The following is a 72,089-nucleotide window of genomic DNA, read 5'->3' on the forward strand; positions in this document are numbered from 1 at the left end:
CGCAGATACAGCCAGAGAGCTTTCACTGTGTATGCTTATTTGGGAGAAATTATACAATATGGGGATTGGTTTGGACAGTACCTCGGCTGTCCTCTGTAGGACTGCTTACGCCACTGATAACGTTCTCAAAAACTGAGGATTATACCTGTCTGGAAACATCTCGTTCACTTGCACCTCCTCCAATCTCATCTACTGCGTCCACTGTTCCAGGTGTGGACTCCTATATATTGGCGAGACCAAGCGCAAGCTCTGCGATCATATCCCTGAACACCTCCGCTCATTCTGCCTTGGCCTACTCAATCTCCCAGCTGCTAAATGCTTTAACTCCCCCACCCGTTCCCACACTGACCTTTCTGTCCTGGGCGTCCTCCACTGTCAGAGTGAGGCCCAATGCAAATTGGTGGAAGAACACCTCATATTTTGCTTGGGCAGCTTACAACCCAACGGTATGATAGTGACTTCTCTAACTTCAAGTAACCCTTGCTTTCCCTCACTCTCTCAATTCCTCCGCCAACTTAGTTGTCCGGCTAGTTTTTCTGTCCTCCTGATTAAGTATTACTGATTGTATGCCTTGATGTCACCTTCCTCTCAGCTTACAATGATCCATTCTACATTTTCCTTGACCTTCATCCCCTTTGATCTCTTGTTTTCACACCTTACCCTTCCATTATCTCTACCTCTCCCCTGACTCTCAGTCTGAAGAAGAGTCTCAACCTGAAATGTCACCCATTCCTTCTATCCAGAGATACTGCCTGCCCCGCTGAGTTACTCCAGTATGTTGTGTAAACCAGCATCTGCAGTTCCTTCCTAAACACCTGGAATCTGGTTGCTCATCTCACCGCTCCAGCATCCTGACCTCTGGCACCATGTGTGTGGAGCGTATATGTTTCCCCGTCACTTTAAAGCTTTCCCTGGGCTGCTCTGATTTCCTCCTACATCCTATTGACTTGTGGATTGTTAGGCTATTTGATCTTGCAAGTATCCCTGATTGTTAGTGTGGGAAGTTGATGAGCATCTGAGAGGGAATAGGGTGCAGAGAAGTGAGTAGAGGAATGGGATTGCTCAGAAAACTGGCATAGACTCGAAGGGCTGAATGACTTGCTTACATATCGTGAGAAAATATGAGGAACTATGTGTCTGATTTGATAATTCTGTCAGTGTGCTCGACTTGGAGCAGGTTGAATAACTAATTGTTCAATGTTCAGATTCCTAAACATGAGTAAAACCTCACTAAACTCTCAGTGTCAGCTTAGAAAAAGCTACAAACTCCTCATGGGAAGTAACTCGGAGAATATGTACATTTGTTATATAACGAGGCTAAGAGCAGAGATAAGAAAGGTTTTGGAAAGAGGTAAAATAAACAAAAAATAGCTAATTATCATCATCATCATATCATATATATACAGCCGGAAACAGGCCTTTTCGGCCCTCCAAGTCCGTGCCGCCCAGCGATCCCCGCACATTAACACTATCCTACACCCACTAGGGACAATTTTTACATTTACCCAGCCAATTAACCTACATACCTGTACGTCTTTGGAGTGTGGGAGGAAACCGAAGATCTCGGAGAAAACCCACGCAGGTCACGGGGAGAACGTACAAACTCCTTACAGTGCAGCACCCGTAGTCAGGATCGAACCTGAGTCTCCGGCGCTGCATTCTCTGTAAAGCAGCAACTCTACCGCTGCGCTACCATGCCGCGGTATAAATATTATGGATCACAATCACAGACAAATCAGCTGTATAATAATGTAGAATTTAAGGTCCTGCTGGAGAAGTGATAACAGTGAGATAAATGCCATCACAAAAATGAAACCCGTGTCTTTCAGCATCTATGTGATATTTTTGTTTGATTGCCAACTTTCCTGTGTGGATCCTTGCATCATGCTGGGGAAAAATGATCTGAACAGCTGGTGAGGAAATGTCTACTGGGAATGACAGATTCTGGGTGGGTTTACAGAGACTTTGGTAATATAAGGATACATTTTCTGTTATCCGGGGTTAAGTGTCTGATGTCATTGCACAGCAAAGAGAACGCTGCTTAAATGTTGCACGACCATCTACTATAACCATCTCTCATGGAGGGAATGATATAAACTCATGCTACAGTGACTAGGATGCCAAAAAGATGCTCATATATTACAGTATATGTTAAATTGTCTTCGACTTTCATGTGAGGTTGCTGGCCTGTCTTTAGCCTTTACTTTAGACTTTAGAAATACAGCGCGGAACCAGGCCCTTTGGCCCACCGAGTCCGTGTCACCAACCGTACACTAACCTACACACACTAGGGACAATTTTACAACTTGCCAAAGCCAATTAACCTACAAACCCGCACATCTTTAAAGCGTGGGAGGAAACCGGTTCACCCGGAGCAAACCCACGCGGTCATAGGGGGACCGTGAAACTCTGTACAGACAGCACCCATAGTCAGGATCAAACCCAGGTCTCTGGCGCTGTAATGCTGTAAGGCACTCTACCACTGTGCTGCTTTGCCACCACTGTGCTGTCCTGTCTGTCTTTCAAGGGTTCATGCTTATTCACTGCCTCATGATTGCCTCTGACTCTATTTCCTTTCTTTTCATCCCACTCATCCCTGTGTCCCACCTACACTCACACCCATCTATTTCCTGCCACCTCCCCCCATCTATTTCCACCCATATTCCTTCCTCTGGCTTCACATTTCATATCTCTTCTATCCTTATCTCCTTATCTCACATTGCTATCTTTCCATCTCTGGCCTTTGTCCAACCATCTACTCTGCCCGCCCCCTTACCTGCATCAATCTATCACTTGCCAGGCTTTATCATACCTTCACCTCCCTTCCAACTTTCTTCCTCCCTACCACAATAAGTCTGAAGAAGGCTCTCAACCCGAAAAGCCACCTATCCATGTTTTCACATGTTGCCTGACACATTGAGTTACTCCACCATTTTGTGTCTTTTTTTCTGAAGAGAATCCTAGGAGAGCAATGATGATAATTCACATTATTCCCTTTATTGTGTATCTATACACAGTGGATGGCTCGATTGTACTGCATTGTCTTTCTACTGACAAGTTAGCACACAGCAAAAGCTTTTCACTGTACCTCGTTACGCATGACAATAAACTAAACTCAACTAAACTCAACGATTGACCACCTTACTTCAATTATTAATTCATTAACCTGCCAATAGGAGCTGTGATAAATACACTTCATGGTATTGGAATTGGTGTTGTTATTAGTAGTAGTTTATTATTGTTCATTGTACCAAGACACAGTGAAAACAATTGTTTTGTTTGCTATCCAGTCAAATCATATCATACATGAGTACATTCGTACCATACATGTGGGTACAACAATTCGTGAAAAAGAGAGAGGAAACAGTGCAGAATACAGTGTTATAGCTACCAAGAAAGGGCAGATAAAAAATGTGCAAGGGCTACAGTGAGGTGGTTTGTACTTATTGAGCCCTTGCACTTTTCTCATGAATATGTTCTTAGATATGAGTCTTAGACCTTACATAAGGTCGGTTCAAGCGTCTGATAACAGGACACCAAATAAACCTGCAAAACAATATTTGTAGACTGGGGAAAACAACAAGGAACTTACTGCGATAAATGCTGTTTAATGTTAGCACATTAAACTCCAATAGAAGTGCTTCATATAACTGAGAGTCATTAGTCTCAATTCAACCAAATTCCGTTTAAGTTTCCTGAGGCTAAATTATATCACATGAAAGAACATCTTCTGGAATGGACTAATATTTAATTACAACATTTTCTCAATTCTTGATCTGAAGTCTTAAATGCAACAATGGAATTTCACTATTCTATCTGAAACTGATGCAATATGAAAATGGAGTTTAGGGAAGTCCTTTATAGTCTGAGGCCATCCCAAATTGCATGAAACAGTTATCTGTTGTAGAAAACACAGCAGTCAATGTGCTATGTCAAAGCCAGAACAAATGGAGATGTTAACACTGCCCAGGATATAAAGCAGAATCTCTCCTGAAATAGTTCCTTGGGATCTTGTAGAGTTACTTGTTGAGGATGAAGGGAGCTTGGTAGAGCATGTCACCTGAGCATCATCCCCCTTGGCAATGCAGCACTCCCTTAGTTCTGCACTCAAATGTCAGCTTAAACATTGTGCTTAATTCCCAGGGGTGGGATTTGAATCCACAACCTTTGGACTCAGAGCATGCGTGCTCTTGCTGAGCCACAGCCAAAATAAACCCCTTGTGTTGGCCATATGATATAATGCATCAATGTGTTCGCTGTATTACAGCGTCATGTTTACACAAACTGAATGCCAGATTCCAGGCAATATTTGAACACACATTTCATAGCTCCAACATGCAGAGAGATATCGTACTCTAGGTAATATTTTGCCAAGTTTGCCAGCAGTCTGAGAAAAAAGAGATTATTCATTAACAAATAAAGAAGCCCATAGAAATATGTTTCATAAGAATGATTAAATATAGGTTAAAAACCGACTAGAGCAATTCTCATGATCTCAACATCACCTCTTACCAGTATATCCACTACCAGATATAACTAGCCAGCGCAATTACTTGTGAATTATTAATTGAAAAGTAGTCTTGGCTAAATTAGACCATGAAAACTTGTTTGGACTTCACCATCATCTGAAGAAAAGAAATTAAGTTCCTGAAACAAAATATCTTCTCTCCATTCCCGCTGAGTTACTCCAGCACTATGCATTTTGCACATCATCTTGTTTGTTCATTATGTACGATTTCAGTAAGTTGGTCGCAGTTGGAACTTAAAACTTTTACCTTCATGTTGCATCATATTTAGAGTTATAGCTTTTCCAACATTGACTGATGAGAATTTGACATGAATTCATAAAATATTCTGCAATATTTAACTATGTTCAAACGTGACTAACATTGGAGTTTAGCAATTGAGGATGTTGATGTGTTACAGCAAGACACGGAAATCCTGATGATAACAGAGATGGTAGGATTCCCTTGAGATTGGCATTTAATGCAATTAATCTTTAGCCACAATTTGACCACCGAAGCAACTTTATTCAGGTAGCAGCCACTGATAATGATACATTAATTGTGCAGCAGCTTAAAATGTTCATCAAACTTTGAGATGGCAAAATATTATATCAATAATATTTGTAAGGTGGTTCCCAATCAGACATCCAGATATAGATAGAATCTTGATTAGTACAGGTGTCAGAGGTTATGGAGAGAAGGCAGAAGAATGGGGTAAGGAGGGAGAGATAGATCAGCCATGTTTGAATGGCAGAGTAGACTTGATCGGCCGAATGGCCTAATTCTACTCCTATCTGCTGTGTGGCAGTAGCTCTACCAGCTGCACCACTGTGCCACACAAATTGGTTATTAAATTGGTTGATATAAGCATAAAAATAATATTTAGTGTAATTCAAAACAAATGTAAATTCCCTCGAAACTCTCTTATGTCTACCTCACATCACCTATCCATCCAGGTGTGATCTAATTCCATCATTATTCAAACTACTGGCATCAAATGTTCTAAAGTCTAAACGTCTTTAAAAAAAACTCTTTGATTAGATGAGTTCAAAATTTGTGTTAAATTGTGATTCTCCTCTGAGTTTTTCTCAGAGTTTAGTTTACATCATTGCAGGAGACTAAAATTAAACATAGTAATTTTAAAAAATCCCTCTTAAATTAAAAATAAATACGAGATTGTTAAAACTGGCTTGTACAGTTAATCAGGTATTAAGGCGGCAAAGATCATTTTAACAGCAATATGCAACTATGCTGATTTATGCTGCTGCAAGTAAGACATTCCCCATCCAATCTGAAAGCCAATCTTTGGCAGAGAAAAGGCTCAGGATAATTTGACGAAAAAAAAACTTGAAAAATTATTCTCCTTGCTCTTTAGATGATTATGACTAGTTAAACCAATGATAGACACAAAAAGCTGGAGTAACTTCACAGGACAGGCAGCATCTCTGGAGAAAAGGAATGGGTGATGTTTAGGGTCGAGACATGAGGATGGGTCTCAACCCGAAACGTCACCGTAGATGTGTGCTTCTTCGGAGCTCCATCTCAGTACAGAGTGGAGTGTGACCCAATAGGCAGCACAAAAGGCTCATTCAAGCAATTGAAGCCATTGAACCATGTGTAGCTAAATGAGAAAATTAACAAGCTGAATTTACAGTCTAAATAGAAATGGCATCCATTCTTGTATACATATAAAGTGAAAGGATTTTTGGAGATTAATAAAATGAATGTTGTTTTTAAAGTGTAAATATGATATGAATGGTAAATAAATATCTTGAGCTGGAAGATGATTAGTCTCAATCCCTGCTTCAGAACTAGGATTGTATTCACCAATACCTTAAGCATGACTTCATCTAAAATTGTGGATTGAATATTATAATAGAATGGGGAGCAGGGGAAGCGGGCTTTTAAAATGACGGGAAGCTTGGTGCTAATCTCCTGCTGCATTCCTGCCACCATTTTAATGCAGCCTGGATTAAGCACAGAGGAACCTCCTCGTTCCTGAGAAGTGACGAAACTCCAAATCCCACCTGAGTTAAAGTCAGCCATAAACTGCATAACATTAACAGCCTAATTCAATCTCAATGGTTCCCATTGATTTGAATCCTTGAGAAAAATCATACCACTGTTGAAGCTCATAACTAAAAGCAGACTACATGGCTGAAGTAATGGAGTATATATGTTAATTGGGGATTCAGAATAAAGTGTTAACATCTTCAGCAAGGGTGAAAGGAAAACTGGTGAGTAGAAGCAAAAAGACAGACAAGATTTAGAAGAGTATTTCATCAAATATTAAAGTCTTTAGGTTCCCTCTCTAATGACGTTAAATTTCTTGTCAGATGTGGAAACCCATGTAAACATTTGCAAAGGATTTAGCAATGTGTGGAATTTGGTTGTGGTAAGAGGTGCCAATTCTTCAAGATCAGAAAAACTCTGGTTCAAGTTAGGGGCTAGTGGAATCAAGGGATATGGGGAGAAGACAGGCACGGGTTATTGATTGGGGACGATCAGCCATGATCACAATGAATGGCGATGCTGGCTCGAGGGGCCGAATGGCCTCCTCCTGCACCTATTTTCTATATTTCTAAGTTATGTTGTGTGCCCATGAAGAAAACACTTGCCAGTGGTCCTGTTACAACTGGCTGAAACAAAAGCTATACTGTAATTCATATAATTGTAGCTGGACGTAAATGGGAATAAATTAAATGTTATCAGGATGATTACACAGAGAAGTATAAAAGACATACCCAGCATAACCCAACAATGACATGAAATGCATGCACCACTCTTTTTTGAAATATTCTTTGTACAATTAGTGCATTTTTACAGTTTTCTTTTATTACACTGAAGTTCTCTTCTGAAGAGTGATGGCCACCAAGATCTGCAGATGGTGGTAGTTTCTCAGGCAAAGCACGCCAAGATTATCATAGGTCATAACTGATAGGAGTGGAATAAGGCCATTCGGCCGATCAAGTCTACTCTGCCATTCAAAGAAATGACCCATAGATTGAGAAACAGTTTCTACCCCTCTATTATTAGTCTTCTGAATGTTCTTTCCATAAGCTCGAGTACAGTCCAATTCTCCTCTACCTCATTACGGACAATGGGCCTTGTCTCTGGAACTGTCGCACTGCAATGCTGAGAATAACATTCTGCACTCTGTATCTTTCCCTTCGCTCTACCTATTGTACTTGAGTTTGTCTTGATTGTATTTATGTAAAGTATTATCTGATTTGACTGGACAGTATAGAAAACAAAGCTTTTCACTGTACTTCTGTACACATGACAATAATAAACCTAAACCTAATCCTGACTTTAAATTAGCAGTGTAAGAAGGAACTGCAGAAGCTGGTTTAAACCAAAGATAGACACAAAAAGCTGGAGCGGGTCAGACAGCATCTCTGGAGAAAAGGAATAGGTGACGTTTGGAGCCAAACAGTAACTGAATGATGGCGATTTAAAAAAAATTCTGATGCTGAACATTTGAAATAAAAACTGAAAATGTTAGAAACACTTAATATATCAGACAGCATATAAAGAATGAGAAATAGAGAAATAGAGTTAAAATTTTAGGTTGAAAGCCTGTGATAGAGAAAAAAAGCAGATTTGTTTTAAGTTGTAGTGATATATCAGGCAAAGGGAATCTTCATCGCAGGGAGAGACCAGGATTGGCCAAGGTTGCTGTGGGAATAAATAATAGTCAATGGGTTAAGGGTGACAGAGCGATGATGCAGACAAAATAGTGTAAAATGTTGTGAACAGTGAGACAGGCTCAACAGAGCGGAATGTGCTGGTGAAAAGAGAAGGACTGACTCAATGGTACAGTTTGATGAGGATAAGAGGAACTGCAGATGCTGGTTTACACAAAAGGACACAAAGTGCCAGAATAATTCAGCAGATCAGGCTGTACCAGGTCATCTCTGGAGAAAATGGATGGGAGATGTTTCGGGACAGGACCTTTCTTCAAACTGATGAATAAGCCTGAAGAAGGGTCCCAACCTGAAGTGTCACTTATGTTCTTCAGGGATGTTGCCTGTCCTTCTGAGTTACTCTAATACTTTGTCTCCTTTACAGATGGATGAGCTACAGTGAAAATGGCCAGTTCTGTACAGGGAAACAAAGCTATATGACGTGTTCCTCAAATTAGCATTGGACCATGTTGTAACAGCGCAGGAGTCCACTGTAATAGAATAATCCAAGCTAGAGTGGCATCTTCTTTATTTGTAGGCAATTATTCTTATTTTCTTAACAGGGAATTTAGCTAAATAACCCAAATACAATATACCCCATGTTTATTTCTCTGACTCTGTCCACTGCAGGAACCTTAATGAAGTGTCAAATTACATTTATCTTTTTTAGATTGACTAATACTAATAATTCAGTGAAATGAATGGTTACAATTAATGTTGGGAGAACTGTTCCTAAGAATAATGTATTTGTTGTCAGCACATTATATATATATATATATATAGTTTTTAAACTAGCATTAGTCAAGTAAAGGAACAAAATTGGTTTCACCAGGATGTGCTTAACTGTGTTTTTTTATTGAGTAATTGGTTACTGTTTATCTTGGAGGCTTTGTATGCTTTTACAGATGTTAGTAGTATTGGCATGTGGGTAGGGTGGTGTTAGTCGGTAAAAGTCATCAAAAATGTACAAGCCGGACTTCCGGTTGAACGAGCCATGAGATGGCAGATTAGGGTAAGAGTTCCCGACATTTTGAGTTAATATTTACCCACTACAACTCGAATATTTCCAAAACTTTTGTTGCAGTTTCGTAAATATTGTGGGTCAGGATTATGCCTAGAGGAAAGAGTAAAAAGTCGACGCGGATGGAGTTTTTCAATGGTGAGGGGGAAGGGGCTAGCCGAGCCTCCTCAGCTAGCAGTGCAAGGGAGGATGATGATAAGCAAAGGCACCCAGATAAGGAACGAGAGAGAGAGAGCGGACCTCAGCCTCATATTGAAAGAGTTGAGAGAGTTTAGAAAGGACAATAGTGAGCAGCTGAACGGAATTCGGGAAGAAATTACTAAGACGAACACCAGAATCGGGGAGGCGGAAGAGAGGATTGATGCGGCTGAAAACAGGCTACAGGTGGCAGAGGACGTGGTGACGGAGCTGCTGCAACTCCAAATATACCTAGATGCCAAATTGACGGATATAGAGAGCCGCTCCAGACGTGAAAATATCCGAATTCATGGAGTTAAAGAGGGATCAGAGGAGAACTCCCCGTCAATGGTGGATTTTGTGGAAAGTTTGTTGCGGGAAGGACTGGGGCTCCCGGCCGCCTTTAAACTATGGGTAGAGAGAGCGCACCGAGCTCTGATGTCGAAGCCGCCCGGGGATGCCCGACCGAGGTCCATGGTGGCCAAGTTGTCAAGTTACAGGATGAAAGTGGAGCTGCTTAGACTGGCCTGGCAGAATAGAGGATTTCAATACCTCGAGAAGAGAGTTAACCTGGATCACGATTATGCGCCAGATGTGTTAAAAAAACGGAGGGAATACACCGAAGCGAAAAGAATCCTGAAGGAGAAGAAAATCAGATTTCAAACTCCATTTCTGGCCAAGTTAAGAGTTTTCTACCAGGAGGGAACAGTGGTATATGGATCGGCGGAGGAGGCGACGGAGGATATGGCGAAGAGGGGACTCCCGGTGTCGGTCATCAAACACCCGGAGTCCCTTTTGGAGCGGATCCAGATCTCACTTGGCGTAGTGCCGGGAGACCGGGGAACCGGGAGAGAACGGTCAGGAAAGTGGATTTCAAGGAAAAGTTACAGGCTTTTAGACGCCAGGACTCGGGAAAATGACTGAACCGAAAGGTTCGAATGGCAGAGGTGACCAAAGGAAGCGTGTGAGTCGAGTTTTGATGTTGGGGAGTTTCAGGACCCGTCTCCCATCGGAGGACAGACTTTAAGGCCTTGTTTTTACTCGTTATATCAAACGAGCATGGTATAGGCTATGAACACGGATATTACGTATATGTCGGGTGGACTCTTCTAACCGGGTAGCCGGATAGATGGACAGCTTTGGAACTGAAGAGCCACCGTTAGAAGACGGCCCTCTCCCACCTGTCAGGGGGAGAGGCAACACCTCAAAGCCCTCTCACCATCAGGGCTTTAATAGGGTCAAAATCAGGACCCTACAGTTGGAAGTCCGTTTATTTACTTTAGTGTCATTATTGTGTTTTTGTTCTGTAGTTGTTTTTTGGGGGCTGTTTCGTGCATGGATACTGGAGCTGGTATGGTTTATATACTTTTATTTCTTCTACTTATTGGACACTAAATGTAAGCAGTTAAAATAGTAACTTATAATGTGAATGGCCTTAACAATCCTATTAAGAGAAGCAAGATATTAACCAAAATAAAGAGAGATAGAGTCGAGGTGGCCTTTCTACAAGAAACACACCTGTCTGAAACAGAGCATGCTAAACCAAAACGACTGGGCTTTAAACATCAGTACTCCTCATCATATAGTGCTGGTCATAGGAGGGGGGTGGCAATATTAATCTCTAGCAATATAAGTTTTGATCCCACCTTTGAAAAGAGAGATCCAGAGGGGAGATATATCTTCATGAGAGGTAATTTAGGCGGCTCATTGGTTACTCTGTTAAATATTTACGCTCCTCCCAACTCGGATTGGAAATTTTTTAAACAAGTGTTTGATTTGATAATATCTGAAACCCAGGGAGTATTAATCTGTGGGGGGGATCTTAATGTTAGATTAAATCCTAAACTGGACTCTTCAAATGTTCATATAGCTCAGCCGAAATTGATAAATAAAAAAATTAATTTGGCAATGAATGATATTGGATTAATTGATGTATGGGGAGAACTAAATTTGTCAAAACGAGACTACACATGTTTTTCTAATCCACATTTGGCATATTCTCAGATTGATTATTTTCTTACCTTTGGAAAAGACCTTCACAGGGTTGTAAGCTGCGAGGTGGGGAGCATGGACCTTTCAGATCATAGTCCTGTGTTTTTAAAACTACTTCTTGATCGGTATCAAAGAGACACTTTATGGAGATTAAATACATATGTACTGACTCATATGAAAGAACAGATTAAGAACGATATTACAGAGTATCTGGAACTAAATGACAATGACGAAGTTTCACCTCTGATACTGTGGGATGCATGTAAAGCAGTGCTTCGGGGCAAGATAATAGGATATAGTGCTCACATAAAGAAAGCTAGACATGAAAAGTTAGAGCGGCTGCAAGTGGAACTGAAACAACTGGAACAAAACCATAAGGATACAAATGATCAAAAAATCCGAGAACTACTTGTGAAGAAGAAGAATGAAATAAATGATATTTATACAAAAGATATAGAAAAAAAGTTGATTTTTGTAAAACAGAAATATTATGATGGGGGAGGAAAAGCCAGTAAATTATTAGCCTATAAACTAAAAAAACAACAGGCAGAGAATACAATTCATAAAATAAAACACCCTGTAACTAATTTTACACACTATAAATTGAAGGAAATACAAAATTGTTTTGATATATATTTCAAAAGATTATATTTACAACCTCAAATCAGTGGGGAGAAAATGGAGGATTTCTTTAAGGAGATTCATTTGCCAAAATTGACCAGTGAACAGAGTAAGTCCCTTGTAGCTGAAATAACAGAGAAAGAAGTTAGGTCTGCTATAGTACATCTTAAACCAAATAAGGTCCCGGGCCCAGACGGGTTCCCTTCAGAATGATACCGGGTAATGGTGGACTCATTGGTCCCTACGTTACAACGTACTTTCAATTGGGTTCTCAAAGAGAACGTAATACCCCCCTCCTGGAAGGAGGCAGTAATCTCATGTGATTCCGAAAGAGGGAAAAGATAAATCTGTATGTAGTAATTTTAGGCCAGTGAGCGTACTCAACCAGGATTACAAAATTTTTACTCACATACTAGCCAAACGATTAGAATGTTTGCTACCACAAATTATTAGCCTGGATCAGACAGGGTTTGTTCGAGGGAGACAAACCCAAGACAACATTAGAAGGACATTGCACATAATTGACCACATAACAAAATTTAACTTAGAAGCAGTCCTAGTGGGGTTAGATGCTGAAAAAGCTTTTGATTGTGTAAATTGGTCTTTTTTGCTTAGAGCTTTAGATAGATTTGGATTTCACAATACTTTTATTAAAACAATACAGGCTCTTTATGATAGCCCAAGTGCAAGAATTAAAATTAACGGAGTAGTTTCAAAACTTTTTTGCTAGAAAGAGGAACAAGACAGGGATGTCCAATCAGCCCCCTTTTATTTGCGGTTTTTATCGAACCTTTGAGTCAGTGGATTATCCAGAATAATAATATCAAAGGAATAGTAATGAAAGGAGGGGAACAAAAGATTTCCTTATTTGCCGATGACGTATTGGCGTATTTGTCAGACCCTGAACAGTCTTTGTTACAGTTATTTTATGTTTTGGAACAATATGGATCCTTCTCTGGCTATAAGTTAAATGTTATAAAAACACAAATTCTTAGTTTCAAATATAGCCCCTCAGTAAAGGTAAGGGAAAAGTTTAACTTGAGGTGGGATGCTGAATCCATGAGATATCTGGGAATAAACATTCCAATAGATCTGACTAAACTGCACTTGCTTAACTACCTCCCATTGAACAATAAGATCAGGGAAGACATTAGGAGGTGGGACCTAATACCTTATCTTAATTTTGGATTTCGTATTGAATCGGTCAAAATGGTTATGTTACCGAGGCTGTTGTATCTCTTTCAATCACTTCCACTAGATATATCAGACCAACAATTTCAAGAATGGGATAAACATATCTCGAGGTATATTTGGCAGGGACAAAGACCAAGAATCAGATACCAGGCGTTACAACTGACCAAAAATAAAGGTGGGGTTGCACTCCCGTGCTTGAAAGACTATTATGCAGCTGCTCAGCTGAGAACATTAATTTATTGGTGCAACCCCGACTATTGTGCTAGATGGAAGGAGATTGAGATTGCTATAACAGAGGAATTTCCGATTCAGGCTGCAATCGGAGATAAGGAGTTAACAAATAAGTTAATTAATTTGGGAAACTCATGGATTCGATTATCACTTAGGGTATGGAATAAGGTCATTACCCAAAATCATCTGAGGGATGCTGTGAAGGTTTTGAGATGGTGCACGTTTGACCCAGATTTTGTACCAAAAAGACAGGACACTAGTTTTAAAAGATGGAGTTCTCAAGGTTTGACATCATATTGCACATTTTTACATAAGGGGTCTATGAACAGCTTTGAGAATCTGAAGAGGCAATTTGGTTTGAATAATGGTGATTTCTATAGATACCTTCAAAATCGCCATTATATAGATCAAATACAAAAGGAATGTGCAGAAGTAAAATGGGATAATATTTTGTTAAATGTATTTATTGATGCTTACCATGGAGGCTCAAAACAGAAAACCATCTCAAAATTATACAAGGGTTTACGGCAGAGAAAAGGCAACTCACTGTATGTAAAACAGAAATGGGAAAGGGAAGGTAATCTGGTTCTAAAAGAAGAAACCTGGGAGAGCTTATGTGAGATACAATGGAAAACTTCAAGTTCAAATGTTTGGCGGGTGTTTTGCTGGAAAACCCTTATTAGGTTTTTTATTACACCAGTTCAAAAAAGGCATTACACAAATTCTTCTTCATGCTGGCGACAATGTGGGTGCCTTGAGGCAAACCATTTTCACATATTTTGGTCTTGTGTATCAGTGATCCCATTTTGGCAGGAGATTCATAAAGTTTTACAAAAAGTTTTTTATATGGATATTCCATTTAAATTTGAGTTTTTATATTTTGGTGCTTTACCAGTACAAAATGCTCCTATTAGAGATAAGTATCTTTTCCAGATCTTAAGTGCTGCCAGCAGGAAAGCTATTACTAGGAAGTGGTTGAAACCTGGAAAACCTAATGTGGATGACTGGATTAACATTGTATATGATATTTTTATAATGGAAAGGATAACTTTTGCTTTAAGATTGCAACAGGGAATATTTTTGAAAAGGTGGGAAAAATGGATGTTGTACATCATGCCCGTACGGCCATCATTCGTTTAAAGCGGATCTTTGTATCCTACTTCCGTGTCCTATCTCATTTTCCTTGATTTCATACCGCTCCAGAAGTAGTGATGAAATATTATAGAGGTATACCCCAAATGTTGATGTTAGTTGTTTTTGTTTTTGTTTTTGTGTGTAGTTAAGTTTTGGATATGATCAAATGTCCAGTAAGTCATTACCCATCCTTGTAGTGCTTCCAATACCTGTGATATGCTTTATTTTGGGATATGCAGTATTTGTTAACTAAGGAGGGTTTAAGGTGAATGAGAATGTGTATCATTGCGGAATGTATGGAACTGGAAAATCAAAATAAAAATAGAATTATTTTTTTTTTTTAAAAGAAAAAAAAAAAAAAAAATGTACAAGCCAGAATCAAATTCCTCATGGGAATATTGACAGGTTGCCAAAATTCCCCTTGAAAGCTCCATGACTGAGCAATGCGTAATCCTCTGCAGCTTCACAGGGAAAGGAGAACATGCCCTGCAAATATTCCCAGGGAACTGAGGGATCTACAGAGCCAAGATTAGAATGGTTTGGAAGGCAAAGTGAAAGCATGGTTAAAAGTAGTTAGTATCACCAAGGGATATGGGGAAAAAGCCGGAATGGGGTACTGATTTTGGATTATCAACTGTGATCATATTGAATGGAAGTGCTGGCCCGAAGGGACGAATGGCGTACTCCTACACCTATTTTCTATGTTTCTATGTTTTAACCTAATGCTTAGAAACTGCCTGCATCTCGGAAGTGTTCAATGCTTGCAGCTTGTAGTTTTTTTTAGTTTATTGTCATGTGTACTGAGGTATAGCGAAAAGCTTTTGTTGCATGCTATCCAGTCAATGGAAATACTTGATTGGCTTTACCTTGCACTAAACGTTATTCCCTTATCATATGTCTATACACTGTAAATGGCTCGATCGTAATCATGTATTACATGATTACATGTTATTACATGATTACATGATTACAGGATTTTCCACCGCCCGGCGGGGGCTTCAATGTCGGGACCCCCGACCGCCCCGACGTGGCAATTTCGACTGCCTGACCGCGGGAGAAGACGGCAGGGAAGAGAAAGACATTCTGGCCTTCCATCACAGTGAGGAGGTGACTGGAGGAAACTCACTGTGATGATGGTTCTTTTGTTTTATGTTGGTTTTGTGATTGTGTGTTTTATTGCTTTCTTTTTATTGCCTCTCCTTATTGACTGTGGGTAACGTAATTTTGTCCAAAAACATGTTTTTGGATGACAATAAAGGCTATTCTATTCTATTCTATTCTATTCTATTTACAGTGTATAGACATATGACAATGGAATAACGTTTAGTGCAAGGTAAAGCCAGCAAAATCCAATCATGGATAGACTGAGGGTCACCAATGAGGTAGATAGTAGTTCAGGACTGTATGTATTGAGAGCAACTGAAGGATGGTGGATATTAAAACTGCTTAAATAATGGATGTCCTTTTGATGGGGTCATAGGAAGGCTGTGAGAGACCTGGGAGGACCTCTGACAGAGGTCGCTACCCACTCACTACTTAAATAGTAGGCCACTTTGGTGGCAGGAAGCAGGATTCATGGATTTTATTTGGTTCCCATTATTGTGTCTGCCTTTTGTCCTGAGACCAATGTTAACAGCTCTGAGAATCGATATACCATTATACAGGCAGAACTGTGTCTTCCTTTAATATCATTTCCAGTGTACTCCGTGGGAGCTGCAGAAGACACCAGCAGCAGTGTGGATGTGTCCTTGCAGCTGGCAGCTATGGAGAGAGATATTCTATCTGCCCCTCTCGGAACGTCTATGGCCGTCTGTCCACCACCTTTATGTAAAGCATATATTAACCTGTCGGTGTCTTGACTGGTCTCCTGGTTTGAACCTACTTAGTTGGCTCTTGTAGACAACAACTGCTGTTTGATAATAGTTGGTTTCGTCCCTTAGAAGCCTGATATGAATGACTGAGTTTAGCACTCAAAAGAAATATACTGTGCACTAGAAAATGGTCCAGTCCTTACTAGGAGCATGAAACCTGAGAGGGTATCAGTGGTGTGGAGTGAGAAAGAGACCTTGAACTGTATGTCAAGGTTGCAAATCAAAAATGACCAAATTGTGGCTGAACTGGTGATTATTTCCAACATTTTCTGTTCCTATTTCCTATTCCCTTTCCAGCATCTACTAATTTTTTAGATTTTCATGCACGAAGTAATGCTCACCACAACAAATTCCTTTAACACTGTCTCATGGAAAAATTACCCAAATGTAGAGCGCAAACTTTTCACCAATTGGCAAACTGCCAAAAAGGTTTTGGGGATTATTATTGGAATCTGGAAAACCCAGAGTTATTGTAAATTAAACCGCAGAAAGGAAAGGTTGCAGTTCCCAAATGCTCACATATTTTAACGTCTTCATCATATTGATCCATGGATTATATTTGTCCCATTAGAGCCATCACCCCTTTAAGGGCTACATCATTTCTACTTGCAACAGTACTGAGTGACAAAATATCCAGATGCTGTTTGTTTGGAAGGAAGCCTTAGCCAAAATGCCAAATTGTGCTGCAGACTCTTGGACCTCGTTGATTGTTTAAATGACTAACTATTTTCGAACCACAGAAGTACGTCACAACCACTAACAGTTGCTCTACACAAATCATCTACTGTTTCATCGCCACGGCAATATCCGTTCCCATTGCATCACCCTAAAAGCCAAGTTGTAAGGAATTCTACAGTGAAAAATAGAAGGAAAAAGCTGTAAAATACATCCCAAGACAAGGCCATGATTTTAACCACAGGTTCTAACCACTTAAGATTGCAACTCAAATATAACCTCTAATGAAATGTATTTTAAATGATTCATTGGATGTAAAATTTGTGTCTTGTTTGCTCAAAAAAATCGCTGTCACCCATTGAAACTTAAAAGCTGCGGCTGTAATAAATCTAAAGCTTTTCAGGCAGCAGCCAATCCATGTGATTGGATAAAGTAATATGACTCCTGGCATATCCAGCTGCCTTTTGTTCAACTGGAATGATCTGCAGACACATTTTAATACACATTATTCATCCTGTCAAATTTTAATGCTGTTCTAATTGTGGCTAACAAGAAAGAATCCAGTAAATTACCCATTGGAAACGCAAAAAATGCTTGACTTGTGCCAGAGCCTCCTTGCAATAGGGGTGAACCTGCATTCCAAAATATTTATTACCTCAGCAGGTAGTGTGATGACTCTGATCTTCTGATACCATGAATCTGGGCTAACATATTCAGTGGTTTCTGCTGAGGACTTCTAAAGGGCCTGTCCCACTTAGGCGATTTTAAGGTGACTGCCGGCGACTAGGCTGTCGCCGACAGTTCGCCAGGGTGTCGCGAGCATGATCGTGAGGAGTCTTCAAAGAATCGTAGTGGATCTCAGCGCGTCGCTGAGAAATCAACCGGAGTGAAATTTCTCGGCGACAGCTGGCTTGTCGCCAGGTATCGTTGCTTATTGCGGGCGCTGTCGCATGCTGTCCCCAGGTTTGCTAGGTTCTCTTAGATGCATTTAGAAGCACATAATATTAAAATAAGTAAAGTCATTTGAAGATACCATAAAATACTTGTGTTTAACCAATTTATTTACCGTCAGGATATTTGACAGGTAGATTGGAGGCGGCAGTTTGACCTTTAAGGTAAGCGTGGGAATTGTTGCGCTGTTTATGGCCATCAGCGATTATATTTAAAGTAGGCTCCCAATCCAGATATGCAACCCAGAAACCAGATATGCATCTCCCGTACATTTTCAAAGAATGCCCACACTCCGCACAAAAATGCATTTAACCACTTTTAAAATTAAATTTCTTAATTCTGCTATTAGTAAACTGGAAGTAAATCCAGTTTATGCCTTGTTACCGTGAAGTTTGGTTTTCAAGTAACTCGGGCAAGATGTTATATTTCAAAACTCTCAAGTACTTAATGACTTATCAGTAATTGTCAGAAAAGTAGGACGCCAGAGAAGCATTGACAGCAAGGGAATTTTCGCAATGTTTCCGAAGACGGTGTAATCTTGACCTGACTCGGCATTGTCATGGTCATTGCCGTAGGGTAAATGAAAATGTTGGCGATCTGCTACGACTTTGACAGTCGCCAGCAGTCGCCTAAAAAAACGCCTAAGTGGGACAGGCCCTTAAGTCTTCTAAGGACACAATGATTTTTTTGCTATTTAAATTACTTTACTTGTCATTATCTTTTGTTCCAAATGGAAAAAATCATACTTATTGCATTATATTTCACCTACCATTTGATTTGCGCAGTTTCTAGGTCTATTTACTATCTTCCAAAGATGTCAACTTCTATCCTTTTTAGTTCTTCATCTTCTATTGGTCTTCTTTTTTCCATGTTTTACTTTGCAGAAGAAAAATAAAATTTAAATGGATAGCATGAAATGCATGAATTGGAATCACTGTATCTGAACTAGTTGGAGAGAAAATGTCAATTTTGTTGCCGTATTTTTCCATTGATGTCTTTGTCTTTGGCCTATTTTTATGTGTTTAACTTTCACAAGTTGTCCAAGGCTGGGGGCATTTAGGATCAGGCGATCTGTTGTGTGAATGCTCTTTAGTCAAAGCCCATAGAGTCAATGACCCTGAAAGTACAGAGAAGGGAAGCTCCAACCGTGAAATGCGCTCTCCCAGTGCAAGGAGTAAACATCAATGTTTGCTGCGTATTGATTTTTTTCTGATATGCAAACACAGTGGTTTGTAAAAATAAACTACCATTAAAATCTCAGGTGTCTGTATCTTTATATCTTTTCTCTGGAATTTATTGATGAGCTGTCTATATATTCTTGTATTAACAGATCTCATATACCATATATCATGGATTAAACAAAACTGGTATTTTTTGAGTGCTGTATGATTTAACATTTCTCAAATGCTTACACAATCATATTAATCAGTTTCGCTAAATTTAGTCTGTGCATTAAAATACTTTAAAAAATAATTACGTTCCTTTGTAGACAATGATTAGATGTGAGATAAGCATAAACTAAGAACATTTTGAAATCTTACTTGTACGTTTCTTGTATTGTTGGATTGTTAGATAAAATTTAAAGCAGAAGAATAAATTAAGAATTTGCTACATTGTAATGATGTAACAACGCTACAATACTATAATGTCAGGAAGGGTGATATCTTAGCATTTTTGTAACTTTCAGTAAACCTTTTACACCTGATATTTTAGATTTCAAAGTATTAATAAGAAGAATCAAATGATTTGATAGCTGGTTTAACAAAGCTCCCATGTGTGATTCTGGACTTCTATTTCAACAATACATTTTCCATTGATCACTATGCCCATTGTTACGGTGATGCATTTGTGATGGAATTTCATGATATCCCGCCAGGGAGAGTTCTGAAGCAAATCTCGTCACCAGAATGCGTCCGTTTGAAATAGCAGCCCAGCAACAAAGCTATACTGTGTTTCTTTCTCTCTAACGCATACTTACAAACTCTCCCTCATTCTAACCATTCTCCCTGCAAGAATTTTAATCGGTCATCCTACATTTTTCCACTCATCCATTTCAACTAAGAGGCTATCTTACAAATTTACATCAACAGAGACTATTGACTCAAAGCAATAATGTTACCTTGCCCTCAGCATGAATGGTAAAGTTTTACATTACCTAAGCATAATGAGGGCTACAGTATTTTTCAACTCACTTTATTATATAATGTTCCAAAAATCATAAGGAATGATGTTGAGCTTCTTGAGTTATTGTAACATCTGCACCTGTCCCATCGTCATAGAAACATAGAAAATTGGTGCAGGAGGAGGCCATTCGGCCCTTCGAGCCAGCACTGCCATTCATTGTGATCATGGCTGATCATCCACAATCAGTAACCTGTGCCCAACCTCTCCCCATATCCCTTGATTTCACTAGCCCCCAGAGCTCTATCTAGCTCTCTCAAATTCATTCAGCGATTTTGCCTCAAAATTATTCCTTCAAACACCTGACTTTTGCCTTGCATGTTGGAGAGTCTTTCAGGAATGGTGAGCTTTCCATCATAAAATACTGTGCAGATGACTTGCACTTGAGGTGCAGTATTTACATTGTTTTTCCAAAAGACCTTCTGACCAAAGATTAACCAGTGGAATTCAATAGTGGCTGGTGTGTTGGTGGTAATACCATTACATTTATTGCATCATTAATTAAAATGTTTAACCGTTTGGCATTGGTACATCATAAATGTTACCACTGCTGAGGCCAAGCCAAGACATTGTTTAGACTTAATTTTAGTAATGAAATTAACCGTCTCACTTCTGATCTCAATCAGGAGGGTGGATTCTTGTTTGAACAGCTGAAGATACAAACAATCTCCCAGAGATCCTAGGGTGACGTAGGAACTGAAGGAAATTCACATTAGGCAGGAAATGGTGTTGGGTAGACCGATGGGACTGAAGACTGATAAATCCCCAGGGCCTGATGGTCTGCATCCCAGGGTGCTTAAGGAGGTGGCTCTAGAAATCATGGATGCATTGGTGATCATTTTCCAATGTTCTATAGATTCAGGATCAGTTCCTGTGGATTGGAGGGTAGCTAATGTTATCCCACATTTTAAGAAAGGAGGGAGAGAGAAAACAGGAAATTATAGACCAGTTAGTCTGACATCAGTGTTGGGGAAGATGTTGGAGTCAATTATAAAAGACGAAATTGCAGAGCATTTGGATAGCAGTAACAGGATCGTTCCGAGTCAGCATGGATTTATGAAGGGGAAATCATGCTTGACTAATCTTCTGGAATTTTTTGAGGATATAACTAGGAAAATGGACAGGGGAGAACCGGTGGATATAGTGTACCTTGTCTTTCAGAAAGACTTCGACAAGGTCCCACATAGTAGATTAGTGTGCAAAATTAGAGCACATGGTATTGGGGGGTAGGGTACTGACATGGATAGATAATTGGTTGGCAGACAGAAAGCAAAGAGTGGGGATAAATGGGTCCCTTTCAGATTGGCAGGCAGTGACTAGTGGGGTACCGTAAGGCTCGGTGCTGGGACCGCAGCTATTTACACTATACATTAATGACTTGGATGAAGGGATTAAAAGTAACAGCAAATTTGCAGATGACACAAAGCTGGGGGGCAGTGTGAACTGTGAGGAAGATGCTATGCGGTTGCTGGGTGACTTGTGAGTGGGCGGATGCATGGCAGATGCAGTTTAATGTGGATAAGTGTGAGGTTATCCACTTTGGTGGTAAAAATAGGAAGGCAGATTATTATCTGAATGGTGTCAAGTTAGGAAAAGGGGACGAACAACGAGATCTGGGTGTCCTAGTGCATCAGTTACTGAAAGGAAGCATGCAGGTACAGCAGGCAGTGAAGAAAGCCAATGGAATGTTGGCCTTCATAACAAAAGGAGTTGAGTATAGGAGCAGAGATCCTTCTACAGTTGTACAGGGCCCTAGTGAGACCGCACCTGGAGTACTGTGTGTAGTTTTGGTCTCCAAATTTGAGGAAGGATATTCTTGCTATTGAGGGCGTGCAGCGTAGGTTTACTAGATTAATTCCCTGAATGGCGGGACTGTCGTATGTTGAAAGACTGGAGCGACTAAGCTTATATACACTGGAATTTAGAAGGATGAGAGGGGACCTTTTTGAAACATATAAAATTATTAAGGGTTTGAACATGTTAGAGGCAGGAAACATGTTCCCAATGTTGGGGGAGTCCAGAACCAGGGGGCCACAGTTTAAGAATAAGGGGTAGGCCATTTAGAACAGAGATTAGGAAAAACTTTTTCAGTCAGAGAGTTGTAAATCTGTGGAATTCTCTGCCACAGAAGGCAGTGGAGGCCAATTCTTTGAATGCATTCAAGAGAGAGCTCGATAGAGCTCTTAAGGACAGCGGAGTCAGGGGGTATGGGGAGAAGGCAGGAACGGGGTACTGATTGAGAATGATCAACCATAATCACATTGAATGGTGGTGCTGGCTCGAAGGGCCGAATGTTGTGGAGTGGATTAGCTGAGGTCTTCTTAATCGAGGATGTTTCAAGCTCCCATTTTGCCAACCATTTGGATGCACTACCATTCTATGTTTTCCACGTAGAAAAGGAGAAGGTATTCAAGTCATTTCAATGGCATGCAATAAACCCATGCCTATTTACAGCATTGCAGATATCCTATTGAATTGATATTGTTAATAATTGCTGTGCTCTTGAGGGTGTACCCTTTACCCTGAGCATTGCTTCAGTTACATGAAACCAAACAAATCTTTTTTGAGTTAAGACTGAGCTTCTGAGTTGATCATTGGCATCTCAGAAAATAACAACCTGGGACCTTCTTCAATTTTGCATCACAGTTTACAGACATAGCGTGGAAAGAAGCCCTTCAGCCCATCGAGTCCACACTGACCATTGATCACCCATACATTAGTTCTATGTTAGTTTACTTTTGCTTCCTACACAATAGGGGCCATTTACAGAAGACGATTAACCTGAAAAATTGCATGTCTTTGGAATGAGGGAGGGAACAGGAGCACCCCGAGATAAGCCAAGCAGTCACAGGGAGAACGTACAAACTATGCACACACAGCACCCATAGTCAGGATCAAACCCGGGTCTGTGGTGCTGTGAGACAGCAGCTCTACCACGGTACCACTGTGCTGCACTTGAAACCTATACCTCAGCCTCGTGTATTATTGAGAACAACCAGTTCTGTCTGCTGTTTGTAACTTTGCTTGCTGTACCTTAGGATAAGAGTGATTTATAAATTGTCATTGTTCGTTTCTTTACTTTTTGTAGCAGGGTTTGCAAGAAAATAAAACTTGGTTTAACTCATTGAAATGCCTCACGCTGCAGTAAACACGCTAAATTAATATCTCTGCTGTACTTGACACAAACTATGTCAATCCTACATGTTTTAGGTTTCTTGGGAAATGCCTTTTAATTTCCCTAGGCTCTTGCTTGCCACATCTTTTAGACTTAATGGATGACAGACAAGATGTAGATTTGAAACTAAAATGTAATTTACTTGTACATGCACGTTTAATTTGAAATGAAAGTTGAAGAACATATAATTGCATACTTTATATGTTTCTAAGAGGATTCTTGATTTTAGTACCAACAAAGAAGTAAAATAGCCAACACTGGCATGGGACTGTGACGTTGAGGCTTTTTAAAGCAGTTTTGAAAATACAACAAAAACATATCACTCAAAATAACTTCAGGAAATTGGTTTATTGCTTTCTTCATTGTTTAATTTGATCTTATATTCCACAGTAAAATAAGAAAATATCTTTATTCTCTGGTGGTATTTTGAGTTGCAATGAGAACCTTTCCCACTCCTTCTTGATACGATTTTAATAAATTATATCATTGGGTGCATCTCTTTCTAATAATATCTTCATTTCTACTTCCAAAATCCTAAAGGAAAACTTAAACCAATTGTTTTAAAACCCAGGAAACATGGGGTAAGCTGTTTTCTTTGGGTACCACTGGAAAATTGCATTTAAAATGCACTTGGAATTGCACTGAGTAAATTATAGTTCAAGTTTCTACCAATATCCATCTGCTTTCTCAGAAACTAAACCTTCCTTGAGGCAGAACAATTGCACAGTGTAACAGAATGTAATTATTTCTGTTTTATCTCTTCTCAATTAAAGTATCCTTTCGGATGTATTAGAGATTAGCAACCTGTCACAGTTTCCTTTATTCTGAGATAATTTACTAATTATTCCTAAAAATAAGCATTTTAAGGTCACATGTCCACCACCTTTATGTCACCTGATTTAAAATCATTGAAAATGGCTTTTTAAAAAACTATACTGAACAATTTAATTGTTTTGAACTATTGAACCATTTAATAGGTTTCGTCAAGTTGATTTCTTTTATACAAAAAATATCTTTTAAAATTAATTGCCCCACAAAAAATGGGTGAAGTTATCAGATTCTTCCTGAACCTCTGCACGCAGTGGAATGTGCTTTTCAAACAGGTGCAATGACCAGTTTTTTGATAGAGTTTCATTTGGGCAAAGTGAATCTTGAACACAAGTGAAAGATCAGAAGTTAAAGTTAGTTGTTTTGGGTGTGACTCAAAACACCTTGGTCTTTTGCATATGTTTGGCTGATTCTACTGACATTATGAGCAGAAACGCTGTCCTAATATTTTAAAATGCTCCTGATCACATGGTCCCTTGCACTCAAATTTACCTATTCAATGGAATCGCAATGTAGTTAATTCTGATATTAGACAGCACTGCAAAATATATTTCTGCAATATATATTTCTCTTGGCTCAACCATTTCACATTATTAACCAAAGTCAGACTTAAACTCAATAATGTGGATAATGCAGAGACATTATCTTCTTGGTCTAATGCAACTTATCCAAAATAATAATAACCATCATCAGAGTCATCTTTGGATTCCTTATTGATAGTTTCATTTTTAAGTGAATCTGTTATCAAATGTTCATCCGAGAAAGGATCTATGTCTGACGATGCACAGTGATCTGGCAAGTCATCTTCCAATGTGTCCAAATAACTTCCGACTGAAATTGAGTCAAGTCCATCGCCGCCATTTTGTAAGCTGTTCCAGCTGCCCCGTAGTGAAGTGTTCTGGCTTTCCATCAAGCTGTAGGTACTACTTGCCAAACTGCTGCCCTTACTGGCCAACGTACCCTTCTCCTCCATCATCCACTTGATGGATTCAATACCTTCATTGATGGAAAGCAGCTGATGCATCAATTTGACATCAATTGCCCTGAGACAAGCCTAGGGAAGAGAAAAGCAAATTAGCCAGTTTACTCAAACCAAATGTTATTTAATATACAGGATTGAAATTCTTCTCAGCTGAACCTGACATAATGTATAATAGTTCTGATGTAAGACTTTCAATTGGGAAAGCATCATGCTTGACCTTTGCTTTCTATGCTGCTACTCTGGCATTATTTTCAAAACAATACCAACCACCACTGTGGAACACAACATCTTTATCCAATTATTCATAGGAATCTGAAGTTATTTATATTCCCAGGGTAAACCCTCAGTGTTACAAATTTTCCATAGCATTCTTTTTTTCAAGTATTATGCGAATGACAAATGTCAGTAACAACTGACAAACGGATGTACATCCAGAATGGCGATTTTAGTTTGAAGCTAACATCTGCTCGCTGGTTGAGTAAAGAAATTTGGGGTTGAATTTTGAGTACACCAACTCTGTAAACAAATTATGCAAATAGACTGAATTGGCTAGTTTATGCACCATCAGAAAACTGAGTTGTGTAATCTTTCTGCTTGCAATTTTCATGGGTGTACTGATCCTTATAGGTGACATGAGCACAGCCCACTCCTATGGCCCCATAGCAGAAGCGTCCATGTCGGGGGGCTGGAAACTGGAAGTGTGTCCTGAGCCAATACTGCTACCACCATCATCTATTGTACAAGTGATGTCTCCCACTGATTGTCGCCGGAAGCTTGCGCCCTTTTCAGGACGGACGATGGCAGCGATGTAACATTTGAAACATAGATGATGGACACAAAATAAGAAAGAAGCCCCTCTGACCATTGAACACAAAAATGTGGGTCAATTTTGTCCACTGTGGTAAATCTTTGTCCTTTGCATCTTGGTAATGTTCTACTCTGACCAATCTGTTTTACCTCTACTCCCCAAGCAATGCGAACTATCTAATTACCTTCTTGCCTCCATCCATTAAAGAAATGTGCATTTTGTAGGTGATGTCAAGAGAAGTTAATTAGTTCAGATGCTCCAAGTGTACATCCAGGCAAATTAATGCACTTGGTCAAACATAATGCTTTCGAAACTAAAAATCTCATTTTTATGCAAGCAAAATAAATCAGCAGTCAATAATTAAAAGCTGATGGAACATTAATAGTTTCAACCACTTACTCAGATAAGAATTGGGTATTAGAAGAAATAAATGAAAGCATAATATACAATGAGGTGTTAAAATATCAACAATATCAACATTGATATCGACAATATTAACATAGGAACATCGATAACTATGACAATTCACAGTCAGAAAAGAACACGATAGCTGATGAAGAGCTTAAAGTAAAATTAAGTGTTAAAAATACCAACAATATCAACATAGATATCAACAGTCAACAATGCATATTGCTAACTTTGACCATTCACAGTCAGACAAGAATTGTGCGGCTGAAGAACTAAGTTAGATCGTAAAGTAAAATTAAGTGTTAAAAATATCAGCAATATCAATACAGCACTAAAACTACTAAACAGACTCCATGTAGATTATAAATGAAGAGTTTATGATTCTCAATTAAAGTGGCAAAATTAATTTAGAATTTTACCAAATATACTTGCTTAAATGTAGGCAGCCCTGACACTTTGCAGTGAAGGAAATATATCCCACTTCAGAGCCCAGCATATTGCTTGCTCTGGTACTGCCATGGACCCAGAGAAGCAGCTGTTAGGCACACATGTTAGATGTGCATTGTACAAACAATATAGGTTATCGGAATAATAAAGTTATAACACAGGATTATCCAATATGCGGGATTAAAAGATCCCAAAACGAGTGGCTCAATCAAAGTCCCTCAGTCCTCCCACATCTGAATGATCGTGGAAAGTTAATCGACTTAAGGAAAGGGGTGGATCTGAGGCGTAAATGTTAGGAACAACTTTTCTTTGTCTAATCACATTGATGTTATGGCCAAGAAAGTACAGCAATACTTCTGCTTCCTCAGAAGACAAAATATTTGACATGTCTCTAATGACTCTTACTAATTTCTGTAGATGCACCACAGAAAGCATCCTGTAGGGATGCATCACAGCTCGGTTTGCTAATGGCACCGCTCAAGACCGCAAGAAATTGCGGAGAGTTGTGGACGCAAGGCAGTACATCATGCAAACCAGCCTCTTCCACCCCCCCACCCCACCCCACTAAACCCCCCCATCCCCCACCCCCCCCTTCAACCTATACCATGCTGCTTTGGGAAAGCTCCCAACATAATGAAAGAGCATTCACACCCCGGTCATTCCCTCTTCCCTCCTCTCCCATCAGGCAAAGGATACAAAAGCTTGAAAGCACACACCACCAGATTCAGGAACAGTTTCTTCCCTGCTATTATCAAAATCTTGAAATTTGGTTCCGTATGCGAACAATCTATTCCTGATCTTCCAATCTGCCTCGTTGCAGCTCTTGCAAATATTTTTATCTGTACTTTCTCTGTAGTTGTAACACTATATTCTGCACTCTATTTCTTTTTTTTTCACTACCTGTTGCACTCGTGTATGGTTTAATTGTAATCATCAATGGATCATTTACCAGGATAGCACACAAGCAACGTTTTTTTAACTTTCAATACCTCGGCATTATTTCATAATGTTATCCTTCCCTTCCTTTCCATCAACTAAGACATACACATTATAAGTGATAAATGATCCTAACAAATATATTTTGAAACTATTGCGCATTCTCCAAAAACGTGCTATGCAGTTGAAAATGCTGTGTAAGTTAGTTAAAGTTCAACTGATGTTCCACGTTTTATTTGGATTAAATTTCGCTTGAATTTTTATGAAAGTATTACTTTTTGCTGAATTTTCAGTTCACTTATTTTTTTTTCCTTTTGTTGAAGTGTTTGCAAGGCAAGGCATGTGTTAGTACAGTAGCACATGCAAATATAAAATTTGCTGCATATACATGATGAATGCTACCGATAGGCAAGCCTAGGCGTGGAACGTGCCTGGAGGGAAACTCTTTAAACATGGGCCGTGGAAGTAAAGTTGTTACTACACAGGCCTAAAAGAGATGATGAATGAAGGAAAGCTATTAAAGGTGAAATACAACATAATATGTTGTCTGTGCAAAGAAAATAACTTAAGAATTACACACAGGCTTGGGCAGTCAGTCCCTCACACCTACTGCACCACATCAGAACTTTTCCTTGAGTTCCACCAGCACAGTCCACAAAATACGGCACAGACCACAAAATATGGGGTAGGCCATTTAGGACTGAGACAAGATCACGTGGACCCGTTGGGCCCAAACCTCTCCTGCATTGGTGCAGCACCTGCCGCCCCTTCCCCTCCACCTCCCCTTCCCCCCTCTTCTCCCCCATTCCACCTCCCCTTCCCCCCTCTTCTCCCCCACTCCACCTCCCCCCTCTTCTCCCCCACTTCTCCCCACTCCACCTCCCCCTCTTCTCTCCCCCACTTCACCTCCCCTTCCCCCCTCCCCTTTGTCCCTCCCCCCTCCTCCCCACCTCCCTCCACCCCTCCTCCCCCGCTCCCCACCTCCCTCCACCCCTCCTCCCCCGCTCCCCACCTCCCTCCACCCCTCCTCCCACGCCGCCCACTCCATCTCCCTCAACCCCCCTTATCGTATTTTATATTTCAGTTACTTGAATTTAAATTCTCCAGCTTCTCTGGTGAGAATCTAATTCCTGGTTCTGGATCAGTGATCTAGAACTCTGATTGATTCAGTAAATTAACACTGTCTGTATACCCAGAGCAAAAAATGATTAAACATAAATGGTACGAAACAACAGGAAATAAAGTCACAGAATAGTGACATTGAGTTATGTTTTGTGAATATATTCTTCGTCTTCCCAACAAGGAAACAGTTAGTTTAAACATTGTTGAGTTGATGAAAATGTCATGATCTTCATAAAATGGCTATGTAACTATGTTGCTTTCTTGAAATTGAGTTCAGCAAAGTTGTATATGCCATTTGTTAATCCAAACTGGTTTTCATATCTGGAAAATAACTCCTCCCAAAAAAAATACAACCCTTGAGAAATGTGTTTAAAAATAAAACTTGGGAACACAGAGCACTGGGCGTAACAGATGTGCAAGATAACATATGAAAGATGGATGAGCAATGTATGGGATCATTCATCTTTATGATTATCTAAGTAACAAAGACAGAGTAAATACTTTCTACTTAAACAAACACTGTATGTTTATTTTTACAGTCACGATTCTTAACACAATGAAAATCTATCATCTCATGGCTTGGGAAACTAGTTTAAGATGACTGTCTTGCTCAAGCTGAACCCAAGACATATCCCAGTTTCTGGGCATTTAGTCAAATTTATTTGCCTCAGGTTTTTTTTCTGGGCTGTTTAATAGGCCACTCCGCTAAGAAAAAACATTACAACAATGGAAGGGGAAACCCAAAAAGTCCCACAGATATCATTGCAACCTCTGATTTATTACTGTGTTTGGTGCTGGCAATTATTCACATTGCATCTGCTGCCCACATAAACCTCGTAAAAGGCCCTCCTTCCAAACAGCTTGTTACTGTGTGCTTCACTGTCTGTTGCATCCTGCTGTTGCATGCATAACTATTTCCTGGCAGAATGAGTCAAAACATTGCATACATGTTGCTTTTAAACAGGATTACTTTTTACATGTGTATCATTCCCATTGAATACTGGCGTAAGAACCCAACATCATAGAGGTTTTATTTTAACTCATCCACAGGTCAATTATAAATGTATTCGTTTTATGCAGATGTGAATGTATTGCCATACTCATACTGATATGAGGTTGAAAATATGAGGTTAAAAATATAGAGAGGACTGTTGCAAAATTTAGCCATTGGGGCTAGCTGTGTGCGTGGAAGCAAAGAGTTAAGAAAACAGGGAAGATTAAAGACTTTAATCCTTGTACAACTTCCTGAACAGTTATATCATGAGAAGTTTTGCAGCCTTTAATTCATACTTATGAGAAGAGTGAATATGATTATTAACATTTTGTTAAGAGGCACCTTTGTTGATGAATATGCAGGGTACAAAAATGTCTTTATAATTAGAAGACCCAGTGACCAAAACGGCTACTGACAGTGCCCTCCATAATGTTTGGGACAAAGACCCATCATTTATTTATTTGCCTCTGTACCCCACAATTTGAGATTTGTAATAGAAAAAAAATCACATGTGGTTAAAGTGCACATTGTCAGATTTTAATAAAGGCCATTTTATACATTTTGGTTTCACCATGTAGAAATTACAGCGGTGTTTATACATAGCCCCCCATTTCAGGGCACCATGTTTGGGACACAGCAATGTCCTGTAAATGAAAGTAGTCATGTTTAGTATTTTGTTGCATATCCTTTGCATGCAATGACTGCTTGAAGTCTGTGATTCATGGACATCACCAGTCACTGGGTGTCTTCTCTGGTGATGCTTTGCCAGGCCTGTATTGCAGCCATCTTTAGCTTAGGCTTGATTTGGGGGCTAGTCCCCTTCCGTTTTCTCTTCAGCATATAAAAGGCATGCTCAATTGGGTTCAGACCGGGCCATTGACTTGGCCACTCAAGAATTGACTATATAATATTTTTTTTAAATTTGTCATGTGTAGGTTGGCACAAGGTTGGTACAATGAAATGTATTTGACAAGGCAATGGGTCACCTCAGCAGTAATATTCCTAGGATAAATAAGATTAAAAAATGACATTAGTAAGGTAAAAAGACAATATTAAAAATAGGTAAAAAGACAATATTAAAAATAATCAACATATATGATTTGAAATGCGTTTATGAGTTCAGAAGCCTGATCGCCTGATGGTAGAAACTGTTCTTAAGTCTGGTGGTACGCGCAGCCATACTCCGTCTGCCTGACGGTAACAAGGAGAACAGCCTGCGTGCTGGGTGGCTGTGGTCCTTGATGATGCAGGCACCGCCGGTAGAAAATGTCCTGAATGGCCAGGAGACAGTTGCCAGTGATGTGCTGTGCCCTCTTCACCACTCTCTGTAGTGATTTGTGGCTGTGTGCAGAACAGTTCCCGCACCAGACTGTAATGCAGCCCGTCAGCAGGCTCTCGATGGTGCATCTGTAGATGTTTGTGAGGATGCTGGCGTTCATGCCAAACTTCCTCAGTCTTCTCAGGAAAAAGAGCCACTGGTGGGCCTTCTTTGTTATTGTGTCCGTGTGCAGTGTCCAGGAAAGGTCCTCAGTGATATGCACACCGAGGAACTTAAAGCTGCTGACCCTTTCAACCTCAGCGTCACCGATGTGGATGGGGAGGTGTCCACTCCCCCGCTGTCTCCTGTAGTCCACGATCATCTCTTTGGTTTTGCTGACATTGAGGGAGAGGTTATTTTTCTGGCACCAGCTGTTTAGTGCCTTTACCTCCTCTCTGTAGGCCGTCTCATAGTTGTCTGTGATGAGGCCCAAGATGGTCGTGTCGTCAGCAAACTTTAGGATGCTGTTTGAGCTGTGCTTAGCAGTACAGTCGTGCGTGAACAGGGAGTTCAGGAGAGGACTGAGCACACAGTTTTTAGCTTTGAAAAACTCCTTTGTTGCTTTAGCAGTATGTTTGGGATCATTGTCTTGCTGTAGAATGAACCGCCGGCCAATATGTTTTGAGGCATTTGTTTGAACTTGAGCAGATAGGATGTGGCTATACACTTCAGAACTCATTATACTACTACCATCAGCAGTTGTAACATCAATAAAGATAAGTGAGCCAGTACCTTCAGCAGCCATACATGCCCAGGCCATAACACCCCCAACCACTGTGTTTCACAGATGAGGTGGTATGCTTTGGATCTTGGACAGTTCCTTCTCTCCTCCATACTTTGCTAATCTTCGTCTCATCTGTTAATCTTCATCTCATCTGTCCACAAGACCTTTTTCCAGAACTGTGGTTGTTCTTTTAAGTACTTTTTGCAGCTAACCAGTGGTTTGCATCTTGTAGTGTAGCCTCTGTATTTCTGTTCATGAAGTCTTTTGCAGACAGTGGTCATTGACAAATCCACATCTGACTCTCGAAGAGTGTTTCTGATCTGTCAGACAGGTGTTTGGGGATTTTTCTTTATTATAGAGAGATTTCTTCTGTCATCAGCTGTGGAGGTCTTCCTTGGCCTGCCAGTCCCTTTGCAATTAGTAAGCTCACCAGTGCTCTCTTTCTTTATGATGTTCCAAACAGTTGATTTTGGTAAGCCTAAGGTTTGGCTGATGTCTCTAAACAGTTTTATTCTTGTTTCTCACTCATAATGGCTTCTTTGAGGCAGTAGTAGCAATAAAAGTTTCCAAAGGTGTTGGAAAGACTGGAGGAAAGACGGATGCTGAGCGCTCTTTTATACCTGCATTAAGGAGGCAATTAAACACAACTGAGCAATGTGAAGCCATGTGTCCCAAACATTATGGTGCCCTGAAATGGAGGGACTATGTATAAACACAGCTGTAATTTCTACATGGTGAAACCAAAATGTATAAAAATGGTCTTTAATAAAATCTGACAATGTGCACTTTAACCACATGTGATTTTTTTCTATTACAAATCTCAAATTGTGGAGTACAGAGGCAAATAAATAAATGATGGGTCTTTGTCCCAAACATTATAGAGGGCACTGTAGGTCAGTAAAAGAACAAGATGGACAGGTTTGGAGGGATATGGACCAAACGCGGGCAGGAGGGACTAGCATAGCTGGGGCATGTTGGCTTGTGTGGGTAAAGGGCCTGTTTCCACACTGTATCACTATGACTAAGATATACTCACCAGGTCAATCAGGCCTTGCAGGGATAACTTGCATTTGGGTCAAGGACCTATAAATCAAAAAGCATCTGGTGAAAGGTGAAGGTCACCGTGTGGAATGTGCCATGATCTTTCATGGAGATGCAGAATTATTTCCAGTGAAGGGGTAGGTCAGGGGTGCAGAAGAAGAGTCAGTGAGTGACTTGTTCACTATGATCCCTGCATTAATGGGAGGGATGAGGAGTGCTGGAGAGGGATTGTTTGTAGCAAAATGGTTTGACTATTGCAGGTCAGGGATATCAAGTTATTGGGAGGGAAGGGCAAGGATACAGAAATTGTGATAGGGGGAAAAGTGAACATGGGATTGCAGACAGGGTTAGGAGTAGGATACAGTTTACCTTTGGGAACTGCTCCATCTCCCTTGTTCTCAAAAATAACTGGAAAGTATTTACCTCCTCCAGGAACTCTCCCTTCCCTTTAAGGTACCAGAGGCCTGGTAAACAGAGGTAACCAGGATTAAACCAGGAAAATAGATACAATTTGAAGCAGAATGCTTCATTAAAATTACATTTTACCTCCCATTTCGGAGGTCCATGCATTCTATTCCCAAAGTGCAACACAAACGTATATATTTATCTATATATATATAAAAAAGAGAAGATAGACACAAAATGCTGGAGTAACTCAGCGGGACAGGCAATATCTCTGGAGAGAAGGAATGGGTGATGTTTTGGGTCAAGAGCCTTCTTCAGATATATATAAATACATTTTAAAATTGAATGCAAGGATAGAGTATACAGTTAAAGGCAAGACCCTTAACAGCAATGAAGAGCAGAAGGATATTGGAGCACACAAGTTCATAGCTCACTAAAGGTGGCAGCAGAAGTGGATAGGATGGTAAAGGAGGCATATGGTATACTTGCCTTCATTGCTAGGGACATTGAATATAAGAGTCAGGAAGTCATGATGCAGGTCTATATAACTTTGGTTAGGCCACACTTTGGTTAGGGCAGCATGCAGTTCTGGTCGCCCGATTACAGGAAAGATATGGAAGCTTTGGAGATGGTGCAGAGGAGGTTTACCAGAAAGCTGCCTGAATTAGAGGGTTTCAGCTAAAGGGAGAGGTTGAATAGACTTGATTTATTTTCTCTGGAATATTGTGGGGAGACTTGGTAGAAGTATATAAAATGATGAGAGGCATAGATGTGGTAGATAATTAGAACCTTTTAGTCAGGGTGGAAATGTCCAACACCAGAGGGCATAGCTTTAGGGTGAGAGGGGGAAAGTTTAATGGCAATGTACAGGGCAAGTTTTTTTTTTAACTCAGTGAGTGCCTGCAACACATTGCCTGGGATAGTAGTGGAGGCAGATACCATAGGGGTGTTTAAAAAGCTTTTAGATAGGCACATGGGAGTGCAGGGAATATACGGATATTGATCATGTCCAGGCAGATTAAATCAGTTTACATCCTGTGCTGTACTGTTCTATGTTCTAAAATATTTAACTGAGCCTCTCAACTCTTGCAAACCTCATCATTAGTGGGACTTTGCTAAAACAGTGCTGAGGTGAGTATAAATGTCCCCTCATTGTATCTGCACCAGAAAACATCTGAGGATAACTTAAAGCAGCCTACCAGTTAAGTTCCACCATTCTTGTGACAATTCGTCCACCACAATTGCAGTTAAAAGAAAAATTCCCATGGATATACATCTGGTGTTGGGGTTCGATCCAAAGAATCAAACCTCAATGTCGAGCATGTGTAAAGACTGTCTTGAACCATGGCACTATTTGGGGAATTAGTCCCAAGAAGGAAAACACCCTTCAATTCTCCAACAAGCTATCCACAGAAATGCATGAGTTGGTTATTGTGTAAGCAGGAAAATCAATCTGCAGTAATGCGGCATATAAGCCCATGCTTTCCGAATGACCATGTGGAGGTACTGGAGGTTGCACCATGAATTAAGCAGTGTATTCAAGGGGGAAGGTAAAGGAAAGAGCACAAAATGGCACTAATAAATCGTGAACCTGTTAGCATTAGCATCATCAAGACTTGTCATGTTACTGCATCCTCCGAGATGGTCAGGGAAACCATCATTAAATATGCTATCCTTTTAGCAGCAATTTGTGTCTAGAGATCCTTTCCAGTTAGACATAAAATAGAATGTTTGTATGTTGTGAAGATAGGCACAAAATGCTGGAGTAACTCAACAGGACAGGTAGCATTTCTGGAGAGAAGGAATGGGTGGCGTTTCGGGTCAAGACCTTCTTCAGACTTTTGTGTTGATTTCTTCCATTTCTTTACGACTGCTCCTGTGTCTCACATAAAATGTTAAAATACATGGAGTCATAGTCCTACAGTACAGAAACAGGCCCTTCATCCTAATTTGTCCATGCCAACTAAGATGTCTCATCTAAGCTACTCCTATTTGCCTGCATTTGGTCTATATCCCTCCAAACCTTCATTGTCCATGTACATGTCTGTATCTTTTTAAATGTTGTTACATGCATCAATCTGCCTCAACCACCTCCTCTGGCAGCTCATTCCATATACCCACCACCCTCTGTGTGAAAAAGTTGCTCCTCAGGTTCCTATTATCTCCTACCCCTCTCACCTTAAACCTATGTTCTCTGGTTCTTGATTCGTCTCCCCTGTGTAAAAGACTCTGTACATTCCCCCTATCAATTCCTCTCATGATTTTATACACCACTATAAGATCACCCCAAGCCTCCTGTGCTCCAAGGGATAAAATCTTATGGCTTCTGTGGCATATTTACTGATGTCACCTGCTCTCAGTAAGCAGCTGCCAGGGGAAGTGCTACAGTACTGGGATATCACAATTTGGTGCTATGTGGATTTATTTTAAACAATATACTTCCCTTTGATAGCCAATTTAAAACAAACTTTAAATACTTTTAAAAAACAACTAATTATTTTCTCTTTTCCAGTTTTGTTGAAGAGGCTTAGACATGAAATGTTTCTCTGTCCAGATAGGGCTGCTGGACCTGTTAATTGTTTGGGCACTTTCTGTTTCTGTATCAGATTTCCATAATCTGTAGCTTCTGACTTTCATAAATTAGGATCTCATGTTTTTTCTTGATCCAGAGCTGAGGAGAAGTTATTGTACAGATGTCAGAGATAGCTAACTACACCATTATATGGTATTTGGAATGAGCCGCCAGAGGGGTTTGTGAAGGCAGGAACGGTAACAACATTTAAGAGGCATCGAGACAGGTACTTGAATGTGCAGAACACGGAAGGATATAAAATTAATGCAGGCAAGTGGGATTAGAAATAGATAGGCATAATGATCGGCATAGTCACAGGGGCAGAAGAGGCTGTTCCCATACTGTGCCACTCTATGCTTTATCACTCAGACAGAACAGTTGTTACTCTACTTAGAGCAGGAAATAAGAGTATGTTAATATCAACATTCCAACTGACTTATGATTACAGATGATTGTTTTGGAATTATGTTTTTTTCTGAACTTTCCATTGATGATATGGTGGTGTTCATGATATGGTAGATTGTAAGGATCATGTAAAATGTATGCGCTTGATGGAGTAGATTCCTTGTTCCAGATGCTCTCAATAGATTCATCACATATGAAACTGAGTGATTGAAGTGCCAAGCTTCCTGGTATATATGGTAAAGATGTACATGCCCGACTTATGGACACCCCATGGAACGTACATAGAACAGCACAGCATAAGAACAGGCCCTTCGGCCCACAATGTCCGTGGCAAACATCTTAAAGTTAGAAGTCCAATGTACAAATATTCATTTCTACAAACAAGGGATCTATTTTGTATCAGTCCTTTGATGTCACTCAATGCAATTCTGTGGAAGTGTGATTACCAAACCAAGTGAGCTTTTTGTATTTTCTGACTTATGGACAAAATCAAATTATGGATGTCTGTAAAAAAGGAACCTGTTCGATACAAGGATGGCTTGTATCTCAAGATCAATGAGAAAGTTTTTTCAATATCCACTTGATCAGGGAACAAGACCGTCACACACACACTTGCACAAACACGCAGAAGCATACCCACACATACAAATATATACACACAAAAACAAACACTCATATATTTGCATACACACATGCCAGTTGAACATTACCAGCACCAGAAGCATCAGATTGATAGCAAATGATTCAATGGTGCTTTCATTGTCACATATGGCAAATACACAGTGAAATTATTTTCTTACAAACAGTCCAGTGGAACAATGAGAGACCAAATGACCCAATGCCGTGAGAATGCAAAATCTGCATTTCTGCTCATAAACATGATTATTCAGTACAGCTGCAGTTAACCGTGCTGTAAAACTGGTCAGCAGCTCAGGAGAGGTGGTCAGGTCAGCATTGACTGAAGCTACACTGCTTAAAGCTGATGCATTTCTTAAAGGGGAGGTCGAGTCTGGCTTTGGGAATTGTGGTGACAAAGGTAGTCGGGTCAAATAAGCACGACAGAGAAAGAATTATATGTTGTCATGCTGTTGACCTGGAGTTCATAGTGGGGTTGGAGGAAAGAGAAGGCATATAATCTGTCTAAAAATCACCAGATCTCCCAGGCAAGTGAATCATCCTACCACGACTAGAGAGCAGTCCTGAACCACTATCTACCTCATTGGTGACCCTCGGACTATCTTTGATCGGACGTTTTTGGCTTTATCTTGCACTAAATGTTATTCCCTTATCATGTATCTGTACATTGTAAATTGCTCGATTGTAATCATGTATTGTCTTTCCACTGACTGGTTAGCATGCAACAGAAGCTTTTCACTGTACCTCGGTACACGTGACAACAAACTAAACTAAACTAAACCTAAACTAAGGTGCATGATGCTCAGGCACTGCGAAGGAGAGGGTTTATAAATGTTTAAGGTCTGAAGCCAAGCAGGGTCGCAAAAATGACAATTTCAAACATTTGTTTGAGGTCAGTGAAAGTACTTTCAGCCACTGCTCAACGGCACAGCACCCCCATAAAACACCTGCCAACAACCTCCATTAATAAGGGTGTATTGCTAACATTCATTTCCTATACCACACACCAGCTCGCACACCCCGATCTTCATAGCTCATGTAAGCTGCCTATTACTCAACCATGACAATCACCTAACCCAACACACATTCCATAATTCTCACTGATGCACTTTCCTTTCTCTCTTGCAGGAAAGCGTGAGACCCAATTGGAAGCAGCAGCTAACTGATAATTATGAGCTTATGAGGTATGAAGTTTAGAGGGATAAGGACCAAATGTGGGCAAATGGGACTAGCTTAGATGGGGCATCTTAGCCAGCATGGACCTTGGGGCGAGGAGCCTGTTTCCGTGCTATATGACTCTATGACTCCGCAACGGCCCGTCTGCGTAGAGAATACAGCAATGGCCCTAAATGAAGTGGCTCTAAATGAAGTCTGAAGGGTCTCGACCCGAAACGTCACCCATTCCTTCTCTCCAGAGATGCTGATTTACTCCAGCATTTTGTGTCTACCTTGGGTGTTAACAACACAGTCGTGGAAGGATGAATTGAAATCACCTCATTTGACACCTCACTTCGCTCTCATTATACAACCGTTTCTGTTTTTCCGAGCTGCAAGGGTGCTAGCATTTTTCTCTGATTATCCATTGCCCAAAGCTCCTGTTTTCTGAACCTGTTAAAAATGAGCCCTGATTGATAAAGGGGGGGGGGGGGGGGGGGAAGGAGTTTGTTATTGCCGATTGTCCATTATAATCGAGTAAGGAATTATTATTGAATATAATAGAAACAAAGAACTGCAGTTGCTGGTTAATATACAAAAAGACACAAAGTGCTGGAGTAACTCAGCAGGTTAGGCAGCATCTTTGGAGAACATGGATAGGTGATGTTTCAGGTAGAGATCCTTCTTCAGATTCTCATGTTCATAAGTGATAGGAGCAGAATTAGGCCATTCGGCTCAATTCCTTCTCAGTCCGGAACTAGGCCTGGAATCCTGGTGAGTTGGCAGCTGGGGGAGAGACGGTCAAAGGCCGTGGCCTGCTGGCGGCCAGAATGCAGGTATGATGCCATGGCGGTGGTGGCGGCAGGTGCGGCTTGGAAGTGGCACGAGCTGGGGGTGGCGTAGGGGCAGCCGTCACTGCCAGCTGCCAGGGAGATGTCGCGAGTCGAGGGCAGCTGCAATTGAAGTTCCTCGGGAGGTGCCACAAGCCAGAAGTGATGTGTGGGCAGCGGTGCTAAAAGCGGCCGGGGAGGTGGTACATGCCACCGGGGCATGAAGCTGCAGGTGAGTGGGAAGGTGCAGGCACAACATTGCTCAATTCAACGCTGATACCGACACTTTCTCAACAATTTAGGAATAAGCCTTGGGCTCGATTTACATGTAACAGTCATTGTCAAGTCAAGTCAAGTCAATTTTATTTGTATAGCACATTTAAAAACAACCCACGTTGACCAAAGTGCTGTACATCAGTTCAGGTACTAAGAATGAACATACAATGGCACACAAACATAACAGCACATACATAAACAGTTCACAGCGCCCCCTCAGAGGGCCTCAAACGCTATACTCAAACACTATGCATTGGGCAATACTGTCTTTCATTCAAGGTAGGAAGAAAATACACCGTATAAGTATACTGCCTGCATGACTCATTCAAGGTTAATTCATGCATGGTCAAAGGCTGTCGCCCAACCTCTGATCAATTATCTTCACACACCACGTAATGCATTATGACCTCATTACTGACCTACCAATAATCTTTCTTTCTCGTGGATCACATCTATCATTCATATTGTACCACAACAGCACTGATCACACAAAATGCATAGGAAGGAACTGCAGATGCTGGTTTACACCGAAGATAGATGCAAAGTGCAAGAGTAACTCAGCAGGTCAGGCAGCATCTCAGGAGAAAAACATGGGTGACCTTTCAGGTCGGAACCCCTTGAAGGGGATAAAGGTCTAATCCGCCGAGTTACTCCAGCACTTTGTGGCACTCTTCTCATCAGTGCAGCTCACACCTACATCTTACAGCTTGTTCAAACTGTCTGCTATTCAATCTGAGGAGAAGGCCGCATACAAATTCTGGCTCAGAGCACTCGGCCAAAGCGGTTGTTGGGTTACTAATGGAAGGCTACAAAATAAAACAATCTTTGGTGCGGTGGCGGGTTTTCCGAGGAGTAGCTCTGTGTGCAATGCCTCATAAGCATTGTCAAGTCCTTCCCTTCACATATTCATTCTCACACTGCTGCTCAATCATGCACCCTGACAATTTACGCTGTATTTATCTTTTCCTTACTCATAATGTAAGAGATCCTGGCAGGAGTAGACCTTCTGGCCCCCTCCTGCCTCGTTCAATAAATCATGACTGACATTTCATCTCAATGCCACTTTCCTGCATGATCTCCATATTCCTTTATTCACATATTATCCAAAAATCTATTGTCCCTGTTTTGAACATTCTCAGCGAGTGACCCTGCAATGGCCTATTGAACAGAGAATTCCAAAAGATTTATTATATTCTAACAAAATAAATGTCTTATTTCTGCCTTAAATGGTTGGCTCTTTATTTTGAGACTATGACTCCTTGTCCTAGATATCAGAGAAACCTAATCCTTATGTTTACTCTGTCAAACCTCCTCCCAACACCTCTTCTCAATTAACTTTAAGCCTGTTCTACTGCCTTAGTTTACATCACCAATCCCAACACAATTTAATTAGAAGCTGTTCCGATAGAACTCCCTTTCTTTCCCTGGTACCAGTCTTCATGAATCAAAACTCCTACGTCCCACGCCATTTCAGCCAAACTTCTATTACTCGTCTGTTTGTCTCTGTGCCAATTTCATGGTTGTGGCTCCAGGAACAATCCAGAGATGCTCCATTTTAATTTACATCCTCACTCTCTCAGCAAACTTCGCCTCTTGTTCTGTCTCTGCTGTTGACTCCTCTATGGCCCATAACAATAGAGTTGGAATCCATTTCCTACAACTCTTACCAATTTCTACAGATGCACCATGGAATACATCCCATCGGGACACTCACAGCTTGATTTTACAACAGGTCTGCCCAAGAACCCAAGAAATTGCAGAGTTGTGTATGTAGCCCAATCCATCACACAAACCAGTCTTCCACCTAACAGGGTCTGAAGAAGGGTCTGGACCCGAAACATCACCCATTCCTTCTCTCCAGAGATGCTGCCTGTCCTGCTGAGTTACTCCAGCTTTTTGTGTCTATCTTCCACCCAACAACTTCATCTATGCTACTTCATGCTGCCTCAGCAAAGCAGCTATCATAATCAAGGACCATGTAAACAAACGTTTTAAAGCATGTACCACCAGATTTAGGAACCACTTTTTGCCTACTGTCATCAGATTACTGAATGGTTCTCTCATAAACTAAGTGTTTGTGGTCCCATTCTCCAAACATACCTCATTGCAGCCCTTGTACATTTTTATTTCTTTGCACTTTCTCTGTAGTTGTAATGCTATAACAGTGCTAGTAGAACTACTGCCTCAGAGTGCCAGAGAGCTGGGTTCAATCCTGACCTTGGATGTTGTTTGTGTGGAGTTTTCACGATCTCTCTGTGATCATGTGGGTTTCCTCCTTCGTTCAAATGAGATGGGTTATTAGACTAATTTGCCACTGTAAAATGTCCTCAATTGCAATCTGATGCATCATGCCTGAGTCCACAAGTGTGTCAATTATATTGGCCGGCAGATGGAATCTGAATAGAATGGACTCCAAGCTTTGTGCATTTTGGCGATGATTGCAAACTTCTTGGAAAGTTTCCCAAAGCATCTCAAAATGCAGACCAGTGAGAATCCATCTGCGATCTGCCTCATCATCACCCTCAATGCTTTCCTTACAGCTGTGTGAGACTTCACTCTTCAGTGACCTGGCACTTGCACTACCCCTGCCTGTTTATAGCGTTCCACTGTTGCCTTATGCTTTACAGTGTCAGTGTCTGAATTATTGGCTGAATTAAGGGACAATCATCCAGAATTTGGAGCAGAAAAAATGTTTTTACATTTTTATTGTAATTTGTACATTATAATAAAAGCACTACGTGGGTTAAAACTTACCCATCATGAAATTGGCATGTGGGGACAACATCAATGAGCAAACTGTGCTTTTCTAACTCTGGATGGAAAATGGTGCAAACCATTACATACTTTGTACCTCTTCAATTCAGGTGAATTAAATCGCCCCTTTTGGAATATCTTTGTTATTTTCTCTGGTTTTCCAAAATGATTTTAATGTGGTACCCTTTTACACACAGAGAATGACATTGGACTATAGTCTTTAGAGTTACAATGTACACCTCGGCCCAACGACTCTGCACTGACCAGCGATCACCCTGTACACTAGCACTATCCTACACACTAGGGGCAATTTACAACTTACAGAAGCCAACTAACCTACAAACCTGTGTCTTTGGAGTGTGGGAAGAAACCAGAGGACCTGGGGAAAATACATGTGGCCACAGGCAGAAAGTACAAACTCCATACAGATAGCACCCGTAGTCCGGATCAGACCTGAGTCTCTGGCGCTCTGCCTTCTTTAAGGCAGTAATTCTACCCCTGTGCCACTGTGCTGCCCTATAAAGTGCTTATAAAGATTTCAGCTTGAACAAGATGCTGCAACCTGTGGCTCTAATGAATGCTGATGGTGGGCCCTGAATGTTGCATAGGGGTCCATAGGGCTGTTCCATAACATGTGGGAGGCTCGTTCGCCATGCCATTTATTACCCCCCTGCCCGTCCTTATCGGGATGCTTCGCAATTAGGTTTGGTCATTGCTCTGCTCAAGACCACTAGTGGACACAGACCAGTCCATTAAGCATGCTAGCCTCCTCTTCTCATCTACCCTTCCAAGCTGCCTCGCAAAAGCATCCAACATAATCGTGGACTATTCACACCGCAGTCATTCCTTCTTCCCTCTCCAGTTGGGCAGAAGATACAAAAGCTTGAAAGCACATACCTCCAGATTCAAGAACTGGCTTTTCCCTGCTGTTATCAGACTCTCAAATGGACCTCTCATTAGCTAAGGATGAATTCCTGATCTTCCAATCTAACTCAGTGCGGCCCTTGCACTTTTATTCACGTGCACTTTCTCTGTAGCTGTAATACTATATTCTGCATTTTCTTTCATTTCTCTTTTTGCATTGCCAAATCTACTCGTATATGGATTGATTATACTCATGTATGATATGATTAGCTGATAGTATACAAACAACATTATCCACTGTATCTCAGTACACGTGACAATGGAATGGAATGGTATGGATGGAATACTTTATTGTCTCATGTGACAAGGCACAGTGAAATTCTTTGCTTACATACCCAATGTATACAAATAGCGGCCACCTAAGGCGCTGACAAAGTCACAAAGCACACCCGCTCCTCCTTTTGTTCTGAGGCCCCATCGTCACGAGGCCTCACCGCTGCTGCTGCTTCACCGCCGTCGAGGCCTCACCGCTATCGACGCCCCACTTCACGCCTCCGTGGTGCCGACTCGGGCGCCAACCGCGGGCTCCATTGGCCGGCTCCGCCTACCCGGACTCCGACCCTCCAGGCCCGGCTCCTACAGCCGACCCGCGAAGCCCTGGCCAGGCCCCGACCCGGGCTTCTACAGAGCGCATGTCAAGGTCCTTGGCTAATAATTCTCTTCTGATCCACCAGCATAACCTGGCAATGTTTCGAGTCGGGACCCTTCTTCACACTGATCTGAATGAACTGAATTTCATCAGCATATAGCAACAAATAACTGCAGATACACTAAAGGACACAAAGTGCTGGAGGAACCCAGCGGGTCAGGCAGCATCGCTGGAGAACATGGATACGTGAAGCTTCGGGTCAAGACCATTCTTCGGACAATAATAAATCAATAGCAATACTTCTAAATGTCCCTCATCTCCAAGGCAGCCTCCAAGGCTGTCATGCAGAGAGTTGTTTTACAATGCTGACCCAATTCCCAGCGGGTGGCATGTAAAGAGAGGGCAGCTGTGGGCTCAGACAGCAGCTGCCACCTATAAAGAAAGAGGACAGCCTCCAACTCTGTAAACAGGAGGACACCACAAAAGCATTTTTTTTAAATGAACATGTTCTAATTTGTTTGATCACACCTGATATGGTGTTAGGATAAGGCTTAGAGACCATTTAGCAGAAAATGGATGGAAAACCAATTTCTAGTCAAAAATATCTTTAAATTCATTACCTTCTTTGTATTACTCCATAGACTAATTGAGTCACAAGTCATACAACACGAAGCAGCCCAACTCGTTCAGGTCAACCAAGATGCCTCATTTGCCTGCATTTGGCCGATATCCTTCTAAACCTAGACTTCCCTTTGATGGGAAAAAAGACTTTAAATACCTCTATCTGCGTTCCTCATGACTTTATAAACTTCAAAAAGGTCATCCCTGATATTCCTTCACTGCAGGGAAAACAGACCCAGCTCATTACTAAAAGGCCAGTTTGCTATGAAGGGAGGGAGGAAAGTATGAAGTACATGTTTACACCTTCAATAGGTTTTGAGCTATCGAGGTTGTGGGATGATGAAGGACAAATGGTATGCGAGCATTGAAAAAGGATGAAGTTTTCATCATGTTCACAGAATCCAGTTCTACCCCTGCTCACAACCTTAGTAGCGTGATTAGCTCATGCATGGATATTTCCACTCTCTGTTCTTGTGCGCTTCCATGTTCTATGAGTGCCGAAACTGAAAGGAATGTCATGGACTGACAGTGTGGATGACATATGGTGCCATTGATAAGTTAAGGCATTAGAGCTGTATTTGTCAACCTCGAGGGTTTATTAGTCTTATGGCACAGCATCCTTGAGGCTAAAACCCTGGCATTCACCTTTGTAACTTCTTTAACACAACTGATGGTGTCGCAATCTCTTTACCTTCAAGACATTTCTTTACCTTCTCACATTTTCTGTTGAGATCTCCACATCAACATGAGAAAATTGAGCTGTTATTATCATCTGATAGCCATTGATACATTCAGTCATTCGTGCAAAAAAGGAGTAAATATCTGAACGATGTCCAGGCTGAGAGGGTTAACAGGCCTCCTTCATGTTATGAATATATTGGAAGTAAACATGGGCCTTTCAACTTCATTCTTAGTTATTTCAGCACTAACTACACAATACAAATATTTCCAGTTTCTCTAAATTTTACATTGTTTGTCTTCATTAAACTGCACCTGCTGTACTTCTATTCACTTATGTATTTATCCTACTCAGGCTTGATATTCTGATTTGCCTTCTTTAATATAACACCTCACCTAAGTTGCCCAATGGAAAATTTGACTCGTTTGCAAAGTGTTTCTATGCAGAGGCTGATGATGCAAATTAGCAACTGTATTGAGGCCCTCCATTCTGTACTTTATTTGAATCCAATTGCTTATCCTTTATACTTCTGCAAATTTCAATTTCCAAGATTTACCCAAGAAAAAAATCATTATTATGCAGGGGTGCTGGCGTAAAAAGCCAAACTGCGAGAAGAACTCAGCGTGTCAGAGATCACCATGGGGGCAATAGGCTGGTTTACATTTTGGGTTGGACATGGTATTGTGCTGGAGCTATTTTTACATTATAGGTGCTCGAAGGCCTTTGTCATAATTCCAGCCTTGTTTGATTGCATCAGCAGTCGTTTCATTCTGGTGGACCTGTTGCATTCTTCAACTCCACATCCTCAGCATTAACTGTAACTGACAGACATACTTATAGTTTGCAGTGGAAGTTAATAACCCAACTCAAGCTCGGCTGGACCTCAGTGTAAGTTTGAGTTTGGGTGGGTTATCTGTTCATTCTAATGGAACGATCAGGATGAGCTTGGCCAAACTGTGCCCACCCTACTATTTCACCCAGGTCAGGACAATTTGTTTAGCATCACCACATGTGAATAGCATGTTTGAGATTGTTACAATCCCAGAGTGTGTTAATGTAAGTGTAGGAAACTCAGGTCTGGAACACATTATGTGCATTTGGGTCAGGGCTGTGTTCAGAATGGCCATGATCTTATTGGGTTCATGAAGGTTTTTAATATCTGATCAAGCCAGATTCAAAACTTACTTCAAGTTATCAAGAGGATTGGTTTGCTTCAATTCATACTAGTCTTGTTTACTATGTGTTATTATTGCACTGATAACATGATTATTTTCCAACCACAACACAGAGCCTTTATTTAAATAATAGATAGAAATATGATATAAAATAATGAACAAATTAAATATTACATTGAGTAATTGTGTGATATTTTGCAGCCTGCAGTTAATCTGCAGATTTATTCAAAACCAAAACAAATTGGAGCAAGACTAGACTGCTCAGCCCTTCAAACCTCTTCTGCTGTTGAGTAAGATTATGGTTCTTTTGATCTTGTCGTTAGTTCTATTTTCTTGTCCATTGCAGACACAGAAGCTCACTAATTTTTTAAGTGCATCTTTCCTTTGGTCTGGACATTTAAAAAGTATAGGAAATGTTTAAAGGAATATGGCCAAATGCAGGCAGGTGAGACTATCATAGATGGCTCATCTTGGTTAGCCTGGGCATGTTGAGCTGAAAGGCCTGTTTCCATGCTGTATAACTTTATGAATCTATGATTATTCCGCATCCATGTGAACTCAAATAAGGGCAGGACTACTTAATGGATGCATTAATCAATTTAGTGCATTCAGGAACTCAGCTCCCACACAATAATGCCACTTTTCCATCAACACAGACCTGGAACTGTCCCTGCATTGATCCAAGAACTGCAGCATAATCTTGACCATGGTTCATGCCAAACTATAGTGACTGTTGTCAAAATTATTTTTTTGATGCACTTTCAGAAGTTCCAAGGATAAGACCACAATGGACACTGTGTAAGTAAAGCAGTTTGTTCTGTCTTCCCTGTTCTTTGGGTTCTCAGTTAAAATCTAGCCAGACTGGTGATAGTTGGATTTCATTAGTTCATAAGTGATAGGAACAGAATTAGGCCACATCACCATTCAATCAAGTCTACACCACCATTCAATCATGGCTGATCCATCTTCCCCACTTAACTCCATTCTCCTGCCTTTTCCCCATAACTCCTGACACCCGTACTGATCAAGAATCTATCTATCTCTGCCTTAAAAATATCAATTGACGACCTCCACAGCCTTCTGTGGCAATGAATGCCACAGATTCACCACCCTCTGACTAAATTTGATGATGTAAATTCAACCACATACAGAAAAGGAAGCGATAGGCCAAATGACTCATTTGAGCCTCCTCCACCATTCCAGTAGAATCCCGACTGATCTAAGGGTTAATACGGAAAAATAAGGACGCAATAACTAATAATAAGGACGCAATAAGGATCCATCCTGAAGTTTGGATTAAGGCACAGTCTTGAGATTTGGTTTGTGCATCTGACCTGGGAATGCATAATGCTAATTTGGATACCGAAGATGTAAATGTGTTCCATTTTACATTAGCAAAGTTCCTTACCTGAACAGAACATTTTTTTGAAGAGTTTAGTTTTGATTGAGATGTTTATTTTTTCCAAGAGATATTCTCTCACTTTAATAAAGAACTGCAGCCAAATGCAATCTTTGGCAGAATACATCAGTCGGTCTCAATAAAACCAAATCAATAAAAACAATCAACCTGTTTAGGAAAAAAAAGGTGCACAGATCTTTACTGCCCAAATTAGAAATATTCACCGTCCTGTTTTCTCTTAAAGGGTATTCAAGCAAATAAATTATTTCAAGTAATGAGCTCTCTCTCCTTCATATTTACATGGAGAAAATGTAGCCAGGTCGGGTTCCTCGCCATACCTTTATACCCTTAGTATTTCGCTTCCATGTTTTGGTCAACTGCATTCTCCAGCCGGTAGGTCTTGTGCGAGTACGTGCTCAGAGTGTGCGCTCCGGTTTACCACACAAGCAAACATTCGCCGGGTGTAATGTCAGTAACCCCACACGCGTGCTATCTCTCACTTACCATCTCCAGTTTCAGTATCTGAATCTTGGTTTCCAATCTCTCCAGCGTGCTGCAGTTATTGAGCGTCCCCGAGGCAGAGAGAGCTACCTTGTCGTCTGTGTGGCGGCCTGGCGGATCTTCCCTCAGTGATCGCAACAGACTCTCGGGAATCTTGCGTCCCATCTTAATCTCCAGCTCCTTTAACTCTGGCTGGACACGTTCCTCCATCCTCGCCAGATGACTGGTTGCTGCTTCCAGACGGAATGATTATAGATTGCAACGCGTCAGATCAAACATTGTGGAACCAATGGTGAGGTTGTAGACGGAGTCCCGCCAGCGTGTATCTATCTGATGGCAACAACGTTAAAGCGGTTACTTCCTACTCCAGGAGTGACAGGTCGAGGCTGCCTCGCTTGATCGAGGACAAGGTTCAGCTGGCAAAGATTGGCTCTGAAAAGCGCGGCAGGGCTGAAGTCCTGTCGTTCTTGTAGACAATTTTGGATGAATTCATTCACAACACGGTGCTGGAAGTGGGTGCTACAAACAGTTCGTTGTCAGTGCAGCGCTGGCTGACCTTGCAGAGCCTGTCTCTCTCTCTCTCTATCAACTCCCCACCTCGAAGCAGCAGAGCAAACATTCAGGTAAACCAGGGCACAGTGACCAACCCCTTTACCGTAATCCGCGAAGAAGTATCGCGTCCGCTCTTTGCTGCTGTCACATCGCCGAGCCCTTAGTTCCTCGCATGGATGGTGGCAAGAAATTGCACTTTTGGCAACACTGGCCGTTTTACAGAGTGCGGTGAAATAGCTTCCTTCCAACAGCCGCCATCCTGATCACCGAAAATGTGTGGCCCACACAGAGACGAGTTTCTTTGATTGGGCTCCCTGTCTCCCGAATCAGACGCGATTGTGTGTGTACTCTACGCCATGGGAACAGATGATTGGAAAATAACCCAAACAGTTAGCAACTGCTTTATGACTAAGATCTCACTCTTGAGCTCATTGTAATCTCTAGCAACAGAATAACAAATATCATTACTAATAACAGTAGTTTAAATTATGTTAAAATATTGAAATGTCCGCAATCCAATTAAACCCAAGCACGGACGAACTTCCCACAACCACCAAGGTTATTAAAGTTCAGTGTGTGTCTGCAGTTATCTTCTTATACTATATATATATATATATATATATATATATATATACACAACTTTTTTTGTTGTTTATTATGGGTTTTACAGGCTACTATGTTTACATATCTGATGTGTTTCTTCAATAATTACACTGTTCTGTTTCCGGACATATGACAATAAAAACTCTTAACTCTTGACTTCAAACCTGCTCCGGATAAACCGAAATCCGGTACAACATCACCTCGCACTTCCACTAAAATGTTTAAACCTTTCATAGAAATCAAGTCTAAATATTTCTCTAATTTTACCCTTTTAACATTTTAAATCCACCTCAATTGAACGAGCCTAAAGAAAATGTTCATAAACTATGTGCTGGAGCGCTACATTGGCATATACGTTTTAGACTGTAAGCATTACAGTTATCTATATTCTAAAACTGTCGTTTGTTTGTTTGTTTGTTCCTGAACTAATCAAAACGGTACACGATAGCGCGGCAATTTTAGGCCCATCTTACTCACCGTCATCCCTTTGGTGCTAATGGAAGAAGTTTCATTGAAATCGGTGTTATATTTTTAAAGTTATTCACATTTTAAAGTTTAAATCTATCTCCTAGGGAGAGAGGGGCGAGGATAAGGGAGGTTGAGGGGGATGGAGTGGAGGGGGTGGGGGAGGGGGATGGGGGAGGTGAGGAGGGGAAGAGGGAGGAGGGGGGAGGGGGAGGGGGGAGAGATTGGGTGGGGGAGAGGGGGGAGAGAGGGGGGGCAGGGAGTGGGAAGGGGGAGGAGAGGGTGCTGTACCAATGCAATTGAGGTTTGGGCCCAACGGGTCCACTTGGTCTAGTAATCTCTAAACCTTTCTGGCAAATGTTGTCCACGGTGCATGCATTCAATCAAAAACCCTTACTTCCTGTTTACACATTTTCAAATCTGGTGAATTCATTTAAAAAAACAAAACTTAAACCTTGTAAATTTTTAACTTAAGTTTGGACAATGCATGCCACCTATTCTTCAATTCACTTGTGCTATTCTTCTTGATAATGTGCTACCCATTGCTCTCAAGTGCCACTGTGAATAGCTATTAAAAAGAATGTTTTGTTGAGCAGAAATGTCTCTGGAGGGAAAACGATTAGCACACTTTGGACATTCAGAGAGTATTTCGCCCGGTGTCTAAGGGACCTCACACTGTCGAGTGAACAGTGTCTGCAACTTCTTCTGTCTCTGGTTCTGTGCAATCAATGCTGGTTGTGGGACTTCTAGTGGCGAACAATGGCACAACACACGCCAATTCCCATGTCTTGTCAGCCCTCTCTTGGTGAGGGCGGGCATTGATGGTGCAATTCACCACTGCCATCAATGCACCAACACAGCATTTGGACCATTATGGCAAAGAATGTTTGCAGATCGAGAATGCAAACCTGGCGCAAATCCCAAGGTCTACTGAAAATAGCGGTGACAGGCCATCAGATAAGCCTAGATGAGCCTTCAAATGGTCAAGGCATTGTAAGCTACAGACTAAGTGCTGATAAATGGGATAAATATAGATAGATACTTTATAGTTAGCATGTTGAGCTGAAAGGCCATCTTCTGTGCTATATGACTACATGACAGAAAAAATCATTCACGCTTTCATTTCCTCCCGCCTAGACTACTGCAACTCCCTATACACTGGGATCAGCCAATCTTCCCTGTCCCGCCTGCAACTGGTCCAAAACGCCGCAGCGAGACTCCTGACGGGTACCCGTAAAAGGGACCACATCACCCCGATTCTGGCCTCTCTCCACTGGCTCCCTGTACGGTACAGAATCAACTTCAAGCTCCTCCTATTCACGTATAAAGCCCTAAATGGACACTCCCCCCCCTACATCAAAAATCTTCTAACCCCCCTCTCTAACTCCAGGTCCCTCAGATCGGCCGACTTGGGGCTATTCACTATCCCACGGTCTAGGCTTAAACTCAGGGGTGACCGCGCTTTTGCGGTTGCAGCTCCTAGACTGTGGAGCAGCATCCCTCTCCCCATCAGAACTGCCCCCTCCATCGACTCCTTTAAGTCCAGGCTCAAAACATATTTCTACTCCCTAGCGTTTGAGGCTCATTGAGGAGGCGCTGTGAACTGTTTGCGTGCTACTGTATGTTTTTATTTTTTTTTCTATTGGAACCTAATCAAATGTACAGCACTTTGGTCAACGTGGGTTGTTTTTAAATGTGCTATACAAATAAAATTGACTTGACTTGACTTGACATGACTTTATGCTTCTGAGACTTTGATGATCCACTGACAGGCACCTCAAGGCAGTGGGAAGATATCATCAAATCAGTCTCTGCAAAATCTTCCAAATTCACATAAGCAAACACTGTTTCTTTCCAGATCAATATCCGCAGAGTTGTAACCTTATTACACTCAGACAGGCCATATTTCTCGCATGGTAGGTACTAAATATCGAAAACAGCCACTCTATTCTGAACTCTGTCTTGCAAAGAGATTAGCAGATGGGCAGAGAAAGAAATTCAAGGATGTGGTTAAAGCTTCCTTCAAGAAATGCAATATCCTCACTGCCTCTTAGGGATCTTTGGGCCCATGAAAGTCAAAGTGCAGAAGGAGCATTCTGAATGGTATTGAGAATCTCAAGACCACACGTTATAATCCCTGCATTAATGGTGAAAGGAGCAAACACCACTCAAACTAGCCAAACACCTGCCCCGTATTTCTTTAATCTGACAACTTTTTATCTCCATTTCATCTCTAGACTTTGTCACTATTTCCACCCATCTACCATCCCCAGCCATATAACTTGCCCAGCTCTACCCCACTCCACCTCTGCTTTCCAGCTTTCTCCCCCACCACAATCGATCTGAAGAAGGGTCCTGACCCAAAATGTTATCTGTCCACTTCCCCTAAACAGATGCTGCTTGACACGTTGAGTTCCTCCAGCATTTTGTTTTTTTGTGCAGGTCAGTAGTTACTTCAACATAATAAAATGATACTCTTATGTGAGTTTGTTTTCTGTGGTTAGAATGTTACACATGGACCCATCTCACAATAAGATTCTCACTTCTTTTACTCAAGAAGGGATAGAAGCTGAATCGCCAACTGCTCCTCAGATCTTGTAAATATTTTGCTGAGGCTGATTGCCTCACAGTTTCTTTATCCAATTTAGTGTAACCATGGGGAGCCTAACTTTCCGCATCATGGGAAAAATTGTAGCTAAATAGCTGAGGATTTCTGGGCCCAAGCTGTCTTGGCCCACAAAGCCTCCATGCAAACCATTCCCTCAATAACCAAAATCCCCTAGCCTCGGGATCAGAGTCGTTAATGTTCACCTGAGTGACATTACTCAAGTACCTTTTATTTTGCTTCTTCTAACTCTGGTTCCTTCCTGGCCCACTGTCCTCCTGTTCCTGCTTTTCAAATCCCTCAACCAGCCTTTTTCTGATCTCCCCATATCCTTTATGATTTCCCTCCTACTTTGTTGATCGCCCATCTCCTGGCTTCATGAAAGTCTCTTAGCTTGTCTGATCTCCCAGCATCTCTATGGCTTTTCCCTGACCCTTCTGATTTATTTTCCCTCTCTGGTCTTCCCCTTAGTTCTCCAGTTCATTTTTAGCTCTCATTTCCAATTTTTGTCTGACCCCGCCAACCTCTCCCCTTGGCTTTTCCAAACTCACACTCACCTTTGTGATGCTTTCACCTTCCCTACCCTCTCCCATGTCCCCTCCCAGCCTCCCCACGACACAGCTGCCATTGTTCTCCAACTCTGGGTTTCCATCTTCTCCACCATTGTATAATCTCTCCTTTCCATTATCATCCCCCTGTTCTGTGCTCTCCCTTTTGGTTTCTGTTGAGGTTCCTTTGAGGCTCTATCTAGCTGGGGATCAGAGTTGTTAATGTTCACCTGAGTGGCATTATTACTCCAGTAACTTTTCTTTTTGCTTCTTCTAACTTCTTCCTTCCTGGCCCTCCGTTGTCCTGTACCAGCTTTTCAAATCTCTCAACCAACCTTTCTGATATCACCAGGCCATGACTGTGAAATTGAGGCAACATTGCCAGTTGGGTCTTTCTGTTAAATGTAACTTGATGTTAAACTTGAAACAATCTAAAGGAAACCTATACCAGATTTTCCACCCAAAAAACAATTATTTTGTTATCTCCCTGCCTCTCCTTAAATATTGATGGTACTGTGCATATATCAGGCAAATTCCCATGTTGCTTTTCAAATTATTTCTATTTCATGCAAACTTTGTTGGCTTATATATAAAATTAAATATTCACATTCAATTTTAAGGATTCTTATTTGGCTATTAGAAAATATGGGTAGAAGCGAGAGAGATAGGCCACGTTTATTTTGTTGGAGACTAGAAACAACTTGAAATGGGCCTCATTTCTTATTGACATCATTGTATGGATTGTTGATCCTATTGTGTTTCAGACCTTATACCTTCCATAGATGAGTTCTGCATGTCTTACTGAGAGAGACCATGGGCAGTGTTGGGGTGGGTGGGTACAATGTGAGAACAATATTTGCACCTACAGGGCGGTTTGTATATAAAAGGCCAACCTTACCTTGGAGACACTAACTTAGAGTATGACCAGTGAAGTCCTTCGCCAAGTTTATCTGTTGCGATCTAAAACAACTGTTACCACCTTCTCTCCTCGCAGTTGCATATGTAGGACCCCTAGACTATTTTTGACAACCTCCAGAGAGAGTCGGAAATAGTCTGATTAAATGTGGAATTGAACATTGTGCTGGCGTCATTTATATCAATATCTGAAATTGGACCTTGTTAGGCTTGTGACACATGCACCAAGATATCCATTTTCAGTCCCTTATTCTGTTTAAATATTATGTTGCATCTCTATCTTCAAAAAAACAATCCCCCTCCACTGTGCAGAGAGGTTTGGGGGAGTTTTAACGGGGGGTTGAGGTGGGAATGGAGTGTGCTCCCCCCCTCCTCCTCCCCCCCCTCCTCACCCAGTCCATCCCCCCTCCTCCTCCCCCTCACCCTCACCCTCTCCATCCCCCCCCTCAGCACTGCCTTCAGTCGGGCGGGTGCCCCCCCCCTCTCTCGGAGCGTGAGAGGTGACTACACCTCCTGGCGGTCAGCGCGGCCCGATCTGAGGAATGGCAGGCGCGAGGCATGCCGGGACGGGCGGCTGTGCTCCGGGCGGGGCGGGGGGGGAAGCACATCAGTTAAAGGTCCGGGGAGGGGGGAGCACATCAGTTAAAGGTCCGGGGGGGGGAGCACATCAGTTAAAGGTCCGGGGGGGGAGGGGAGCGCATCAGTTAAAGGTCCGGGGGGGGGGGGGGGGGGAGGGGAGCGCATCAGTTAAAGGGGCAATAGACAATAGACAATAGGTGCAGGAGTAGGCCATTCAGCCCTTCGAGCCAGCACCGCCATTCAATGCGATCATGGCTGATCACTCTCAATCAGTACCCCGTTCCTGCCTTCTCCCCATACCCCCTCACTCCGCTATCCTGAAGAGCTCTATCCAGCTCTCTCTTGAAAGCATCCAACGAACTGGCCTCCACTGCCTTCTGAGGCAGAGAATTCCACACCTTCACCACTCTCTGACTGAAAAAGTTCTTCCTCATCTCCGTTCTAAATGGCCTACCCCTTATTCTTAAACTGTGGCCCCTTGTTCTGGACTCCCCCAACATTGGGAACATGTTTCCTGCCTCTAATGTGTCCAATCCCCTAATTATCTTATATGTTTCAATAAGATCCCCCCTCATCCTTCTAAATTCCAGTGTATACAAGCCCAATCGCTCCAGCCATTCCCGCCCGTCGGGTTTCCATTGTGACGTGGAACATGGAGGTATTACTGCGCATGGGCGGCTGACGGGCACAGCAAGTGGAAAAGGGATTTATTAAAGTTTAAAATGTGAATAACAAAATATAACAATTTGAACGTTAATAGGATTTCTTGATGCAGGAATTTTCAACATCAGCATAATTTCCCCTTTTCACAACAGGAAGGAGTTGGCGAAAATCGCCACAACAAAAGGTAAGAATGCCGCCAAAAGGCTCATCGTTCTTTTTGCATAGATCTCGAAGAGTTCTGTCCACCACTTCAAAGCTCTCCCTCCTAATCATCGGGCACTCATCCCGAACTCATCCCTTAGGCGAGGGGGTTTTGATTGGCAGATGGATGGAACAAAGGCCGGGAATAAGAAGGAAAGTATGAAGAGTTGCAGATTGTGAAGCCAGATGGAAGGTGGTAGCAGGAGGGGAGGGGGCTGATGGAGGGGGGAAATAGGTGAGAGTCCATGCAGAGCATGGGGATTGGGGGTGAATTGGATGGGTAGAAGGTGGCCTGCTGTCTCTAAATGTGACACTGGAGGAGCCAGCGCTGCCCTCGCAGCTGCGGCTTGCCTGCAGTCCGTCTGTCTTTTGTGTGTTTTTGTTGTTTTTGTATGAATTGTAGTTTTAATATGGTGTGGTGTTTGTATGTTATGTGGGTGGGGGGGGGGGGGGGGGGAGGAGTGGGAGGGAACGGGAACTGTAACATTCTCTCTCCCGAACGGAGACGCGACCTTTGTTTCTGTGTCGTGTCTCCGTTCCCGCTGCGGCCTACCACCGGCCATGCACCTGGGACCACCTGGGGCTCTGGTTCGCAGAGCCCACGGCCCGGACCCACCACCTGCGGCGCTGGCTGGCTGCGGATGCTGCGGGAGCGGCTGCGACTCGTCTCCGGAGGCTCCGGCGCGGGTCGCGTGGACGTCGGAAGCCCACAGGCCCCTGGACATCAGGACCTCCGGCAGCGGCAGCGGCAGCGACAGCGTCTTCGCCCGCCCTGAATAGCGGGGCTTGGGTCGGCTCGCCGCGGACCTTTCACCGTCCGGCGCGGCCTGAAATAGGCCGCGGGATTTTCTCCGCCCGGTGGGGGCTTCAATGTCGGGAGCCCCAACCGCCCCGATGTGGCAACTCCAACAGCCTGACCACAGGGGAAAACGGCAGGGAAGAGAAAAAGACATTCTGGCCTTCCATCACAGTGAGGAGGGACTGGAGGAGACTCACTGTGATGGATGTTTCTTTTTGTTTGGTGTTAGTTTATGATTGTGTGTGTGTTATTGCATTTTTATTGATTATTCTTATTGGTCTTATTGTTGAACTGCGGGTAATGTTTCATTTCACTACACATTTATGTGTATGTGACAAATAAACGACTATGGGAAGATGGGCCCATTGGAGGTGACGGAAATGTTGGAGGATGATTTGTTGTATATGCTGGCTGATGGGGTGGAAGGTGAGAACGAGGGGGATTCTGTCCTTGTTACGAATGGGGGGAGGGGGAGCAAGAGCGGAGCTGTGGGATATAAAAGAGGCCCCAGTGAGAGCCTCATCTATAATGGAAGAGGGGAATCCCCGTTTCCTGAAGAATGAGGACATCTCTGATGCCCTAGTGTGAAACACCTTATCCCAGGCGCAGATGCGCGTAGACGGAGGAATTGGGAGTAGGGGATAGACTTTTTGCAGGAGACAGGGTGGGAAGAAGTGTAGTCCAGACAGCTGTGCGAGTCAGTGGGTTTATAGTAGATGTCAGTCACTAGTCTGTCTCCTGTGATGGAGATGGTGAGGTCCAGAAAGGGTAGGGAGATGTCGGAGATAATCCAAGTATATTTAAGAGTGGGATGAAAATTGATAGTGAAGTGTATGAAGTCAGTGAGTTCTGCATGGGTACAAGAGGTAGCACCAATGCAGTCGTCGATGTAGCGGAGGTAGAGTTCGGGGATGGGGCCAGTGTACGTCCGGATCAGGGATTGTTCGACGTACCCGACAAAGAGGCAGTCATAGCTAGGGCCCATGCGAGTGCCCATAGCTAAGCCTCTGGTTTGGAGGAAGTGGGAGGAGTCAAAGGAGAAGTTGTTAAGGGTAAGAACCAGCTCTGCTAGGCGGAGGAGAGTGTTAGTAGATGGGGATTGGCTGGTTCTACGGTCGAGGAAGAAATGGAGGGCTTCAAGAACTTCCTTGTGGGGGATGGAAGTGTAGAGTGACTGGACATCCATAGTGAAGATGAGGGAGTGGGGGCCTGGAAACCGGAAGTTATCGAGGAGACGGAGAGCATGTGAGGTGTCTTGGACGTAGGTGGGGAGGGATTTGACCAGGGGGGATAGGATGGAGTCAAGGTAGGTGGAAATAAGTTCAGTGGGACATGAACTGGCAGAAATAATGGGTCTGCCGGGGCTGTTCTGTTTATGGATTTTAGGTAGAAGGTAAAAGTGACTAATTCTTGGTCAACTGCACCATCTAGGGACCAAATAATGTACTTACTTCCCAGTATCTAGCTTGAAATTAAGTACTGACCCAGTAATGTGCGGCAGTCTTGATGCCTTGCCTGCCAAGGAAACAGTTGCCCCTCATGGGATTTACAGGTGTTGGAGAGGGACTACGCGCTGTCCACGGGCACCCTGGAGGATTTCCGGGACTGCTGGGCACCGCGGGGGATTGGATGTATCCTGGATGGGGATTGTAATATAATTGTATAATAGTTTCAATTGGTATATTTGTTTATAGTATTCTGGTGGTGGGTTCTGTTTTAGTTTTATTGTATTGTAAATATTATTTTAATATTTGAATAAATATTTTTGATTTAAAAAAAAAGGAAAATAAAGGAAACAGTTGCTGACAGATGGAGATGAGTTTCCATTTGCAGGCCTTCTGTGGATTTGATTATTGCATCCCCATCTCCAAAAGACTCAGAAATCTGAATAGAACCCACCTTTCGCATGACCCTTCCACCTTCAATGTAGCCCACTATTAATCATCAGAAGGTTGTTACAACCTAATTCATTTCTAATTCAAGTACAAACTTAGACCAAGATAGGGCGGCACGGTGGCGCAGCGGTAGAGTTGCTGCCTTACAGCGAATGCAGCGCCGGAGACTCAGGTTCGATCCTGACTACGGGCGCCGTCTGTACGGAGTTTGTACGTTCTCCCCGTGATCTGTGTGGGTTTTCTCCAAGATCTTCGGTTTCCTCCCACACTCCAAAGTCGTACAGGTGTGTAGGTTAATTGGTTGGGCAAATGTTTTTTAAAAAATTGTCCCTAGTGTGTGTAGTAGGATAGTGTTAATGTGCAGGGATCGCTGGGCGGCCGAAGGGCCTGTTTACGCGCTGTATCTCTAAATCTAAATCAAAATAATCTAAGATCCTCAGATGCCAAGAAGCTCTCAAATGTTGTGTTCTTTCAACACTTGTGTCAAGTGTTTTATTACAGTGTGTATGGCTAAGATACAGAAAACTCCTTCACAATACAAGTTCAGGCAGAAATCCATCTTTTTACAAAGAGTGATGACAGATATTATAAATTGAATACAGGTGACCCCCACGTTATCCTGCGGGGGAGCGATTGGAGGTAGCTTGCGCTCCTAGAAAATTGTCTTTCTCACAATTTTCCATAACACAAAGCTGCATCATTTGTGCACGCGTCAACAAATGCAAATTGAAAAATATTATTTGGCCATTAACATTTTTCATACAAAATTCATAAAAGTACATGTTTATTCTGTATCATAGATTTTTTGGTAATTTGCAATTTCCATAAGGGCAACTTTTCCATTATCGTATATTCAAAACGACAATTTTAAAGTAGTGTGTGAAATTAGAGACCAGCTGGTTATGATACATCCGCCTTTAAACCTCTCAAAATTGGTGAACAGTCTGTTAGAAAAAAATGACATCTTTGAATTACTTCACAAGAGAACGGAATGTAAAAGCAAATTTATATCTATTTTAAAAGCAAGTTAGATATCTGCTCCTGCAACGTGTTCAAATCTGTCCTTCACAATTTGGGACGGGTGTTAACATCTTGAAGGAGTGTAGGAGTATTATTGGAATTGTACCAGGGATGAAGGACTTCAGTTCTGTGGAGAGGTGTACGATGCTGGCATTGTGGGTTCAATAGAGATTTTCATAACCAGGTGTGTAGGAAGGAACTGCAGATGCTGGTTTACACTGAAAACAGACACAAAATGCCAGAGTAACTCAACAGGTCAGGCAGCATCCATAGAGAAAAGAAATAGATGACATTTTGGGTTGGAACCCTTCTTCAGACCCAAAACGTAACCTATCCTTTTTTCTAGCGACGCTGCCTGGCCCGTTGAGTTCCTCCAGCATTTTGTGCCCTTCATTTCATAACCAGGTGCAGTTTTCACATCCAAAGGTTAATGAAACTGTGGAAGATGTTATTGTGAAATTACAGCAGAAACAAGTATGAGGAAAGCAAATCAAGGGATATGGTGAGGTGCAAGTGGTACCGACCTTTGGGAAAGTTAAAGACTTGTTGAAACTAACACTTCAGATGCAGTTACCTCATTCTTTACCTGAGACAATAAGGAGATCTTTTTTTATATATATATAAAGCACGTGTTAAATTCTCAGAATAAAAATATTTTTCTCGGAGGTCATGTATTAATGGTTTGGTGAATTCTGCTTTGATTCCTGATCAGGAATTAGAGTCCACACAGAGCCGGTTTCTCAAAGTAACCAAAACCCCTGATATGGCAACCATTGATTGTGTCACAGGGTATGATTGTAAATCGGCAGTGGTGTTCCTCACTGTGGATATCTAATTTACCAGTGCTGTTGGGGAAGCTGGTAATTTTACAATTTTTAATTGTTATGCAATATTTACATAATCACAGAATATAATCAGCAAATCAACAAGCCCACTGATTCTTCACTGCCTCGTACTACAATAATCCCAGCAGCATCTCATTATCCTGTCCCATCGCTATGCCCATTAATTTTACTCAAGTGTCTATCAATTATTTTTTAAAGAGGGACTGACTGATTCTGTTTCAACCACCCATACAAGCCGAGTCCAGATCATTATTCTCCAGTAAAGAAAGCTTTTCCTCACATCCTTTGCCCAAAATGTTAAATATTTCCACTGTTCCTTAAACTATTTGCTAGTAGGAATAGATTTCCTCTATTTAGTCCAACTAAACCAGTCATGATCTTGTGAAATATGCTTTCACTCTTCCTAGATAAGCAGTGCATTATTTAAATGGTCTTAAATTGGGAAAGTGTTGATGTACAAAGATGCTTGGATTTCCTAGTGCAGCAGTCAAGAAAAGCAAACATGTAGGTGAGAAAATGAGTTAAGAAACAAAGGGTATGTTGACCATCATAGCAGGTGATAAGTACAGGAGCAAGAATGTTTAAAAAATATTACAAAAGGCAATTACAAAAGATGACAATTGGAGTACAAGTGATACCCCTGTTGCAACTGTTCATGTAATCCCTCATGGGATTTACAAATCACTACTGAAAACTGTGTTATGGGAGAACGGGGGGGGGGGGGGGGGGGGAGCAAACCGCTATCTGGATGGCTCACAAGAAATGCAGCCTTCAGTTTATTAAACTTAGAATTTACCTTGGCACATTTACCTTTGTGCTTTAGCTAATCAAGGTTCACAAATTATTTCCAATGTCCCTTTGCAAGGTATGATGGCTGCCATTAATAAGACAGTGGAAACAATTTTTAGGACATTTATCATATTGGCAGCATATAAATTCCATGGATTTGATCGATAAACAACATAGAAAGGCAGGGAACCGCAGTTTTCTAGTAGTGTGTCATTTGTCTGGTTCAACTACATGAAAATTAAATCAAAGGTACGGTCAGAGAGAGCAGGTTATGAGATATCTTGGAGGATGGTTGATGCATCACTTCCGGAGTAGCGCTTTTGTGGCGTATCTAAGAGTGCTTCATTCAGTTCACTTGCAGCCATATTTTTTCTTCTTCTACTGCGTAAAGCTATGGTGGAGATGGTGTAAATTACAGCAACCAGCACCAAGGCAGCAATAATCCCCACCGCTACCCATTCCAACACTGAGAGAGGTTTGCCTGCAGAAGATATTTCAAAGACAAAGATATATTTTTTAAAGTTCAAATTAAACACATTCTGCTTTGAATCTACAGTTATTATTCAATCATTCAACTGGACATAAATGAGATAATAGTAATAATAATAACTAAAATATTTATACATAATGTAGTTTCATGTCTCCCATCTATATCCTTCCTCTGGCTTTACATTTCTCTCCTTATCTTTTTGCCTCCTTGTCTGCTGTTAGTTTCTTTTTTCCACTTCCATCAATATCCCTTCCTCGGGCTGGCTTTACAAATTCCCCCTCACAAATCCCCCCTCACAAATCCCCCCTCTATGTTTCTATGTTTCTATTAACACCTATTATCTTCTTCTCTTTTGTCTCCTTTTCATCTCTAGCTTTCGTCCACCCATCTGCCAACCCCCCCCCCCCCCCCCCTTCACCTGTATCCACCTATCACTTGTCAGGCTTTGTCCTGGCCCCACATGTTTTCCAGCTTTTTCTCTCTCACTAACAAAAACGTCACTGAGAGTGATCAGCCATGATCGCATTGAATGGCGGTGCTGGCTCGAAGGGCTGAATGGCCTACTCCTGCACCTATTGTCTATTGTCTATTGTCTATTGTCACAGATCCATGTCATCCAGAGGCTGTCTGACCTGCCGAGTTACTCCAGACCTTTATGTTCTGTTATAAATAATGAACTTCATGCTGGAATTGATTTAGTACATACATTGGCAGTTCAGGAAGAAATTGAACTGATAAGGCAAAGTTCACTGACAGTATAAACCTTATAATCACAACTTGTTGTTCGGAAATACCGAGGTTTTGGTTTCTGGCTCACCATGTGATGTTTTCCACATTCCCTGGTTCCCATAATCTCAACCCAGTGGGGCTCAGTTGCCATTCCACTGACAGGGTCCCTGGTTCCTCTACTCTATTGCAAAGCACTGGGCACTTATCCTAGGTACTCTTTCAACTCATTGGGAACCTGGATCGTGCTCTCTCTTTCCACTTAACTGTTCACTATAAATTATAATATTGTGTATCACCTAAAACGTGTGCTGGGGTATTAACGGGAATAACGGCCAAAAGTCTGGGAGATCTGACAGCCCAGAAACACACAAGTCCTGAGCATGCTGGATTATCAAAGCTTTATTATTGATGGTAAAGTCACATTGTTTAATCACCAGCACTCATTAGCCTGAGAGCATTTAACCCATTCTAAACCTTCCTATAACCATGTCTCTATAAGTTACCAGGCATTAAAATATATCATAAATATGTGCGTAACATTTCATAAATAAGAATTTAACTTCAACAGTCTACTGCCAGCACCTACTTCAGGGAAATCTCCATGATTCTGGTTCCCTAGAAATATAGTGACCTGTCTCTAATGACTACTGCACAGTCACTCCAAGTTTGACCGTAATGAAGTGCTTTGAAAAATGTTAATGGAGCACATCTGTTCCAGTCTTCCAGACAATGTAAACCCCTTGCAACCTATGTACAGGAAAAGTAGGTCCACAGATGACTCTCTTGCATTGTATTCAGTTCTGGATCACCTTGACAATAAGAACACCAATGTCAAGATGCTATTGGTAGACTAGTTTTCAACTCGCTCAGTCTTCCACACCATAATACCAAATAAGCTCATCCCCAAACGTCTGGATCTTGGCTTTGGGGCCTTCATCTGTAACAGGCTTTTGGATTTTCTGACTAATGGACTTCAGTCAGTTTGAATTGGTCATATCATTTCCGCTACCTTGATTCTCAACACTGGTTGCCCTCAGAGTTGCTTGCTCAGTCCCTTGTTCTATCCCCTGTACACGCATGATTATGGCCAAGTACAACACCAACTTGATCTTCAAGTTCATCGATTATACTATAATATTATACTATAATCAGTTGGATCACAGCAATGATGAAACAAAGTACAGGAAAGCAATCGAGAACCTCGTGTCAATGGTTCTATTAGATTTAGCTCAATGTGATGTAGGTCTGCAAGATTTAGCCACATTTGACCACATTTGGAGTATTGCATTCAATCTGGTCGCTCCATTACAGGAAAGATGTGGAGTCTTTGGAGAGGGTGCAGAAGAGGTTTGCCAGAAAGCTGTCTTGGTCAGGGGATATTAGCTTCAAGGAGAGGCTGGACAAACTTGGATTGTTTTCTCTAGAATACCAGATGTTGAGGGATGACCAGATGGAAGTATATAAAATTATGAGAGGCATAGATTGGGTAGTCAGTCAAACCTTTTCTCCCAGGGTACAAATATTAAAGACTAAAGTGCATTGCTTTATGATAAGAGGGGAAACATTTAAAGGAGATAGGCAAGGCAAGCTTTTAAAACAAAAAACAGAGGGTTGTGGGTGCCTACAACAGGCTGCCATAGATATGATTGTGCGTTTAAGAAGCATTTAGATAGGCACATGGATATGCAGGGAATGGAAGGATATTGGTTATTAATGTAATCTTGGCATCATGTTCAGCACAGATATTGCAGCAGTGGGCTGAATGGCCTGTTCCTGTGCTGTACTTTTCTATGTATTGTGGTTTTGGTACAACAGCCTAGGTCTGAACGTCAGCAAGATGAAAGAGTTGCCTGTTGACCTAAGGTACTGATGGGGCAAATGTAATCCTGTTCTCAGCAACAGAGCTGTTGTAGAGATGGTCAACAGCATCAAATTCCTAGGCATCCATATCACCACCAACTTAATCTGGTTCCTTCACACTGATGCAGTGATCAAGAAGGCGCATCAGTGCATTTATTTTTAGGCAAATGAGAAGATTCAACTTGTCCACATGTATTCTCTTGAACCTCTATAAATATAGTGTTGAAATGGATGCATCTCAACTGCTTTAGCACCTGCCCTACTCTTAACCACTTGAACCTACAGCGAGTGGCGAGCACTTAATTACTGCACACTTATATACTTAAGCATGCTCTGTATCACTAGTTGAGGAGTGTGGGCATGTTGCTTGGTCACTTCATTGCTGAATGAATAATGCTTAATCTAAATCTCAGATACATTATTTATGCAAAGGAAAATAATATTCTAATGAAAGGCAAATACAAATCAACTAGCAGTGGAAAACAATTTGAATAAGCATCTTCCTTATCATCCTCATTCTTTAGAGAACATGCAGAAGTCAGACTGTCATTAAAAGTCATAAACAAAGCAAATAATGTTTTCTTTAAAATAAAGAGTACTTTCAAGTAAACCAATCTAGGCATAGGCACTGATCTTCAGTCATTTAACGATTAAGCTTCATTGAAAACTGAACAAATTACTGGGATTTTTATGAACTATATGCCTCAAGCTTTTACCACTACCCCACAACAGGAAGCAAGTAGATTAGTTGATAATTTCATAATCATCTCACTTGGCCATTCAACTTCATAGCTGTAGCCAAGGTTTTCAGCTGCTGTCAAAAACATTTCCACGTTAGTGACTGGAGGCCAGAAGGGAACCATATTGTATGCTCTGTTATGTCCGATGGGTGCATTTGCAACTGGAAAGACGGTTAAATCTGCAAAAAAAGAACATGAATTTACCAACACAAAGGCACAAGTAACGAACACCAATTTATTGTTCTGATGCAAAAAATTAAATGAAAATGTTAGAAATGCCCAAAGAATAAGGACTTAAAGCTCAAGGGCCTAAAACTTTTCTTGTGTGTATGGAAACCTGCACTATGATGGCACTGCATTGAAGAAGGTGGTTTGGAGGCAGGATCTGCCTCAGGCTATTTCTCCGTCTGGTGCTGTGAGGATTTGGAAATTATTCATTTAATCCATAGCAAAACAGAGGTCTAAAGGAACGAACAACTGAAATTAATGAGAAATAGTATCTAATGGCAGCGAGTGGACTTCAGTTTGGACAAGTTGTGGCGAGGGGACAGGGGGTTGTGGGTGGTACAGAATAGCTGGTATACCAAAAACATACAAGATATGGAAGAACTCAGCCAATCAACAAGTATCTGTGGAAAGGGAAACCATGTTTCTGGTCAGCGACCCTTCAGAATTGTGAGTAAACACATTAGTTCTGGTGCACCAGGTCCATGCTGACCATCGACCACCCTTTTATAGCAATCCTACACCAATCCTATTTTTATTCTCCCCATATTCTCATCAAGGTCCCCATGCCCCAACACATAGGGGCCAATTTACAGCAGCCAATTAAACTACGAGCCATACGGCTTGAAGACATGGAGGAAACTGGAGCACACAGAAGGAACCTACACAGTCACTGCTGGAATGTGGAAGCTCCACATAGACAATATCGGAGGTCAGGATGACAGCCAAACTCAGCTTGCCAGCATGGAAGCAATAGCATACACCATCAAACTGACCTGTGCACTGCACATAGAGGGAGAAATCTTACAATGGTAATACAACGGCAGCTTCCACATTGCGAGTGAGTGTTTAGCAAAGGGATAGTGGTCTTTCATGTTCTGAATGTTGTACACTGTATTTTCTTCCCATGATAGGGAGAAACCTTTCATGAGCTGATCCTATCCTACTCAGAAGTTGTATACGCTCAGGTTTGGATTTATGTGAAATTATAGGGTGATTAACATGAGTGGCAATCAAGTATGATCTGCTGGATTGGGTATAGGATTCTTGATTAGTGACAGCAGAACATAACAGACGTGGAGGGCATTATCTATTATCTTTGAATTGTAGTGAACTTCTCTTGTAATCTTGACATACTTTGTACAAGGTGGAACAGATTTGTAAGTAAGAAAGCGAGTCTCCCAGTGTGCCAAGCATGGCCTCTGAATTGTTCTAATAGTCATGTTAATTAAATGCCTGGTCTTGGTAATCCTCTGCACCATGAGCAAAGCAGCATTTCTTAAGTTAAAAGCACAAGGCTTCATATCTGCAATCAGAAATCTTCAAACACCCTGGTCCAAAGTCATATGTACCATACTTCAATGGACACAGTGCCAAATGTCTCCATTCTAAATCTTCAGGTATATGATCCGACAAGTACAGGGCTTATGCGCATATCTACCTTCCTAAACATAGGCCAGAGGCACTAATTTCAAGGTGCGTAATGGTTAACATCACCAGTATGTTCTCTACCAGACCAAGTGGACCCGTTGGGCCCAAACCTCTCCTGCATTGGTGCAGCACCCCCTCCTCCCCCACAGGGTTGCCTCTCTTGCATTGGTGCAGCACACTCCCCTCCCCCACTCCCCTTCCTCTCCTCCCCCACTCCCCTTCCTCTCCTCCCCATCTCCCCCGCTCCCCCCCGCCTCCCCCTCCTCCCTCCCCATCTCCACCCCCTCAATCCCCTCGAGCAACCCGCGGTTGCTGTAGCAACCCACCTCCTGGCCCGGGCGGCCATCATTGGTGGAGTGGGGGTGGGGAAGAGTCCTGTCCCATCCCGGTGTGGGGATGTTCAGTGTTGACGGCAGCGGCTCTCCCACTGTTGCTGAGCCGCTGGACTCTCGGCAGCGTGGGGAAGGCACTAAACTGGCCGGGGAGAGGATGGGGGACGGGGGAGCAGTGGGCAGGCACAGCGCCAGGCCCAGGCCTCAGCCTCCACCAATGCCCGGCCTCACCGCTGCTGCTGCTGCTGCCTTTCCCCTTGTCCCACCTCAGGCTCACAGTTACCCCGTCACATCCGGGCCCAGGCTCCGGCTGCTTCCCCCGGCCCCAAGAGACAGGCGGCAGCGCCCTGCTCAACGGGCCCCAACTACGCAGGCACGGGCAGATGTGGCGGCCATCTTACACAAGCACTAGATCAACAGAGCCCCAACTGTGCATGCACGTTTTTAAAAACTTTAAAACGTGAATAACTTTAACAATATAACACCGATTTCAATAAAACTTGTTCCATAGGACCAAGGGTCGACGATGAGTAAGGTGGGCCTAAAATTGACACGCTATCGTGTACCGTTTTGGCTGTAGTTCAGGAACAAGAAAACATGTTTTAGTATATAGATAGATGCGTAACATGTTATTTTATGGGAATGGAAATGCAAAATTAAAGATTGCTTTCTGTGCTATATATGAACTCTAAAGGCCAAGGACATGTTTAGCAAGATTTCACTCTATAATTAATTCTGTCAAGTGTGATACAAAACATACACAATACAATTCCAATTTCTAATCCCTAAATTTCTAATCCACAGCACAGACTGAGATGCTTTGCTCAGAAGAATGTGTGAATGATGACTAAACAGCCACAGGTAATAAATAAAATCAATTAGATGCTTGAGTGTAGAAAATGACTACGAGTTTAGAATTAGTCAACCCACGCCTACCATCGGTCATCTGCCCACTTTGGCATCCTACACACTAGGGGCAATTTACAGAAGCCAATGAACCTACCAACCTGCAAGTCTTTGGAATGTGGATGGAAATGGAAGTACCCAGATGAAACATACATGGTCACAGGGAGAATGTACAAACTCAGCACAGACAGCACACATAGTTGGGATAAAAACTGGGTGTCTGGCGCTGTGAGGCAGCAACTCTACCGCTGCGCAACTGTGCCGCAGAGGCAATATGGTGAAATACCAAATGAAGAGGAATAGTGTGCTGTTAAGGATGCACAATACAATACCCACAACCATGTAGATCATTAGATTTGAGATTAAAATGTCCTTATGAGATGGTCAAGATCTATCGAAGGTATAAACAAATAAATGCAAAAAATGCCAGGTGAACAACAATTAAAATCAATTATATTTACCTGCTTTACTTCTCCTCAACCATTCATCAAATATTGCATCAGTATATGTATGCAACAACACAAAGATTGGGTCATTTGGGGACAAATGGGTTTGCCCACCAGTTCCATTAAGAAACAAATGTGCCAGATTATGCAAACTGCGAACTGCTGGACTATACGTTCCTGAAGGATCACTATAACCTAGAAGACAGAAGACAGCCACTTCAAAGTACAAAGATCAATGAAGAATGTACATTCCAGTTCATACCATATTAAATGTTGCACTTTATTATGTCTTGCTGTGCAACCACCACTAGCCCACCATTCAGTGATCTCGTAATCTTCCTCACTCAAAACTAGTTAGACAGCATCACATGCCTGACTGTTCTTGCTCTACCTGCCACTTTTATTTCTGCAAATCCCTTACCATTCCTGAACTGACTATGGCTTTGCATTACCATGTCCCAGACCACACAGCCAATTAATCTTTCAACCTCACCCATGACCTGCACTGTCACCAAGTCTGGAGAATGATGGTCCTTGTCATGCTCATCCCAAACAGCTCCATAACACAGGACTCTCTGATGTGCAGACTGTGCCCAGGGACTCATTTGGTGATAGACATCAAGTGCTGCAGGAAGACTATCAACTCAGTGAAAACCAAGTGCTGCCAGATGACCACCAACTCTGGTCTGTCCAAAACACATTGGTCTCCCAGCACAGTGTAATGTCCGTCTGGAAGCATTGCCAACTGGCCCATTCCAGACTAGAGGAGTACAATGCTGAGTGACTCACTGAAAATTGGTGCAGATAATGCTAAGGTTCTGTGTGGGAGTATCACAGTCCAAGGGCCTTCTGCCGCTGGACATTAAGGGGCAGAGTCCAGTGGGGACACTCAAATAAGGAAAGGGGTAACACGCCATGGGACCACGTGGGTGGCAAGGGTGTTTCGTTTAAAACTAGGTGCAAAGAGGAAAGACTACAGAGTATGACACTAATTAAAATATAGATGCTGAGAATGTCTGAAAAGTTTTTGCAGTGAATATTATTTTTATTCTGAATAAAGTTGATTTTTGGAAACAAAAAAATTGCTGAAGTTCAGAACCCCGGTGGTCAACCTCAGCCTGTCTGTAGTTGTCCAGGATATAAAGTAGGACGTTTGCAAAACTGGCTTGAGCAATCTTGGTTTTTAACATAAAAGGAGACTTTACTGGTAAAAACTGCAAATTATTATTTGGATACATTTATCCCATATTTAAAAAAATCACCACCCAAACATTCCTTAAATAAACTGACCTTCCACCGAGTTTCGGAAGCTATCTGTTGAATTGGAGTAGAAAGGCGATGTGTCATAAGATGATATGTCTAAACATTTGGCTACATCCTGGGAGTCAGGAAGACGTTGCACCATTGGTCTGTCAACATTCCCACCTGGATTCCGTCGAATTGGGCCACCTTCAGTGCCTGGATGAACCAAGAACATGGAGGCATTAGGACCAATCTCTATTTCCCTGTAGCAGTGGTATAATTTCCACTCGGCAAAGGGTTAAGATAGAGGATGGCAGCTGGTCACCATCATCAACAATTTATTTTCCCATCCATGTTGAAAAATACAAAATATCAGGATGGGAACCAAAAATTTTTTACTAAAATATGTGCAATAGATATTTGTTATATATTCTTTGATTTAACAGTTTTATGTTTCATACATAAATTTCAGGTGTGCCACATTTATGTATATATACTACAATGGAACAGTAGAAATAAAGAACTGCAGATGCTGGTTAATACACAAAGGAACACAAAGTGCTGGAGTAACACAGCGGGTCAGGCAGCAGCCCTGGAGAACATGGATAGGTGATGTTTTGAGTCGAGTCTGAAGAAGGGTCTTGGCCCAAAACCAATCACAGTGGCTGCAATATTTCTGGTGGGCAGTATGGAATATCCAATTCACCCCAAAATACGGCAAACACAACACATCCAACTGTCAAATGCAAAACCAGCATCCAGCTACAGTAACATATTTAACCGCAGCAAAAACTGCTGGAGAAACGCAGCGGGTCAGCCTGCATCTGCTGGAGGAGATGGACAGATGATGTTTTGTGTCAGGACCATTCTAATTTCTCTAAGAGGACAGATTATTTGGCAGATCATCCTCGCCAGAGACGAATCAGAGTTCAAGGCTGGTTGGGATCAGGTTTACAAAGCTTCAAATCTTCAAATACCAAGACTCTGGTTCATAATTTATGTCTTGCAATTGTTATGAAAAAAAAATTCAGAGTGGTTCTCCAGTATCCAAAATCCCAAAGGGTGCTTTTATTAGTTGGGGAGAAAAAGTTATGCTACAGATGATCTTGGAGTATTTGAGAGTTTCTCTTTAGTGACAAATTTTAGTTTCTAATCCAGACACGTTTTATTTTATTCAATTTTCCTTTCACTATATTACTAAAGTAGTTACCATTGCAAATAGTTCCCAGAGTATCATAGTCTTCCACACTTTCACACAGATTGCCCCACTGTGCGAAGATAGAGTTTGAACTTAGGAGAGTAGGGTCAAAGTTGCTTCTGGCTCCCATTAGCTCATCTGAGCAGATGTCACAAGTATTTCTTCCTGTAGCAAAATTCCAGTATGGAAGAGCAAATGTGGGGTCATCCAACATCACCTGCGAGAGAAAAATAAAGAGTAAAATCAGTTGGATGCATTAGAAAAGCAAACCTGAATACACAATGCACAATTCAATTAGAAGTGCCAATTGCTAGCATGCTGTTTCGGCACTGATTTTACAACAAGCATATTTTTTGGTGCAAATAAGATCAACATCTATCAGATGAATATCCATATTTACATTGGATAATTGAACAGGTTATGCTAAAACAGCATATTTTAATCCACTCTATTTATGTTTCCAAGCCAGTTGTACCCACACACAAATTTTTCAAATTCAGCCGCAATGTTAGCTACATTTAATGTGTACAGCTGTTCCATAGACCACAACCAAAATCATGCATCTAGAGTATTTGCATAATATATTAAATTATTATATGATGGTCACAGAGGAGAATGAATGAAAAGTGGAGGTTTTCTTCTATTGTAGATTCTGGATTATAATAAAATAGGCACTGGAGAAGGCCACTTGGCCCCTCAAGCCTGCCACAACATTCAATTCTGGGGAATCTGCTCCAGCTCTCAACTTATCGTGCCGATACTTGTGCATGTGTATCTTATGCCCATGGGTAATAAAGTTGCGAAGTGCTTATATTTCTGGGTCTTCTGCAACCATTTTACCCAAGTTAATTCAACTATTGTATCTTGGATTATCCTTACGAACATTATAGTTCAAACTCTCGCGCAAAACACAGTGCTTGAGAACTCAATGGGTCAGACAGCTTCGGTGGAAGGAATGGATAGGCAACATTCTGGGTGAGGACCCTTCTTCAGATTCCTCTTGATTGTCTATCCGTTGTGGAATACAATGCATAGTCTTCCAAACCTGGAAATCTCATAATGCTTTGTATTAAATCAAATCAAAACAGATATTATAGTCTTTGATATTCGCTTGGTTTTGGGTGTATTTACCACCAAATTTTACCAGACTCCATATTCTTCACTTTTAAATATTACCAATACTAATCTAGGTGCAGATTTACAATACAGAAATGTTTCTTACAACACACCTCTTGTCATGTCCATAATATTTTCCAAACATTCATTCCTCCAGTTGGTACATTTAATTTTTCCATCTTAAATCGAGACTGAATGTAATGTCATTAATTAAATTATGAACATGCTCAATGTGAACATAAAGCCTTTGATCAAGCCTGCATTCTCTAGTATATCACAATATATGCTGTTTTCTGCTGACCCAGATGCACAATCCGTTGGGAGGTCAATGCAATTAAAGAAAGGTTCTCCAAAGACCTTTTTGTTAAAATTAAATAGGCAGATTAGGAAATGGGTTAGGTGTGGAGAAAAGGGTGCCAAGAGGTGTCAGGACGTTTCCGGAGCTGATCTTCAGTTTGCCATTGGGGCTCTGCACCAACTCAGACCAAATTCGGGACGAGCACATCAAGACCTGGAGAACACAGGTACTGAAATCCACAACTGTAGACTCCCAGGAAACAAGAGTCAGCACAATAGCAAAATGAAATATAGAGATTAGCAGAAGCCATAAATATTCTGAATATTTATTTCCTGATTTAAAGATATGGGTTTCTACTGTATCATCCAACTTTGCCAATTCTGAAAAGTCAAGCTCAGCAGGGAAGATGCAAACTAAATTTCAGAGCCATTGATAAATTAAATAGTCAAAAAAAGCAGATGGACTTCACCAAAGCATGAGTTTATCTTGTTTGGACTACGAAGCTACAAATCTATCATTTTCAATTGGGGAAATGCTAGAAATTGCGTCCATTGATAAAGATTTAGGAGCTCATTACAAGACCATTAGAATCGGTGGCCAGGTATCAAGAACAAAAGGCTAATTGGAATGCTAGCCTCTATATCCAGAGGATGA

General features: G+C 41.7%; 2 protein-coding genes across 2 annotated transcripts in view; both read right to left on the reverse strand.

Annotated features, from left to right (window-relative positions):
* Nucleotides 1-23,770: 23,770 nt before the first annotated feature.
* LOC144592360 (leucine rich adaptor protein 1-like) lies at nucleotides 23,771-48,802 on the reverse strand. Its single transcript, XM_078396909.1, has 2 exons — nucleotides 47,947-48,802; nucleotides 23,771-25,296 (listed from the first exon to the last, which is right to left on the reverse strand). Exons 1-2 carry the CDS (start codon nucleotides 48,151-48,153, stop codon nucleotides 24,907-24,909), a joined length of 597 nt encoding a protein of 198 aa, XP_078253035.1. The 5' UTR covers nucleotides 48,154-48,802; the 3' UTR covers nucleotides 23,771-24,906.
* Nucleotides 48,803-60,531: 11,729 nt separating this feature from the next.
* The window catches only part of LOC144591781 (5,6-dihydroxyindole-2-carboxylic acid oxidase-like), a 16,644-nt gene continuing 5,086 nt past the window's right edge, over nucleotides 60,532-72,089 (reverse strand). The window contains exons 2-6 of the mRNA XM_078395805.1: nucleotides 70,034-70,238; nucleotides 68,872-69,039; nucleotides 67,597-67,776; nucleotides 64,274-64,420; nucleotides 60,532-60,903 (exon numbers count right to left, since the gene is read on the reverse strand). Coding sequence (XP_078251931.1) covers nucleotides 60,692-60,903; nucleotides 64,274-64,420; nucleotides 67,597-67,776; nucleotides 68,872-69,039; nucleotides 70,034-70,238 — 912 coding nt within the window. The 3' untranslated portion in view covers nucleotides 60,532-60,691. The remainder of the gene's footprint in view (nucleotides 60,904-64,273; nucleotides 64,421-67,596; nucleotides 67,777-68,871; nucleotides 69,040-70,033; nucleotides 70,239-72,089) is intronic.

This window comes from Rhinoraja longicauda, chromosome 3, assembly GCF_053455715.1.
Source record: "Rhinoraja longicauda isolate Sanriku21f chromosome 3, sRhiLon1.1, whole genome shotgun sequence".
Lineage (NCBI taxonomy): Eukaryota > Metazoa > Chordata > Chondrichthyes > Rajiformes > Arhynchobatidae > Rhinoraja > Rhinoraja longicauda.

Excerpts from the sequence above, each read along its gene's own strand:
- LOC144592360 (XM_078396909.1), bottom strand. The coding sequence starts at position 48,153 with ATGGAGGAACGTGTCCAGCCAGAGTTAAAGGAGCTGGAGATTAAGATG. Across the intron at positions 25,297-47,946 it reads AGATACTGAAACTGGAGATG|GCTTGTCTCAGGGCAATTGA; the intron begins GTAAGTGAGAGA and ends TCTCTTCCCTAG.